This window comes from Bubalus bubalis, chromosome 12 (assembly GCF_019923935.1).
Source record: "Bubalus bubalis isolate 160015118507 breed Murrah chromosome 12, NDDB_SH_1, whole genome shotgun sequence".
NCBI classification, from domain to species: Eukaryota; Metazoa; Chordata; class Mammalia; order Artiodactyla; family Bovidae; genus Bubalus; species Bubalus bubalis.
The window spans coordinates 46,780,715-46,852,803 of NC_059168.1; the positions used below are offsets into that span (position 1 = coordinate 46,780,715).

The following is a 72,089-nucleotide window of genomic DNA, read 5'->3' on the forward strand; positions in this document are numbered from 1 at the left end:
CTGCCAGGATCAATTCTAACACTTGATTCTAATATTCTTAAACAGGTAACTTGGGAACTGCAATTATCTGACAGTTCTTGAAGCAGCTCAACTTCATGATATTCTTTGGAGGAAACTCTGAGGGTCAGTACTAGTGGGGAAGAAGTTGTTCTCTTATCTAGATCAGCTGGGAAGAATCAGAGTGAGATGGACATTCCCTCCCAGATAATAACCCTGAACATACGTGTCCAAAAGTAGGGTCCCCATTGCTTTCTTAGAGTCCTGGCCCATGTGCACTGGGTTCTTGCAAACAATCTGCACTCTCACAGTGAGATTCTTCATCCCACTGCTCCAAGCAGTGTAGACTGTAGCCATTGGTTTACATCTCAGCACAGAAGACCTTTATTTCACTTGGCTGAAAGTTGACCCCTCCCACCCTCCCCCTGGCTCTGTGCACACCTCTGCCCCCACCAGTGGATTTGCATGTTATTCCCCAGGGAGGACATTCCTTTGCAAGTCTGAGATAAAAGCTCAGCTCTGGTCTTGCTCTGACTTATCAGGACTCCTCAGTTCACACTTCTGAACATGAGGTTCTCTGCTCAGCTCCTGGGGCTCCTCCTGCTCTGGGTCCCAGGTAAGTACGGAGAGGGATGAGAAGGAGGATGGGGGTGAGCTCTGGGGCAGCACTGCTCTCCACATGTGTTCTCTGTTAGATGTGTATGACTTGTCCTGCAGATGAGCATGGGAACCTTAGATCAATGAGAGTGAGGAACGTTCCAGAAGGAAGAAGGTCCTGTGCTCTGGTCAGGACTGTGACAGGGGAAGTGGGGATGATGTAGGGGATGTTTAGAGGTCTCTTTACACTTCACAGATATCAAGTTCATTATTGTGATTGTACAATTTTGCTGTATGATCACAGACAATGTGAGTAATACAAAGTAGTTTTAATGTTTTAGCTAAAATAAATCAGAAAATGGAAACAATAAAAATGGTTGCTAATATTTGTAGCTTTCTAATTCTATGTCATTCCTTTAGGATCCAGTGGGGATGTTGTGCTGACCCAGACTCCACTCTCCCTGTCTATCATCCCTGGAGAGATGGCCTCCATCTCCTGCAAGTCTAGTCAAAGCCTGGTACACAGTGATGGAAAAACCTATTTGAGTTGGATTCAATATAAACCAGGCCAATCACCACAGGGTCTGATCTATCAGGTTTCCAACCATTACTCTGGGGTCTCAGACAGGTTCACTGGCAGTGGGTCAGGGACAGATTTCACACTTACAATCAGCAGAGTGCAGGCTGAGGATGCTGGAGTCTATTACTGTTACCAAGGTACAGAAGATCCTCCCACAGTGATACAGCCCTGAACACAAACCTCCCTGCCTGGGTGGCTCAGCTGTTCAAAGTGCAGCTTCTCTGGGGAACTGACAGCAGATGCTCTGAGTCTGAGTTAGAGGAAGATGGTGGAGATCTCAGGGGAAGAGTTTGCAGTGAGGGCTCTGGACCGTGAGTGTCTTGTCTGCCCGTCAGGTACCATGTGTTAAGGCTCCATCAGCGGCATAGCCTGGTCCTGGCAGAAGCAGCAGGGACTGTAAGGGGTTCTGTGTCCTGTAGCAGCCAGTTCTGTGAAAGGGGAACTGAGTCAAAGGTCAGCCTCCTCCACCCTGCCTTGTCTACATTTGTCAATTAAATGCATCCAGTCTAATAACCATAGGCAATTTTGGAAAATAATACAGAATAAAGTTAATAATACAGAATAATGTCCAGTTCGACATTAGTCTAACTGGAAAAGGATCTTTAAAGTTTGCAATTTTATGTCATCTAATGTCTATTTTTTCCACTGTTGTCGTATAGAAAGTGAATACTTTAATGTTACATGTCGTGATATGCTATGATCGAAGTAAAATAATTCCAGATTGCTAGGACAGTATAATACTTTCTGGTTAAAGAAATAAACATATTAAACATGATTTTCTATTTCAGCCTAATGGGTTCCATAGCGATTGCAATTAAAATTGCATACTTAATTAGTGTGTATGCATGCTAAGTTGCTTCAGTCATGTCTGACTTTGTACAACCCTGTTGACTATAGCCTGCCAGCCTCCCCTGGCTATGGGATTTTTCAGGCAAGAATACTAGAATGGGTTGCTATTTCATACTCCAAGGGACAACTTTTGACATTAACCAATAAATACATGGTCCAGTGTAGCCTGGTGTATTATGTGTTGTGTCCACATTACACAGAGCCTTAAAAACACTGGTTCATCCTCAGTGATAGGAGGACAAGGATCAGTTGCTTGTTCTTTACCTTGAATAGGATGTGGCAGTATGCCTCAGGCATCTGAACCACTACCGTACTCACTAATTAGCATCCCATTAATTTATCTAAAATTTCAATTCCATCCTTTTGTTGTTGCTGTTGTTGTTGTTCAGTTACTCAGTCTTGTAGGAATCTTTGTGATCCCACAGACTGCAGCACACCAGGATTCCCTGTCCTTCACTATTACCCAGAGTTTGTTCAAACTCATGTCCACTGAGTTGGTGATGCGATCCAACCATCTCATCCTCTGTTGTCACCTTCTCCTCCTGCCTTCAATTCTTCCCAGCATCAGGGTCTTTTCCAATGAATCAGTTCTTTGCATCAGGTGGCCAAAGAATTGGAGCTTCAGCTTCAGCATCAGTCCTTCCAATGAATATTCAGGGTTGATTTCTTTTAGGATTGACTGGTTTGATTTCCTTGCTGTCCAAGGGGATCTCAGTCTTCTTCAGCACCACCTTCTGAAAGCATCAATTCTTCAGCATTCAGCCTTCTTTATGGTCCAAATCTCACATTTGTACATGACTACAGGAAAAACCATTGGAGAAGGCAATGGCACCCCACCCCAGTACTCTTGCCTGGAAAATCCCACGGACGGAGGAGCCTGGTGGGCTGCAGTCCATGGGGTCGCTAAGAGTCAGACATGACTGAGCGACTTCATTTTCACTTTCACAGGAAAAACCATAGCTTTGACTATATGGACCTTTGGGTCAAATAATTTTTTCCAGTCATCCACTTCCCAGCAATTTCTTGCCCATCGAGTCTAATGAACATGATGATACTCTAGAGGTCTGAACTGTGGTTCTCCTGCAGGTGCTTTCTGTAACATCCATCTACTGCCCCTATCTACCCCAGGCACTGCAGCATCATTGGTCCACTGGGTTATAAGGCCCACTGCAGGTAGTACTTAGTGCAGATTCTTCTCTTCTGGGGATCACTTAGAGCTAGCAGTCTTACAAGTTGCTAAGAATTGAGTCAATATGTAACTTATGGAATCCAAAGAATACTAAGTTGCAACTCCACTTTTTAGTTATGAGGGTTATATTTTTATTTTGAAGATAATTTTGTGATCTTCCCCCTGATCATTCAAATGCTAGAATCTTATTTGCAACTACAGCCAGAACACCAGAGGGAGCTGTGGGTAAGGTGTGTGATTTTTCTCAGCATTCTCTAAAGTCAACCACTTAATTCATGGTTTTGACCTGATCTTGATTTTTACCTAGGAAAGTCCTTGAAGTGACTTTTTTTTAATCCTGGAAAATCATAGACATATTTTTCAAAAAATTTTGCACTGCTCTCCCTACGTCTTCCTTTTAGGACTTCAGTTATATATGCAATAGATTGCTACAAGTTCTCTTGCAGCTTGCTAATGTTTTGCTCATTTTATTGTATTTTTTTAAATATTTTTTCTCATTGTGCTCAGCTCTGGGTGTTTTCAGTCATGAAAGTCACTAACCTTTTCTGCAACCTAATCTAAACTTGTCAATTGATACTGTTTGAGTCTACTTTTTTTTTTTTTAATTAGGAAAGGCATGAGTGGCATCTACTATAGGGATAATTTCACCATCTACTGAAACAAAGCCTTTTGGAGTATGCATCCTGATGCCTCATGAATGATGAGACTGTGCGCTGGCTGGTGGAAAAACCTAATCCCGGCTCTGTGAGAACGCAGCAGGGATTTTCCTCTACCAAGTTCAGAGAAAATTTTCTACATCAGTAGATTCTGCACATGTCTGTATTCATCAGTACATCATTAAACACAGGCTTCCCTAGATGCTCAGATGGTAAAGCATCCGCCTGTAATGCAGGAGACATGGGTTCAATCACTGGGTCAGGAAGATCCCCTGGAGAAGGAAAGGGCAAGCCACTCCAGTATTCTTGCGTGGTGAATCCCATGGACAGAGAAACCCGGTGGGCTACAGTCCATGGGGTTGCAAAGAATCAGACAAGACTAAGCAACTAACAGGCACACACAAGTTCAGAAAATTTTCCTACAACATCAGTAGATTCTGCACATGTCTGTATCCAGCAGTGCATTGTTAAATATATGGAGGAGAAACTCTGAGTTATCCTGAGCTCTGTCTCTCTGCTAATAATTTATCACTCCAAGTGCATCATGGAATCAGGTCAAACAGTAAGACATTCTAGACTCAACAATATCCCTGGATACCCAATGCAGAGATCTTGTAAAAATTTCTTGCAGTTTCCTGAAATATGTCATCCATGATAGAACCTGTCTTAGATGGGAAAGTAGCAGGGAAAAAATGTATCAAAATTGAAAATAATAATTGAACACTGCTAAAATAACAGAAGAATAATTTAATTCTGTGACCTCCTGGGAGAAACGTACTGTCCGTGGGCAAATTTGAGCTGCTGTGATAAGACTTGGGCATCTGGCAGACACTGGGCTTCCCTGGTGGCTCAGATGGTAAAGAATCTGCCTTCAATGCAGGAGACCTGTGTTCAATCCCTGGGTCGGGAAGATCCCCTGGAGAAGGAAATGACAACCCACTCCAGTATTCTTGCCTGGAAAATCCCATGGACGGAGGAGACTGGAGGGCTCCAGACCAAGGGGTCGCAAAGAGTCGGGCATGACTATGTGACATTCACTTTCAGACACTGCACCTGTGCTGTGCTATAGACACTACCAGCCCTGCAGCTGTGCCCAGCTCTGCCCCATCCTCTGCTGATTTGCATGTTACTGGAGATAAATCCACTGCCCTGGAGACTTATTAATGTTCTGATCACATCTTGTGCATAAATCAGTCCCAGTCAGGACTCAGAGTGAACATGAGGTCCCCCACTCAGCTCCTCAGTCTCCTGCTGCTCTGGCTCCTCCCAGGTAAGGATGGAAAGCTATAGGAATTTATTCTGCCCATGTATTGTGGTTCTACAGGATAGTCCTCTTATATCATTAATAATAACATGGATATGGGTTTTTGTGTTTCCAATCTCAGATGCCAGGTGTGGCATCCAGATGACTCAGCCTCCATCCTCCTTGTCTGCCTTTCTAGGAGACAGAGTATCTATCATTTGCTGGGCCAGTTAAAGCATTAGCAAATGGTTAGACAGATATCAGCAGAAACCAGGGCAAGTTCCTAAGCTCCTGTTCTATGCAGCATCCAATTTGGGAACTGGGGTCCCATCCCGGTTCAGTGGCAGTAGATCTGGGACAGATTTCACTCTCACCACTCTCACCTGGAGGCTGAAGATGCTCCAACTTATTACTATCTACAAACTGATGGTACACCTCCTACAGTGTTACACACCCAAACATAAACCACCCTGGGGAGCAGATGTGGGAGGCTAGACTGTCCAGAAACTCTTGGTGCCTCCATCTGCTGAGAGCATTTCTGAGATGCACCCTGGCTTTGGATGTGACTAGAAGTTTTGGTGGAAGAGGCAGGACCAGCACCCTAACTCTCTTTCCTTCTCCTGAGTGCCCGCAGAACAGACATGATGACATCTCTTATGACTGAGTAATGGATGGACGATTACACATGAGTCTAATTTATGGTTCTAACCAGGATTTTCAGCAAGAGAAAAACAAATATACGTCTTTCAAGTAGGTTTTTTTTTTTAAACACAGGATGTGACTCTAAACTATAACCTGTAATGTGTGGGGAATGTGAGGCAGTAGTAGAATAAGTGATTCCCTGGTGCTTCCCCAAAGGCCAGAGCACATCTGCCACTGGAAGTGTAGGCTGTGTTCACCCACATGTAGGGCTCATGTGGCCTGTCTCTGATGCCCAGGCTTGGGGGTGCTGATGTTGCAAGACGCCTGCAGCCCCTCAGGTGATTCTTAAGTCTTGCCTGTGTCCATGTATCTGCCTGCGGGTGCTGATAAATATTGAATATTCCTCTTCTGATCTCCAAATCTCATTGGAGTGTCCATCGTTAAACAACTCTACAGGAAACCATACCAAAAAATCAGTTTTTAAAATGTGCTTCCAGAATTGAAGATGATAATGGAGATTTTGAAAGCAGGTTAATCCATATGGTCATATATATCATATCTCAGAAAATTGCCACCTTATAATGGCCCCAGAATACATCTGATTGTGCTTATGAATATGTACAGCAAGGCTGGGCTCATAACAAGTAAAAATCATTAAACAATACAGTAAAGAGAAAACTGAAGAAACTGCATGAAATATAAGACAATCATTTGATAAAGGCATTTGAAAAAGCCTTCTTTTCCAAAACACTCCAATCACCAAAATGTGGATATAGCATTCTTTTACCTATTTATTTAAAATACCTTGTTGCTAAAAAATTGTTTGGATTAAACAGCATCATCAGAATCACTGAGAAGTTGCTTATTACAAAATGAAAAATAGAGCAGACTCACCTTAAATTTAGTTTTCAGGTTTAAGAGTTCAGTTCAGTTGCTCAGTTGTGTCTGACTCTTTGTGACCCCATGGACTGCAGCACGCCAGGCTTTCCAGTCCATCACCAACTCCCAGAGATTGCTCAAACTTATGTCCATTGAGTCGGTGATGCCATCCAACTATCTCCTCATCTGTGGTCCCCTTCTCCTCCCACCTTCAATCCTTCCCAGCATCAGGGTCTTTTCAAATGAGTCAGTTCCACACATCAGGTGACCAATGTATTGGAGCTTCAGCTTCAACATCAGTCCTTCCAGTGAATATTCAGGACTTATTTCTTTTAGGACCAACTGTTTTGATCTCCTTGCTGTCCAAGGGACTCTCAAGAGTCTTATCCAACACCACAGTTCAAAAGCATCAATTCTTCCGTGCTCAACTTTCTCTGTGGTCCAACTCTCACATCCATATATGACTACTGAAAAAACCATAGCTTTGACTATATGGACCTTTGTTGGCAAAGTAATGTCTCTGCTTTTTAATATGCTTTCTAGGTTGGTCATAGCTTTTTGGTGTCTAAAAAGAAAGAGGGGTCTACTTTTTAACAAGGTAACAGGTGATCTATACAACTTCTTAAAAACTATGTTTTAGGGTATGTTCATTCAGCTGAAGAGTTTTTTGTTTGTTTGTTTTTGCCCAGTGAAGCCATTTAAGAGGGTTTCTTTTTAAAGCCATATATCTAAAAAACCAGCTTTGCTTTCCAATCAATGCAAAATTAAAAATGAAATGAATATAGGCACAGATCTTATAACTTCATGGAAACAGTGGGATATAGGTTGAAAACAGTGTGTTTCAAAACATGGAATTAGGTCACATTTATTAAAACTGAACTATCTCAAAATCTTATCTCTTCCTCAGCTTTCTTTACACTTGGGTTTATGTTATCAAGGCCCACAATTCAGATTACTTCCATATAATATTCTATCACATTATACTATTGTGTGGAGAAAATTGGTGATTGTGTGTCTGAACACTCTGTGTAGAAATATCACTTCTTGTAATGTATATTTTCACTTTGTTTGGGATGAAGCATATGATACTGAAAACTTTTTATCAAAGCTGATGAAAATTTGAGACAAATACCTCATTTGTGAAAAATTTGTGTTGTGTATATAATATGCAATCTGTGCACATATATTTATTTGATGTATTACTGCTACAGATATTTATACATGTTTAATGCATATAGAAGTTTATGTAACTAAATATATACCATTTTTATATATACTTCTACCCACAACACATGCATTTGAGCAAAGTGATTACATAAATGAAACAAATGAGGTATAGTACTAGCTGTTGTTGTTGCTGTTCAGTTGCTAAGTCGTGTCCAACTCTGCGACCCCATGGACTGCAGTGCACCAGGCTTCCCTGTCCTCCACTATCTCCCAGAGTTCGTTCAAACTCATGTATCAGCTTCAGCTATAGCATTGTCCTATTCAAGCACTATTTTTAAAACTCCCACATTGGTTGTGCTCACATTGAAATACTGTTCCAACCCAGTCCTAGTTCAAAGGGCGTGAATGGAGATAATATTGTCTAAAGTTAAAATGTAAATCATTGCAGGCTATGAAAATTCTCATTATAGTTATGTTCACAATGATGCTATATGTTCTGGGTCTGAGATATTCATTATTCAGTCTTTTTTTTTTCCTTTTAAGTTGAAATGTGGTTAATAATTTTCTCACCAATATATTACTTGTGATTTATAAAGATAATAGTGATTAAACTGACCAATTAACAAACAGAAGACTGAATCACTGAAAAATAAATTGCTGTTGTTCAGTCCCTCAGTTGTGTCTGAATCTTTGTGACCCCATGGACTGTAGGCATTCCTGTCCATCACTGTCTCCTGGAGTTTGCTCAAACTCATGTCCATTGAGTCAGCGATGCCATCCAACCATCTTATCCTCTGTCATCTCCTTCTCCTCCTGCCTTCAAGCTTTCCCAGCATTAGGGTCTTTTCTAATATGTTGGCTCTTCTCATCAGGTGGCCAAAGTATTGGAGCTTCAGCTTTAGCAGCAGTCCTTTCAATGAATAGTTAGGGCTGATTTCCTTTAGGATTGACTGGTTGGATATCCTTGCAGTCCAAGGGACTCTCAAGAGTCATCTACAACACCACAGTTCAAAGGCATCAATTATTTGGCACTCAGCTTTCTTTATGGTCCAACTCTCACATTCCTAGGCTTCCCTGGTGCTTCAGACCTTAAAGAGTCTGCCTCCAATGCGGGAGACCGGGCTCGATACCTGGGTCAGGAGATCCCCTGGAGAAGAAAGTGGCAACCCACAGTATTCTTGGCTGGCAAATCCCAAGGGCAGAAGAGCCTGGGAGGCTACAGTCCGTGGGGTCACAAAGAGTGGGACACAACTGAGCAACTAACACTTTCACTTTCTCACATCCATACATGACTACCGGAAAAACCATAGATTTGACTAGATGGACCTTTGTCAGCAAAGTAATATCTGTGCCTTTTAATACACTAAGTTTGTCACAACTTTTCTTCCAAGGAGCAAGCACGTTTTAATTTCATGGATGCAGTCACCATCTGCCATGGATAAAATCAGATATTTCCAAGTACAGTATAAGCAACAATTATCAGCCTAAAAGTGGGAAGCATATCAGAATTTCAGGAGATACAGTTATGAAGAACTGATTTATTTACCAGTAGATGTTAAAGTCCCATATTTATGCTACAAATATTGTACCAGCATATAATCTGTTTCCTTGACCAGCTCTTGGACTGTGTAACAAATATTGGTTGAGTGACTCTCCAGACCTCTTGTGTAGATTAGAGGACAAACTACACTTTAAAATGCACAGTGATTTTTATGATTTCCTTTAGGTCATTCTTTAGCCAACCTTCCTAATGCTGTATAAAAATTTTACCAGCTGAGCCACCAGGGAAGCCCAAGAATACTGGAATGGGTAGCCTATCCCTTCTCCAGGGGATCTTCCCAACCCAGGAATTGAACTGTGGTCTCCTGCATTGCAGGCAGGTTCTTTACCACTGAGTTACCAGGGAAGCCCTATAAATAATTTAATTGTTTCTTTATTTTACCTTTTTTGCTCTGGATCTTCTTGCTGCATGCAGGCTTTGTCTAGTTACTATGAGGATGGGCTCCTCTTCATTGCAGTTCACTGACTTTTCATTGTGGTGGCTTCTCTTACCATGGAGCACAGGCTATGGAGTGCTCAGGCTTCAGAAGTTGCAGCTCACAGGCTTTAGAGTGCAGACTCAGTAGCATGGTGCATGGGCTTTAGCTGCTCTGCGTGTGTGGAATCGTTACAGACCAAAGATCAAGCCTGTGTCCCCTGCATTGGCAGGTGATTCTCACCCACTGTGTTAGGCAAGTCCCCTAACATTGTATAGATTATTGATATTGGACAACTTGAAGGGGCCAACTGAAAAAGTCATCCTATGTCCAGCCGTGACCAAGATATGCCACAAGAATGAATTCTAAATCAACCTGTGTCCTAATGACCTCTAACCGAGAGAGGCATTGTATTGACCACTGGAGAGTAGATCACATTGATCTGAACCCCTGCCATATTCACTGATCACTAGCCCATGAATTTTTGTAGGATTTACATCTCATCCTTTGGCATAGGTATATCTTACCAGTCATTCTCATTCCAGCAACTTCTTGCCCATCAAGTCCAATGAACATGATACTCTAGAGGTCTGAACTGTGGTTCTCCTGCTGGAGCTTTCTGTAATATCCATCCACTGTCCCTATCTACCCCAGGCACGGTAGCATCATTGGTCCAGTAGGTCATAAGGTCTACTGCAGGTTTTACTTAGTGCAGAGTCTTCTTGTCTTCTGGGATCACTCAGAACTGACAAACATACAAGTTATTAAGAAATGAGTCACAATAACTGACTCCACAATGCATATGTAGCTTGAAGACTCCAAAGAAAACTAAGTTGTGTTGCCTCTATTTTTTAGTTATTAGGGTTGTATTTTCATTTGAAATGGAGAAGGCAATGGCAACCCACTCCAGTACTCTTGCCTAGAAAATCCCATGGATGAAGGAGCCTGGTAGGCTGCAGTCCATGGGGTCGCTAAGGGTCGGACACGACTGAGCGACTTCACTTTCACTTCACTTTCATTTGAAAATACAATTTCATTTCAAATGAATTTCATTTCATTTCTTGATATTCTCCTGGCCATTCAAATGCTAGAAACATATTCACAACTGCAGCCAGGACACCAGAAGGAGCTGTGTGTGATTTTTCTCAGGCTTTCCTAAATTCAGCCACTGAATTCATGGTTTTGACCTGATCTTGATTTTTAATGATTGAAGTCCTGGAAATGATTTTGTAAAACCTGGAAAATCATAGACATAATATTTTTTTCAAAAGTTTTGCTACTGCTATTGGAAAAGAAATGCAAAAAAGCAAAGGGCTGTCTGGGGAGGCCTTACAAATAGCTGTGAAAAGAAGAGAAGTGAAAAGCAAAGGAGAAAAGGAAAGATATAAGGATCTGAATGCAGAGTTCCAAAGAATAGCAAGAAGAGCTAAGAAAGCCTTCCTCAGCAATCACTGCAAAGAAATAGAGGAAAACAACAGAATGGGAAAGACTAGAGATCTCTTCAAGAAAATCAGAGATGCCAAGGGAACATTTCATGCAAAGATGGGCTCAATAAAGGACAGAAATGGTATGGACCTAACAGAAGCAGAAAATATTAAGAAGAGGTGGCAAGAATACACAGAAGAACTGTACAAAAAAGATCTTCACGACCCAGATAATCACGATGGGGTGATCACTGACCTAGAGCCAGACATCCTGGAATGTGAAGTCAAGTGGGCCTTAGGAAGCATCACTACGAACAAAGCTAGTGGAGGTGATGGAATTCCAGTTGAGCTATTCCAAATCCTGAAAGATGATGCTGTGAAAGTGCTGCACTCAATATGCCAGCAAATTTGGAAAACTCAGCAGTGGCCACAGGACTGGAAAAGGTCCGTTTTCATTCCAATCCCAAAGAAAGGCAATGCCAAAGAATGCTCAAACTACCACACAATTGCACTCATCTCACACACTAGTAAAGTAATGCTCAAAATTCTCCAAGCCAGGCTTCAGCAATACATGAACCGCGAACTTCCTGATGCTCAAGCTGGTTTTAGAAAAGGCAGAGGAACCAATGATCAAATTGCCAACATCCGCTGGATCATGGAAAAAGCAAGAGAGTTCCAGGAAAACATCTATTTCTGCTTTATTGACTATGCCAAAGCCTTTGACTGTGGGGATCACAATAAACTGTGGAAAATTCTGAAAGAGATGGGAATACCAGACCACTTGACCTGCCTCTTGAGAAATCTGTATGCAGGTCAGGAAGCAACAGTTATAACTGGACATGGAACAACAGACTGGTTCCAAATAGGAAAAGGAGTACATCAAGGCCGTATATTGTCACCCTGCTTATTTAACTTCTATGCAGAGTACATCATGAGAAACGCTGGAATGGATGAAGGACAAGCTGGAATCAAGATTGCCAGGAGAAATATCAATAACCTCAGATATGCAGATGACACCACCCTATGGCAGAAAGTGAAGAGGAACTCAAAAGCCTCTTGATGAAAGTGAAAGTGGAGAGTGAAAAAGTTGGCTTAAAGCTCAACATTCAGAAAACGAAGATCATGGCATCCGGTCCCATGGCATCATTCAGAAAACGAAGATCATGGCATCAATAACCTCAGATATGCAGATGACACCACCCTTAAGGCAGAAAGTGAAGAGGAACTCAAAAGCCTCTTGATGAAAGTGAAAGTGGAGACTGAAAAAGTTGGCTTAAAGCTCAACATTCAGAAAACGAAGATCATGGCAAATAGATGGGGAAACAGTGGAAACAGTGTCAGACTTTATTTTTTGGGGCTCCAAAATCACTGCAGATGGTGACTGCAGCCATGACATTAAAAGACACTTTCTCCTTGGAAGGAAAGTTATGACCAACCTGGATAGCATATTCAAAAGCAGAGACATTACTTTGCTGACAAAGGTTTGTCTAGTCAAGGCTACGGTTTTTCCTGTGGTCATGTATGGATGTGAGAGTTGGACTGTGAAGAAGGCTGAGCGCCAAAGAATTGATGCTTTTGAACTGTGGTGTTGGAGAAGATGCTTGAGAGTCCCTTGGACTGCAAGGAGATCCAACCAGTCCATTCTGAAGGAGATCAGCCCTTGGATTTCTTTGGAAGGAATGACGCTAAAGCTGAAACTCCAGTACTTTGGCCACCTCATGCGAAGAGTTGACTCATTGGAAAAGATTCTAATGCTGGGAGGGATTGGGGGCAGGAGGAGAAGGGGACGACAGAGGATGAGATGGCTGGATGGCATCACTGACTCGATGGACGTGAGTCTGAGTGAACTCCGGGAGTTGGTGATGGACAGGGAGGCCTTGGCCTGCTGAGATTCACGGGGTCGCAAAGAGTCGGACACAACTGAGCACTGAACTGAACTGAACCGAACTGAAAGTTTAAAACTGTACCCACTAACATATTAAATATGAACCACATGTAGCTTCACAACTTAAATTAGAATTACTTAAAATTAAAAACATAGCTTCTCTGTTGCACTACCTGCATTCTAGGTGCTCAGTAGCCACCTGTGGCTAATGTGGATTGCCATGCCCTCCTCCAGGGGATCTTCCTGACCCAGGGATCAAACCCTCATCAGTTTTGTCTCCTGTGTTGGCAGGTGTATTCTTTACCACTAGAGCCACCTGGGCATCCCCAATGGTTGCCATATTGAGCAACACAAATGCTGGCACTTTCATCATCACAGAAAACTCAATTATTCAGTAATGGTCCAAAAGATCACCCCTGGTCACTCAATGGTGTTATGGCTCAGAGCACAGACCTCACACACTCTTGGTCCTGAATCTTCCTTGGCTGGTACAGCTACTATGGTTCTCAGGACTGCTCTGTAGGGCTTTCTGGAATGAGAGGATGAGGCTGGGTCAACAGTTCTAGACTAGGAGCCTGCTCCTACCTGTCTGGCCCTTGCCATTGTACCTGCAGGGACCCTCCTGTCCCACCTGCTCTTTCCCAAAACCATGAGATGTCTTTGACATTTCATGTGGATCAAGAACCTAGCCCTAACTCTTTTATGACCAATATCTTTCCTGGATTCCTATTTAGATGACTGGATTATTGAGGATAGAAATTTTGTGTGGAAGACACAGTATCAGCTTCAGAAGTATTAATAACAGTAAAAATCTCACAGTCAAGATGCTTTGAGATTCCACATTGAAAATTTTATAACTGTATCACAAAACTGCCATTAGATGGCAGACACATGCAGCAGAAACACAAGACAGAAGCCTGTTCTTAGAAGTGCTGAGATACTGAGTGCTACTGTCCCATTTTCAACAGGAGCCCCTAAGGCTTGAACGGGCTCAGATGTGATGGGGACACCTGGAGAGGAGCTGCCTTGTGCTGAGTGCTGGAGAAAACCCGTGAGCTGGGAAGATTCCCATGCCCTCCTCCAGGGGATCTTCCCAACCCAGGGACTGAACCCACAACTCCTGCATTGTAGGTAGATTCTTTTACTGCTGAGCCACCGGGGAAGCCCCCCAAAATGGTACAAACAAACTTATTTTACAAAATAGAAACAGACTCACAAACAGAAAACTAATTAATGGTTCTCAAAGGGGAAAGAGGTGTGGGTAGAATATAATTTCATTGTGTATATATATATATATTCCTTCCATTACATATATTCCATTGTGTGTATATATATATATTCCATTATATATGTATATATTCCATTATATGCATTCCATTTCATATATAGTGGAGTATTATCCAGTAGTGTGAAAGGAAGAAAACCTGCCAAATGGGCGATATGAATGGACCTTGAGCACATTATGCTCAATGAGATAAGTCAAACGGAGAAAGACAAATACCATATGATATCACTTACATGTGGGATCTAAAACAGTTAAACTCGTAAGAGAGGAATGATAATGAATGAGGAGTTTTCATCAGGCCATATACACCTGTGCAAACCCAGCCTGCATCTTTTGTTCCTGTCTTCCACACAGCTCATCCCATTTTCCTGCAGAGCAGTGAGCTTGTTTGCTCAAGTCTCATTTCCCATGGGCACATGTAGTTCTAAAGCCAAAACAGGGTGACCACAAGACTGTGTCTTATCCCTAGAGACCTGCCTACCATTTCATCTCCCTCCTGTGTTCAGTTTACCTCTTATGGTAACTGACAGGATCCTCCTTAGGAAGGTTGCCAATGGACAGTTAAACCCAGAGAAAGAAAGAAGGAAACTAGACTAAACCAGACATGCTGTCTAGCTTGCTCCAAGGAGATGTGAGAAGACTGAAGGAGATACCTGACATCCCAGAAGGTCTTCACAAACCTCACTCCTCTCAGTCTTGTCCACGGAAACCCCAGAGCTACACACTTGTCCTGAAGAGCTGAAAACAGTACAGATGACCTGATCTGAGACTGTGAGATGCCCCAACTTACAACACACAGGAAAGAAACCAAGGGCCCCACTATGGTCTCTGAGGGAAGCAAGATATCATTCCTTCTCTTGAGACATGGGCTGGACCTGCTGCGGTCAGTAACATGCATCCATATTCCATCAATATGTAAATTCCTGTATTAATTATTTCCTCCAGCAACAACTTAAATTGTCAATCTTTGTTGATAGTGCATGCATGCTTTAGTCATGTCTGACTCTATGTGACCCGATGAACTGTAGCCCACCAGGTTCCTCTGTCCATAGGGATTCTCCAGGCAAGAATACTGGAGTGGGTTGCCATGGCCTCCTCCAAGGGATCTTTCCAACCCAGGGATCAAACCCAGGTCTTCTACATTGTAGCCAAATTCTTTACCATCTGAGCCACTATAGATAGCCTGTAGTATCTATTAGGGATTAATATCAAATCAGGACCCATATCTCAAAAAGCTGAGTCTTATTTTCAAAAGGGATTATGGCATTATCCCAATACTCTAGAGGTCTGAACCATGGTTCTCCTGCTGGAGCTTTCTATAACATTCAGGCACTTTAGCATCATTGGTCCACTGAGTCGTAAGATCTACTATAGATTGTACTTAGTGCAGACTCTTCTTCTGTTCTGGGGACTACTCAGAACTGGCAAGCTTACAAATTATTAAGAAATGAACCAGAACAATTGACTCCAAAATGTATATGTTGCCTTCATAATCCCAAGAGGACTAACCAATATTAACTCTACTTTTCAGTTGTGAGGCTGGTGTTTTCATTTCAAAGATAATTTCCTGATTTTCACCTGACCACCCACATGTTAGAAATGTATTTGCAACTACAGCCAGGACCACAGTGGGAGTTATGGAAAAGGTGTGTGATTTTTCTTGGGCTTCTCTATTTAGCCACTGAATTCATGGTTTTGAGCTGACTTTGGCTTTTTAATTTTGAAAGCCCTGGGAATAATTTCTTAAAATCTGGAAAACTCTAGTGATGCATTCAAATATTTTTTGTGCTTCCTCTCACTACCTCTTCCTCTTTAGGACTTCAGTTATATACACAATAAATGACTTAAAGTTGTCATAGCTCATTTCATGCTCTGCTCATTTTATTGTATTTCTTCAATATCTTTTTCCCACTGTGCTCAATTTGGATATTTTCTATTGCTAAAGTCATTAATATTTTTTTTCTATGGTACCTAATCTTGTCAGTTGAAACTGTTGGACTCTATTAAAGTCTTGCTTTTAACCTTTATTAGGAAAAACCAAAATGGCATTTAATATAGGGGCAATTTTGCCCCACTACTAAAACAAAGCCTTTCAGAGTGTGCCATCTGATGCCTAATGAATTTTGAGCTTTACTGCTCTGTCTAGTGTACAACTAATCTTCGCTCTTCAGGTTTCTCCTTTAATATAACTTCAGAGGAATTTTTCTATAACATCAGTAAATTACTCACATGTCTGTATCCATCAGTACATTGTTAAATATGGAGGGGAAACTCTATAGCTATCCTGGGTTCTCTCTGTGTATTGACAATTTATCACCTCAAACACATCAGGGAATCAGATCAAAGAAGAAGATGCTCTGGGTCCAATGATATCACCAGGTATCAAATGCAGAGATCTTCTAAAATTTCTGGCAGTTCCTTTGAATGTATCATGTCTGGTAGAACCTGTCTTAGATGAAAAAGTAGCAATAAAAGCATTGTATGAACACTGAAAATAGCAAAATAGCACTGTACTGAAAGAACACTAAACAGATTCAATGCCTTGACCTCCAGAGAGAAACACACTGTCCATAGGCAAATTTGAGCTGCTCTCATCAGACTTGGGCATCTGGCAGACATTGCACCTGTGCTGTGTTATGGAGATTGGCCAGCCCTGCAGCTATGCCCAACTCTCTGCTAATTTGCATGTTACTGGAGATCAACCCCACTGCCCTGGAGACTTATTAATGCTCTGATCACATCTTGTGCAGAAATCAGTCCCAGTCAGGACACAGAGTGAACATGAAGGCCCCCACTCAGCTCCTCAGTCTCCTGCTGCTCTGGTTCCTCCCAGGTAAGGATGGAGAGCTTTAGAATTTACTCTGCCTGTGTGATCAGTACTGCCTGATCCTACAGGATAGTCCTCTTGTATCATTAGTAATAACATGGAGATGTGTTTTTATGTTTCCAATCTCAGGTACCAGATGTGACATCCAGGTGACCCAGTCTCCCTCCTCCCTGTCTGCATCTCTAGGAGACAGAGTCTCCATCACTTGCCAGGCCAATCAGAGCGTTAGCCACTACTTAAACTGGTATCAACAGAAACCAGGGCAAGTTCCTAAGCTCCTGATCTATTATGCAACCAGCCTGTACACCAGAGTCCCATCCCGATTCAGTGGCAGTGGATCTGGGACAGATTTCACCCTCACCATCAGCAGCCTGGAGGCTGACGATGCTGCAACTTATTACTGTCAACAGGATTATAGTACACCTTCCACAGTGTTACACACCGAAACATAAACCACCTAGGTGAGGAGATGTGTGAAACTGGGCTGCCCCAGCTGCTCTGGGTGCCTCCATCTGCTGAGAGCATTTTGGAGATGCACCCATGCTTTGCATGCCACTGGAAGGTCTGGTAGAAGGGGCAGGGAGCCTCCTCAGCACACTGACTCCTTGCTCCTCCTCAGTGTCAGCAGCATAGACATGACTCTTCCCCACCTGATTTAATAAAAGACAGATGATTATACCTGCAGACTCTGGTTTATGACACCAGTCAGAGTTCACTCAGCAAAAGAAAAGCCAGTATACATCGCTCAGTCATGTCCAACTCTTTGCAACCCCATGGACTGTAGCCTACCAGGATCCTCCCTCCATGGGATTCTACAGGCAAGAGTACTCGAGTGGGTTGCCATTTTCCTTCTCCAGGGGCTCTTCCCAACCCAGGGACCAAACCTGGGTCTCCCGCATTCCAGGCAGATGCTTTAACCTCTGAGCCACCAGGGACTCCATATTCCAGGCAGTGATTTTTTAAAATACATAAAAATGTTTGTTCCAATGCTATTCTCAAACATATGTAAAATAGATAGGCAGTGGGAATTTGCTGCGTGATGCAGGGGTTTCTAATCTGGGGCTCTGTGACAACCTATAGGGGTAGGATGGGCTGGGAGGTGGGAGGGAGATTCAAAAGGGAGGGTACATACATATACTTATGGCTGATTCATGTTGATGTATGGCAGAAACCAACACAATATTGTAATTATCCTCCACTAAAAAATAAAAAGGAAAAGTACATGGAGTGTGAGTCTTAAATATAACCTTTCAAAGTCTGGGGAGTGTGATACTAGGTGAAGCAGTGGAAGAAATAAGTGATTCTCTGGTGCTCCAGGTGTGGGAATTGCGCCCCTTGGTGTGGGAATTGTAAGATTCAACATTGTCCATCAAGGGACCCAGAAGGATACTAACCTCACAGAGAACCAGGTAATAATAAACGGACTTATTACCCAGCATAAGCAGTGGACCTGAAGAGCCGATGAACCTACTCTAACCCCACTCAGCTGTAGCCTGCGAACACCTGGAGAGTGTTTACCTAGGTAGATACCCATACATAACCTCACTTTTGATCCAGCAATAGCCCTTCTTGGTATTTACCAAAATTAATTTAAAACTTAAATTCACCTACACATGTATTTAATAGCAGCTTTATTCATAGTTGCTCACATTTGGAAGTAATCAAGATGTTCTTCAGTAAATGAATAGGTAAATAAACTCTTGCACATTCAGACTATGGAATATCATTGCTGTTTAGTCACTAAGTCATGTCTGACTCTTTTGTGACCCCATGGATTGTAGCCCGCCAGGCTCCTTCTGTCCATAGGATTTCCCGGGTAAGAATACTGGAATGAGTTGCCATTTCCTTCTCCAAGGGATCTTCCCAACCCAGGGATAGAACCTATGTCTCCTGCATTGGCAGATAGGTTCTTTACCACTGAGCCACCAGGGAAGCTCATGGAATATTACTCAGCTCTGAAAAAGAAATAGCTATCAAGCCACAAAAGACATGGAGCAAACTTAAATGCATATTACTAAGTGAAAGACGTCTATCTAGAAAGGCTACATATTACATGATTCCCACTATATGACATTCTTAATGGCTGGATTATGAAGATAATTAAAAGGTCAGCGGTTTCCAGAGATTGGGTACAGTAGAGGAGAAGGATAAATAGGCAGAGCACAGAGAGTTTCCAGGTTTATGAAAGTATTCTGTATAATATTAAAACGATGAATGCGTTTCATTGAACATTTGTCCAAACCCATAGAATGTACACCAACAGTGATCCCTCAGGTAAACTATGGGCTTCCAATGATCTTAATGTGTCAATATAGGTCCATCAAATGTAACAGAGGTGTCACTCTGGTGAGTGGTGTTGTTAATAGGGGAAGCTGTACTTTGTGGGGGCATAAGCGGAATCCCCTTACCTTCCTGTTAATTATTCGACGTGTACATTTTAAACTTCATCTGTGTTGGTGGTATGGCAGTCATGTGTTCCTTTTCACTGCAGAATAATTCTCTTATATATGAACATATAAAAATTAATTTATTCATTCTTCAATTAAAGAGTTGTTTTTAGGTTGTATGAATCAAGTTGTTTTTGGAATATTCTTTTCTTAATATTTATTTACTTATTTATTTGGCTGTGGAATGCAGGGTCTTTTGTTTCAGCAAATGGGTTTTCCTCTAGTTGCAGAACAAGGACTTCGTTGCTCTGTGGCCTCTGGGATCTTAGCTCCCTGACCAGGGATCAAACCTGCATCCCCTGCATTGGAAAGTGAACTCTGAACCACTGGATCACCAGAGAAGTCCCTGGAATATTCTTGCAATGTCTTTTGTGGAATTATACACTCATTTTCCTTGGGTACATTCCTAAGTGTGGAAGTGCCAAGTCATAGGATTAGGATGGGTTTGGTAAACACTGCAAAATAGTTTTCAAAAATGATGAGTGTATTAAAAAATCCTCCAGCCATGTATACAAGTTCCAGTTGCTGCAGTCCTTTCCAATATTTGGTATTGTCAAACATTTTATAATATCTGTATTGATAAAAATGAAGTGGTATTGTATTGCAAATTTATATTTCCCTGATAACCAATCATGCTCAAAGACTCTTTATATGTCTGCATGCTTGCTTAGTCACTCAGCCATGTCTGACTCTATGACCCCATGGACTGTAGCCCACCAAGGGCCTCTGTTCAAGCGATTCTCCAGGCAAGAATACTAGAGTGGGTAGCCATTTCATTCTCCAGGGGATCTTCCTGACCCAGGGATCAAAACTGAGTCTCCTGCATTGCAGACAGATTCTTTACCATCTGAGCCACCTGGGAATCCCTTTATATGTCTACATAGACATTTTATGCTATTTATGTAGTATGAATCATATATAACACATAAAATATATATTTGAAGAAACTGCCTACACTGTGGGAGACCCAGGTTCAATCCTGGGTCAGGAAGATCCCCTAGAAATGGGAATGGCTACCCACTCCAATATTCTTGCCTGGAGAATCCCCTGGACAGAGGAGGCTGGTGGGCTGCAGTCCATGGGGTCACAAAGAGTGGACACAACTGAGCAGCTAACACTTTCACTAGTTAATCTCTATTGTTCTCTTGTGTTTGCTTCATGAGTTTACCTGTGTGTCCTGTTCAATAAATTTTGGCTACTTTTAGTGCCCAAAGATATTTTCCTAAACTTTCTTTTAGAAGCCTCAGTATTTTACCTCTCACATGAAAACTAACTCTAATTTATATTTTTGCCTAGTGTTAGATGAATCAGAATTTTATTTACATTTCCATATCTAATAGCTCCTCACAATTTATTGTGAAACAAAAATAAATAAGCAAAAAAACTAGGAAATTATACCCCACTTTAATGGCACCCCACTCCAGTACTCCTGCCTGGAAAATCCCATGGACGGAGGAGCCTGGAAGGGTGCAGTCCATGGGGTCGCTGAGGGTTGGACACGACTGAGTGACTTCACTTTCACTTTTCACTTTCATGCATTGGAGAAGGAAATGGCAACCCACTCCAGTGTTCTTGCCTGGAGAATCCCAGGGACGGCGGAGCCTGGTGGGCTGCCGTCTATGGGGTCGCACAGAGTCGGACACGACTGAAGTGACTTAGCAATTAGTGCATCTGTTAGAAATCAAGTGATTGTGCATGTGGCTCTTTTTTTCTATTTTTAAGATTTTTAAACTCTTTATTGAATCTGTTATACTATTCCTTGTGTTTTATGTTTTAATTTTTTGGCCAGGAGGCATATGGGATCTTAGCTCCCTAATAAGGGATCAAACCCACACCCCCAGCATTGGAGGGTGAAGTCTTAACCACTGGACCATCTGGGAAGTCCCAGCTCTTCTTCCTGATTCTGTTCTGTCTCATTTGTCTGTTTATCTATCTATGTACCTAGGGTACACACACTGTTGATCATTGTAGTTTTATAATAATCTAGAAGAATGATATTATAAGTCTACTGACTTTATTTTTATTCTTTAAGGTTTTCCTGGTTCTTTGAATTTCCAGACAAATTCTAGGATCATCTTTTCAACTTCAAAAAATCCTTTGTGGATTTTAGTTGGATTACATCGACTCTACATGTCAAATTTGCAGAAATAAAATCTTAACAATATTGAATTTTCCAGTCTATGGACAAGGAAAAATTCAGGGTACTGACCCAGGCTCTGGACTTCAGAAAGAGTCACCATAACCAGCCAGGACAGTTAATTCTCAATAGGTACTTAGCCTAGTATTAGCAGAACCCAATGTAGGTTCGTATGACCTTCATCAGGAGTGCATCCATCTCTAATTTCAGGCTTTATTCTGGTTCAGTAGATTGGTTTAAGACAAGTACCTTGCCCACAGTTAGAGGCCTGCAGGTTAGAGATACTACAGAGTCACCGGCCTTAGACCACCCTCACATAGTGCTACAGGTCAGGAATAATCCGCTTATGCTATCTGCTGACCCTTGAGTTCAGACCGCACCTGTTGCTTTCTACGCTCCCACAACTATTCTTGGAGTTACTGTGATGGAGTTCAGGAAAGCAGCGTAGAATTTCATGGAATATGATTAAAACTCATTTTATTCTGATTTCAATATTCAGTACCTGATAGTAAATGACAAATCAGGAAAGTTCCCCAAAAAATGAATCCAGAGCTCTATAGCATTTTTTTATTCACTTGCAAATAGTAAGAAGGCCATATACTTTGTTTCCTTCTTGGTGATGGTGTTGCCAAAAGCAACACCAAAGTGGGTCCGGCTGCTTGCCACTCAAAAGCCAATAAACAGTCAGGTTGGTGGAAAGGAACATTTGATTTATTTCAGATGTTGGCAGCTGGTGGGGGGAGGGTGGCAGACATCTGTCCAAAGGCCGACTGCCCACCACCACTGGCAACCAGTGGGGCGAGAGCTTTTGTAGACAGAAGGAAGTGGCTACATGCAAAAGCAGCATGGTCAGCTCTGACAGTCATCTTGACATTGGTCACTGATGGTCTGACCAGCTTGGTTGTTTTAGGTTCAGTTAATCTTCAGTTCCAGGGTCCATTCATTCCCATTTCTTTGAGGCCAGTTCTCTGAATTGTGGCAGCTCATGTCCTGGGTACAGTCTGATCATCATGTAGTTACCTTCTCCACCTGGTGTTCTAGTATCTATAAGACAGCTCACAGGATATGGCTGAGATATGGCTATTATCTATAGCTCTTGAGAAAGAACTAAAGGTCCTTGACTATTTTCTGCTGCTGCTAAGTCACTTCAGTCGTGTCCGACTCTGTGCGACCCCATAGATGGCAGCCCACCAGGCTCCCCCATCCCTGGGATTCTCCAGGCAAGAACACCAGAGTGGGTTGCCATTTCCTTCTCCAGTGCATGAAAGTGAAAAGTCAAAGTGAAGTCGCTCAGTTGAGTCCGACTCTTAGCAACCCCATGGACTGCAGCCCACCAGGCTCCTCCATCCATGGGATTTTCCAGGCAAGAGTACTGGAGTGGGGTGCCATTGCCTTCTCCGTGACTATGCTTAATGACTACATTGTTATTTGGTCTCCTTTGATTGTTTTCCTTTGTTTTTATATGTTCTCACTTCTCTGATTAAACTCTTTCTTTGACTAAAGTTTTCCACAGACAAAAGGCAGGCAGAGGACATGAGGGGAGCCCAAGGATCCTAGGGTACTACTCCATTTCAACAGTGCGACTATACGACCTGTTTATTCTTTTAGGTATGAGACGATTTGCCCTTTTTAAATTTAATAGTGTGGAAAGTGCTGTGACAGAACATTCTCCTTCAAAAAATGTGATCACTACTCAAGCACTTTTTTTCCCAAACAATGCAGAATTTTCCTGCTCCTCACAGATATAACTCACATAAGTAATGCAAATCTCTACTTCAAAGCCAAGATGATGGTATCCTCCAAAACTCAGTGGGGGTAGATAACTTTTTAATGTGAAATTACTTTTAATTTAAAAAAACCTATTTAACAAGTATTCACAATTCTTAAGGAAATTCCCTGGGAGTGCAGGGATTAGGACTCTGTGCTTTTACTGCTGAGGGTGCAGGTTCAATCCCTGGTTGGGGAACTAAGATCCTGCAAGCCACAAGGTGCAGCCAAAAAATAACAGTAATAATTCCTAAATACAAAGTAATCCAATAACTCTTCCAGGATTGAGTCTGATTTATTGTGTCTCCTCTGTCATAGAAATAAATGGCACCTAATTAAACCTATAAACCCACTAGTCCCCTATCCTTCTAACCAGTACCTGAGGTTCCAACATTTCTTCCCAATACTCAAGTCCACCTCCCAGGTCCATCTAGCATGTCACTCAAAGCAATACCATGCCAAGAAAGACATTTAGAATGGAATGAACTCTGGAGGAGTCAGAGATTCCTGGACCATCCTCTGTACATCTGTAAAGAAACTGTGAGTATGAGGAAGAGAACAACTTGTAAATCTTTCAGCTATTTTTTCTCCTATTTTATTCCATAATTACAACAGCAGCAACAACCTTCTGCTTCGACTGCTTGACCTTAATAAGTTTCCTCTGCTTTTTTCCTCAGACTAACAGGAATAATACTGAACCTCTTAGTCATAATAAGAAAACTGGAAAAATCCAGTGTAGCACAGGGATTCCTTAAGCCAGCAATGCTAAAATATTTGAGTCACCAGTACACACATATAGACCATATATGTCTAACATAAATGAAAAATAAATCCATGAAGCAGTAATTCTCATTAGTATACACAACATGCACAGGGATCCTCTTTCTATTTTAGCTCATTTTATTTTATTCTATTATTCTAGTTTATATCATTAAAAAATTGCTCACTGCCCACTAAATTAATTTTTTGATCCATGATTGAATAAAACACTCCACACTACAAAATACCATTCTCAAGCATATGCTTCTTTTTTTATATAGTTGAATTATGTTTTTTTTTCCTTAGACTTACTCTTTATTTATTTATTTTTTTTATTCTTATGTTCTTAGTATTGAAAATGAGGTCCAAAACACTTGAAAAAATACCCTAGAGTAGGCCCCAAACTGATAATAGTAGTTTTCCTTATTCTATGTCATGGGCTAATTTTTGGAGACAGAGTGAAACGATTTTAAAAACTGAATAAGGATTATATAAGAAAGAGAACAGCAATGTGACATTCTAGTCTTTCACAGGACAAAATATAATGGGCAGTGGGAGAAAACACACTGAAAGAGTCTGAAGGGTCATGACTGTAGATCTATGGGCTTCAGAACTGATTGATAAATTAAGATTAAGAGACTTGTGAACCTGTTGGATAAAAGATGACGCTGAACCCTGGCTGTGGGTGAAATATACTTATGAATAGAAATATACTGTAAAGTATCTACTACTGTTTTCACAATTTCACAAGTATGGAAACTGAGGTAAAAAGAGTTCAAAAATTTGATTGATATCATACAACCAAGTAAGTTATGGAGCTCCAATCCAACTGAGATGGTTTGCCTTCAAGGTTCAGTGTGTTAACCACTGTGGCTGTGGATAAAGTTCTAATTCCTGAATGTACAGAGATTGTCTTACAATTTGGAATAACATCAATAAAGCAGTTTTTTGGGAGAGGCAAAAGAAGAGAAAGCGAAGGATTTCTACTTGGCAATGGAGTTACTGTGGTGTGGTCAAGGTTGGGGTCCTCAGCTATTCAGTTAGTCTCTGCTTGTACCACACTTTTGTTGTTCTCTGCTAGTTTAACCTTTGTGTCAATTTTTGGTTTCTGTCTCACTGCATCCCTCAGCTCCTGGGGCTCCTCCTGCTCTGGGTCCCAGATGAGGATGGAGTGGGGATGAGAAAGAGGATAGGGGGTGAGTTCTGGGGGCACCACTGCCCTCCATGTCTGTTTTGTCCAAGAGTTAGAGGCATATGTTTTATCCTTTGGGAAGAGATATGTGATGTTTAGGTCTATGAGTCTGAGGAACATTCTAGAAAGAAAAAGGACCTATCCTCTGGTGAAGACTGTGACACAGAAAGAGGGGGATGTTGTAGGTGACTTGCAGAGACCCTTCAGTGCATCACAAATCTTATGCTCTTTTTCAAAATTGAATATATTGGGATAGAAAACAAAATCACAAAATGTTGCTTAACTTGAGATAAATAACAGAAGGAGAGAATATGGCTTGAGAAAACAGAAAAATCAGGCATGTAAAGATAATATTTCCATAAACAGAGTGGGTTCCCATGTGGCGCTAGTGGTAAAGAATCTACCTGTCAATGCAGGAGATATAAAAGACATGGGTTTGATCCCTGAATTGGGAAGATCCCCCAGAGAAGAGAATGGCAACCCACTCCACTATTCTTGCCTGGGAAATCCCACGGACATAGGAGCCTGGCAGGGTCATAAGGAGTTAGACATGACTGAGAAACTAACATACTTTTTTCCCCACCAACTCAGATAATAAAGACATTTACAAAACCTTCCCTGAGCTCCCTTTAAACTAGAATATTTATCAGTGAATTTTTCTTATAGCCAATAACAGGTGCAGTTACTTAGGAAAGATGACCCACTTCATTCATACGTCTCAGGGCTCAGGAATCCAGTCCAGTGACCTGCAGGTGGGGAGCTCCCTCTGAGGGATGGCTTATCTCAGTTATCACCCAAGGAGAAACTCTCACTTTTCATCAGAAAGAACCTCCATTTGGACCTGTTATGACACAATCCTATGTCTGTCTCTAATCGTGGCCAAAGCAACGTAGACTTGTACTATTTGGGCTGACAAAGTCTGTAGATCAAAGTCTACCAAACATGTGGTGCTGGAGAAGACGCTTGAGAGTCCCTTGCTGCTGCTGCTACTAAGTCGCTTCAGTCCTAAGGGAAATCAACCCTGAATATTCACTGGAAGGACTGAAGCTGAAGCTCCAATATTTTGGCCACCTGATGTGAAGAGCTGACTCATTGGAAAAGACCCTGATGCTAGGAAAGATGGAAGGCAAAAAGAGAAGAGGGCGGCAGAGGATGAGATGGTTAGATAGCATCACCAACTCAATGGACATGAGTTTGAGTAAACTCCGGGAGATAGTGGAGGACAGGGAAGCCTGGCATGCTTCAGTCTGTGGGGTTGCAAAGAGCCAGATACGACTGAGCAACTGAACAACAATGACTACAAAATATGTAACCATATCACACTCTCCACCCCACAAATTCTAACTCCACGATAACACATTCAAATGATTCTACCAGCAACACTATCTGATAACATGTAGGAAGCAGAGGTTCCTTTTTAGAATTAAGGATATTATGTTCTCTGTGTACAGGCTCTTTAAGAAAATTTCAAAGCCTTTTTCTGACAAAGAAATAATTTTTATAAGCATTTACTTGTTCTGTGTATTTCAAGGCAACAGATGGTAAAATAAAACACCAATCAGAATTTAAAACATTATGTTAATTTCACAGAAAATAGCAATACTATATGAAATTCAAGCTAAAGAATACTTTGTAAAAGTAGCCTTTTAAAGAGTTGATTTGGGACTTCTCTGGTGGTACAGTGGATAAAAATATGCCTGCCAAAACAAGGGACATGGTCATGGGTTTGATCCCTGGTCCTGGAAGATTCCATAGGCCCCAGGACAGCTAAGCCCATGAGCCACAACTCCTGAAGCCCCTGTGCCTAGATCCTGTGCTCCTCAACAAGAGAAGCCACCACAATGAGAAACTCACGCACTGCAACGAAGAGCATCCCCCACCCATCGCAACTAGAGAAAGCCCATATGCACCAATGAAGATCCAACACAACCAAAAATTAATTAAAAAAAAAAAAGAATTTATTTACAACAGAACAAAATACAGCCTTATTTCCACTCTTATTTTTTCACTATAGAAGTTTCCATATTAGGTAATGAGTGATTAGTTTCCCAGGCCTGCCATAACCAAGTATCACATAGAGACCTAAAACAATACAAATTTATTCCCCCATAGCTCCAGAGGCAGAAAGTTTAAAATTAATACCCCTGAGGGGTTCTGATCCAGCACCATTTTCTACAATGACCATATTTTTTTTTCACTTTTTTAAAAATTGGAGTATAATTGCTTTACAATGTTGTGTTTGTTTCTGCTGTACAATGAAGTAAGTCAGTTATAAGTTCACTTGCTCAGTCGTGTCCAACTCTTTGAGACCCCACAGACTGCAGCACACTGGGCTTCCCTGTCCATCACCAATTCATGGAGTTTGCTCAAATTCATATCCGTAGAGTCAGTGATGCCATCCAACCATCTCATCCTCTGTCATCCCTTTCTCCTCCCACCTTCAATCTTTCCCAGCATCAGGGTCTTTTCCAATGATCAGCTATATAAATACATATATACCCTCCCTCGTGGACCACCCTCCCCTCCATCCGATATCCCACCCCTCTAGGTCATCACAGAACATTGAGCTGGGCTCCCTGTGCTATACAGCAACTCCCCACTAGCTGTTTTACACATGGTGGTGTATATATGTCAATGCTACTCTCAGTTCATCCCATACTCCCCTTCCCTGGCCCTGTGTCCACATGTCCCTACTCTACATCTGTGTCTCTATTCCTGTCCTGCAAATAGGTTCACCAGTACTGTTTTTCTAGATTCCATATACATGCATTGACATATGACATTTGTCTTTTTCTTTCTGACTTACTTCACTGTATGACAGACTCTAGGCCCATCCACATACAGTGATCATCTTTGATGAAAGCCCAGGAAAATGTCAGTCATAGGTACAGAACACTGAGACATTAAAAGAGTAGATTTGTTCTCATTATAACATACAGAATTTCCTTTTAAACTGTAGATTCAAGACTATGGCCAGCCAAATACATGATGAGAAAAAGTTGATATGAAAAGAATTTATAACCATTCAGAAAAAAGATAATATAGTTATATGAAAATATTCCTTGTTCATTCTCTCCTACTATTCCAAGGAAATTTTTCTCTTAAGAAATCTTTGATTAATCTGGTATATTTATTCAAAATGTGATAGTCACCAGTCTATAACAACTGGTTCCCAAGTATTTCACATTCACTGCCTGAGGCACGAAATTCTGTGTTTTTTTGCCTTAAATAGGGACTATAAGCTTTTTAGTTAGAAGAACGAGATTTTTCTAGCCAGATAAATTTCTCTTGACCCAAGTCACTTGAATGCTTTGTAAACTTTAATTCACTAGGTACTGGAGAAAGACAGTTTCTAACACTTGGCTCTAAAATTCTTAAACAGTTAACCAGGTGATAGAACATGACAGATTACTCGAGGTAACTAAAGTCCATGATGTTTTGGGGAGAAAACTTGAAGATCAATACTAATGGGGATGAAAGCTGTTTCCTTCTATCAATTAGCTAGGAGAAAACCAAGCAAGATGCCCATTCACCTCCCAAAGACTGATTTGCACATACATCTCCACATTGTCAGGGTCTCTAATGCTTTCTTAGAGAGGCAAGACATCTACACTGGGTAAAGTAGGCATCCTTAAGCCAGTGCCCCTTAGGTTTTTAGATCACAGTCACACATATATATGGGCTTCCCTGGTGGCTCAGATGGTAAAGAATCTGCCTGCAATGCGGGAGACCTGGGTTCTATCCCTGGGTTGGTAAGATCCCCTGGAGTAGGGCATGACAACCCACTCCAGTATTCTTGCCTGGAGAATCCCCATGGACAGAGAAGCCTGACGGGCCACAGTCCATGGGGTTGCAAAGAGTCAGACACAACTGAGCAACCAAGCACAGCACAGCACACACATATATACAACATAGGTATAATACATATTTTAAAAACCCACAAAACAGACTTACCATAAGACCATATCACATATTCGTTTTCCATTCTATTCTATTTTATTCCATTATTCTAGCTATTATCATTAAACTATCTGGTCATGACCCTCTGAATATGGGGTCCCCAAACCCCAGGCAATGGAATGCTACCAGTCCGAGGCCTGTTAGGAATTGGGCCACACAGCAGGAGGCGAGGGGGGATGGGCAAGTGAGCAAAGCCTCATCTATGTTTACAACTGCTCCTCATTGCTCACCTTACTGCCTGAGGTCCATCTCCTGTCAGATCAGCGCGGCATTAGATTCTCATAAGAGTGCAAACCCTACTGCGCTCGAATCATCCCCAAACTATTCCCCCTCCCCCGTCCATGGAAAAATTTTCTTCCATGAATCCAGTCCCTGGTAGCAAAAAGGTTGTGGACTGCTACTCTAAATTAAATGATTTCTTGGCCCGTGAACAGATAAAATCCTCCATTTTAAAATACGGCCCAGGAATAGGTTTCTAAGCGTGAGATGTTACAAAGGCCCTGCATTAAATGCCTGAAGAAACTACTGGAACAAACTCAAAAGTCACAGCAGTACTTTCTCCTTATTGTAAATCATGAGGCCAGTGTTAGAGAAATGTAGAAAAGATTAAAAAGGATCTATCAAGTTAGAACCAATATTTCACACCCATCTCGAGAGCTTGATAGCTCATATAATACACAATAGGTTCAAATTAAAATTTAAGTCTTAGAGATCTATATAACTGTTTTCTTTCTAAATTTTTACAAAAAGACCTTCCTATTGTAATTAGATTTTAGACCCTCAGTACAGATAAGTACCACAAAATGTAGAGATGATTTTATCTTACAAATACCAGGGAGAAAACCCTTGGGACTAAATGTGGATCCATGATGTGAGCACCCAGGAGGCCCTGAGCCCCACAGCAGCTGGCTCTGCAGCTGCAAGGACAAAACTGCTTAACCCCTCATGATTTGCATGCTTTCTCCAGAGTCCATTTTTGCTCTTCAGAATCCTCATAAATAGCGATTTTGAGGCAAGTGATTTTGAGGCAAGTGAATCTAAGTGATTCTGGGCAAGAAAAAAGAAGCTCAGGCAGGACCTGGATGAAACATGGGTGTCCTGACTCAATTCTCATGCTTTCTGTTCTTCTGGCTCCCAGGTGAGAAGGGGAATGCAGGGGATACACCCCGGAAATGATGGGAATTCTTCCCTGCTAACTGGGAAATCCTGCCCAGGTTCTCTGGATCTCTGACCCCCAATCCCTTCTTGGAGACCCCAGTGCAGTTAAACTCTGCTGGGAGGCAAGTGGCATGGGATTTGTCAACCATGGTGACTTTGTGCTTTGCTTCTTTCTCAGCTGCCAGTGGGGAGGCTGTGCTCTACCAGACTCCAGCCTACATCACTGTACCCCTAGGAGAGAGCATCTCCATCACTTGCAGAGCCAATCAAAGCATTAGTGATTACTTAAGCTGGTATAAGCAGAAACCTGGCCAGGCTCCTATGATTCTCATCTATGATGCTGATAATCGTTATAATGGTGTCCCAGAGAGGTTCACTGCGACTCAATCTGAGACAGAATTTGTTTTCACAATCAGCCAGGTAGAGGCTGATGATGCTGCCACGTATTACTGCCAGCAGGATTATGCATTTCCTCCCACAGTGTTACAGCCCCAAACATAAACAGTCCTCCCAGGCCAGTTATGTGCTGAGGGTTGGTGGTTACAGCAGCTGCTCTGTGCCGTGTGCTCTGTTCAGAGCTGCAGGGTTTACTTTGAGGAAGGGTTTGCAGGGTGCAAGGATAATCCTTGCGAGGGACTTCAGTCCTTTGAAAGCTTCCTTTCTAGACAACACAAAACCCTCCAACCTCTATTTAATTTATTCTAAAAAGAGATTTCCATTTCAGGCCTGCAGAGGAGTTTGTCCACAACACGGTCTTTTCACGGTGTGTAAAAAGTTTATTGTTATTACCTTTTATTGAGGTATATTTGTGTAATATGTGTTTCCAGTGTACAACATAGATTCACAATTTTTTTAAATTATATTCATTTGTGTGAAAGTCTCTCAGTCATGTCTGATTCTTTGTGACCCCATGAACTGTAGCCCGCCAAGCTCCTCTGTCCATGAAATTCTCCAGGCAAGAATACAGGAGTGGGTTGCCATGCTCTTCTCCATGGGTCTTCCAGACACAGAGATTGAACCTGAGTCTCCTGCTTTGCAGGCAGATTCTTTACAGTCTAAACCACCAGGGAAGCTCCACATTCATTTATAGTTATTATAAAATATTGGCTATTTTTCCTGTGTTGCACAATATATCCTTGTAACTTATTTTTTTAAGTTTTTATTTTGGATTGGGGAATAACCAATTAACAGTGTTGTGATAGTTTCAGGTGAACAGCGAAGAAACTCAGCCACACATATACATGTATCCATTCTCCCCCAAACTCCCCTCCCATCCAGGCTGCCACATAACATTAAGCAGAGTTCCATCATGGCACAGTCTTTGAATCTCTTCTCTGAAAAGCACTCTGAGAAGTATTTTTAAAGACAGAAAACTAGACCAACAAAAAGAACCCATATTCAAGGAATATGACTATTTCTACTACTATTACTATTACAAATTCAAGGAAATATGCCTATTTATACTACTGATATTTTTACTAATACTACTACTACTAACAATAATATACACAAACAATAACTACATGGCCAATTGCCATGTAAGGAAGTCTTCAGTCAGTTCAGTCACTCAGTTGTGTCTGACTCTTTGCAACCCCAAGGACTGCAGCAAGCCAGGCCTCCCTGTCTATCACCAACTCCTGGAGTTTACTCAGACTCATGTCCTTTGAGTCGGTGATGCCATCCAACCATCTCATCCTCTGTCATCCCCTTCTCCTCCCGCCTTCAATCTTTCCCAGCATCAGGGTCTTTTCCAATGAGTCAGCTCTTCACATCAGGTGGCCAAAGTATTGGAGTTTCAGCTTCAGCATCAGTTTTTCCATTGAATATTCAGTACTGATTTCCTTTAGGATGGACTGGTTGGATCTCCTTGCAGTCCAAGGGACTCTAAAGAGTCTTCTCCAATACCACAGTTCAAAACCATCGATTCTTTGGCACTCAGCTTTCTTTATAGTCTAACATCTATACATGACTATTGGAAAAACCATAGCTTTGACTAGACCAACTTTGTGGGCAAAGTAATGTCTCTGCTTTTTAATATGCTATCTAGGTTGGTCATGGCTTTTCTTCCAAGGAGCCAGTGTCTTAATTTCATGGCTGCAGTCACCATCTGCAGTGATTTTGTACTGATCCAAGAAAATAAAGTCTGTCACTGTTTCCACTGTTTCCCCATCTATTTCCCCATCTAGATGCCATGATCTTCGTTTTTTGAATGTTGAGTTTTAAGCCAACTTTTTCACTCTCCTCTTTCACTTTCATCAAGAGGCTCTTTAGTTCTTCTTTGCTTTCTGCCATAAAGATGGTGTCATCTGCATGTCTGAGGTTATTGATATTTCTCTCGGCAATCTTGATTCCAGCTTGTGCTTCATCCAGCCTGGCATTTCTCATGATGCACTCTGCATATAAGTTAAATAAGCAGGGTGACAATATACAGCCTTAACATACTCCTTTCCCTATTTGGAACCAGTCTGTTGTTACATGTCTAGTTCTAACTATTGCCTCCGGACCTGCATACAGATTTCTCAAGAGGCAGTTCAGATGGTCTGGTATTCCCATCTCTTGGATTTTCCACAGTTTGTGGTGATCCACACAGTCAAAGCCTTTGGCATAGTCGATAAAGCAGAAATAAAAGATTTTCTAGAACTCTCTTGTTTTTTTGATGATCCAGTGAATTTTGGCAATTGACCTCTGGTTCCTTTGCCTTTTCTAAATCCAGCTTGAACTACTGGAAGTTCATGGTTCACGCACTGTTGAAGCCTGGCTTGGAGAATTTTGAGCATTACTTTGCTAGCATGTGAGATGAGTGCAGTTGTGCAGTAGTTTGAGCATTCTTTGGCATTGCCTTTCTTTGGGACTGGAATGAAAACTGACCTTTTCCAGTCTTGTGACCATAGCTGAGTTTTCCAAATTTGTTGGCATATTTAGTGCAGCACTTTCACAGCATCATCTTTCAGGATTTGAAATAGCTCAACTGGAATTCCATCACCACCACTAGCTTTGTTCATAGTGATGCTTCCTAAGGCCCACTTGGCTTTGCATTCCAGGATGTCTGGCTCTAGGTGAGTGATCATACCATCATGATTATTTGGGTCATGAAGATCTCTTTTGTATAGTTCTTCTTTGTATTCTTGCCACCTCTTCTTAATATCTTCTGCTTCTGTTAGGTCCATACCATTTCTGTCCTTTATTGAGCCCATCTTTGCATGAAGTGTTCCCTTGTTATCTCTAATTTTCTTGAAGAGATCTCTAGTCTTTTCCATTCTATTGTTTTTCTCTGTTTCTTTGCTTTGATCACTGAGAAAGTGTTTCTTATCTCTCCTTGCTATTCTTAGGAACTCTGCATTCAAATGGGTGTATCTTTCCTTTTCTCCATCAGGAAGCTTCCATAATCCTCTTATCTTTCTCCATCAGAGGGCAGACAGACTGGAAATCACAATCACAGAAAACTAACTAATCTGATCACATGGACCACAGCCTTGGAACTCAATGAAACTATGAGCCATGCTGTGTAGGGCCACCCAAGACAGACAGGTTATGGTGGTGAGTTCTGACAAAACATGGTCCACTGTAGAAGGGAATGGCAAACCACTTCAGTATTCTTGCCTTGAGAACCCCATGAACAGTATGAAAAGGCAAAAAGATAGGACACGGAAAGATGAACTCCCCAGGTCGGTAGGCACCCAATATGCTACTGGAGATCAGTGAAGAAATAACTCCAGAAAGACTGATGAGATGAACCAAAGCAAAAACAATACCCAGTTGTGGATATGACTGGTGATGGAAATAAAGTCCGATGCTGTAAAGAGCAATATTGCATAAGAACCTGGAATGTTATGTCCATGAATCAAGGCAAATTGGAAGTAGTCAAACAAGAGATGGCAAGAGTGAACATCAACATTTTAGGAATCAGCGAACTAAAATGGACTGGAATGGGTGAATTTCATTCAGATGACCATTATATCTACTACTGTGGGCAGGAATCCCTCAGAAGAAATGGCGTAGCCATCATAGTCAACAAGAGTCCAAAATGCAGTACTTGGATGCAATCTCAAAAACAACAGAATGATCTCTGTTCGTTTCCAAGGCAAACCATTCAGTATCACAGTAATGCAAGTCTATGCCCCGACCAGTAATGCTAAAGAAGCTGAAGTTGAACGGTTCTATACAGACCTACAAAACCTTCTAAAACTAACACCCACAAAAGATGTTTTTTCATTATAGGGGACTGGAATGCAAAAGTAGGAAGTCAAGAAATACCTGAAATAGCAGGCAAATTTGGCCTTAGAGTACAGAATGAAGCAGGATAATAGAGTTTTGCCAAGAGAATGCACTGGTCATAGCGAACACCCTCTTCCAACAACACAAGAGAAAACTCTACACATGGACATCACAGAATGGTCAGTACCGAAATCAGATCAGTTATATTCCTTGCAGCCAAAGATGGAGAACCTCTATGCTGCTGCTGCTGCTGCTGCTGCTGCTGCTGCTGCTGCTAAGTCACTTCAGTCGTGTCCGACTCTGTGCAACCCCATAGACGGCAGCCCACCAGGCTCCCCCATCCCTGGGATTCTCCAGGCAAGAACACTGGAGTGAGTTGCCATTTTCTGGAGAACCTTATACAGTCAGCAAAAACAAGACTGGGAGCTGACTGTGGCTCAGATCATGAACTCCTTATCGCCAAATTCAGACTTAAATTGAAGAAAGTAGGGAAAATCACTAGACCATTCAGTCAGTTCAGTTCAGTCACTCAGTCGTGTCCGACTCTTTGTGACCCCATGAATCGCAGCATGCCAGGCCTCCCTATCCATCACCAACTCCCAGAGTTCACTCAAACTCATGTCCATCAAGTCAGTGATGCCATCCAGCCATCTCATCCTCTGTCATCCCCTTCTCCTCCTGCCCCCAATCCCTCCCAGCATCAGAGTCTTTTCCAATGAGTCAACTGTTCGCATGAGGTGGCCAAAGTATTGGAGTTTCAGCTTTAGCATCAGTCCTTCCAATGAACACCCAGGACTGATCTCCTTTAGGATGGACTGGTTGGATCTCCTTGCAGTTGGAGGGACTCTCAAGAGTCTTCTCCAACACCACAGTTCAAAAGCATCCAGAGACCATTCAGGTATGACCTAAATTATACAATGGAAGTGACAAGTAGATTCAAGGAATTCGATCTGATAGACAGAGTGTTTGAAGAACTATGGATGGAGGTTTATAACACTGTACAGGAGGCAGGGATCAACACCATCTCCAAGAAAAAAAAAAGCAAAAAGTTTGTCTGAGGAGGCCTTACAAATAGCTGTGAAAAGAAGAGAAGCAAAAGACAAAGGAGAAAGGGAAAGATATACCTATTTGAATACAGAGTTCGAAAGAATAGCAAGGAGAGATAAGAAAGCCTTCCTCAGTGATCAATGAAGTCTTAGAGATTTACTAAGTGTTGAATATTGTAGCAAGGGCTTATTCACCTATAGCAATTATCTCATAATAACCCCCCTAATGATGAACAATCATTAGTGCTTAGAGCTACTTAGAAGTACTTAGAGCTTAAGTTACTCAAGGTACTAGTGGTTGTAAAGGAAGAAGATGGAAAAAAAAAAAGTCTGTTAATCTGGCTCCAGGAGACTTTCCTGACCCAGAGATCAAACCCACATCTCCTGAAGCTCTTACATGGCAGGCGTATTCTTTACCACTGTGCCACTGGGGAAGCCCACAGTTTCTGCTGGTACCAGGCAAACTAGGTTTTCTGGTTGAAGTATAGAAGATTCTGGCTGGACCTGTAGTTGATGATGATCTTCTTCTCCTGCAGACACAGCCAAGGAACTTCGAGACTGGGTCATCATGACGTCCCCAGAGACACCTGCAATCATGATGGAATGGCGATTATACATTGCATCATTCATATATTAAAGCATATATATAAAAAATGTAGGGTTTGCTCCTTATCATAACTAATTACACCATTTAAGTAAAATGATTTACTCATTTTGCATGGTAAAATCATCTTTTAATTTTATAAAGATACTTCTTCCCTCAGTCTCTCACCTGAGACCCAGAAGGCCAGAAAGATAAGGAGTTATGGCTGTGGCATTATCTTGCTGCTTCTCACTCTTCTGACACACTCAGGCCCCATCTTCAGGAAACTCCTTTAATAGAGCCCTGAGCATCCTGCCTAGAGCTCCAGGAGCCTACGCAAAGCATCAGAGCATAACATCAAAAGTACGTGTGCAGTAAGCTGTGAAGACAAATAATGTATGATGAAAAGGAGACAAAAATATCATATCACTACTCCAGGAAATGTGAGATCTATGAGAGGCTCGGCAACCAATTTAAAACTGTGATTCCTCAATACCATTCAGCAAAAATTCCTAAATGTAAAATTTTCTTGCTATCAGCTGTACTTTTTCAAGCCAACTGAAGAAAGCCTAAAAACTAATTTATGTGCTCAGTCTCTCAGTCATGTCCAACTCTTTGCCACCTCATGGACTGTAGCCCACCAGGCTCCTCTGTCCATGGAGTTTCCCAGACAAGATTCTAAGATGCCCTATCATATTATGGACTCCATATTCCACACGGGTCTTCCACCTTCATCTTCCTATGTGACTGCTTCCTCATCACGCTTGGGTTCTAATGTCTTAAATCCAAGACTCTCTTAGGATCTTGAAAAGATTTTGTGATAGGATGGTGCAATATGCAGTTTAAGGAACATAGTATTAATAAGTGCAAGGGTATAAATGGGCATTTGGTCTAGGGAAGACCTTGGCTTCTAAATAAGAAGACCTTGGGGAAAGACAGGAGAGAAAGCATGAGGAATAATATGTAGAATTCAGGGAACATCTAGCATAAATATGTGTAATCTGTTCAGTCGCTCAGTCATGTCCATTGCTTTGTGACCTCATGGACTGCAGCACACCAGGCTTCCCTGTCCATAGGTCAACTCCCAGACCTTGCTCAAACTCATGTCCATCGAGTCGGCGATGCCATCCAACCATCTCATCCTCTGTCATCCCCTTCTCCTCCTGTGTTCAATCTTTCCCAGCATCAGGGTCTTTTCAAATGAGTCAGTTCTTTACATCAGGTAGCCAAAGGAATGGCATTTCAGCTTTAGCATTAGTCCTTCTAATAAATATTCAGGACTGATTTCCTTTAGGATTGACTGGCTTGATCTCCTTGCAGTCCCAGGGATTCTCAAGAGTCTTCTCCAACACCACAGTTCAAAAGTATCAATTCTTCAGTGCTCAGCTTTCTTTATAGTCCAACTCTCACATCCATACATGACTACTGGAAAAACCATAGCTTTGACTAGGTGGACCTTTGTCAGCAAAGTAATATCTCTGCTTTTTAATATGCTGTCTAGACTGGTCATAGCTTTCTTCCAAGGAGCAAGTGTTTTTTAATTTCATGACTGCAGCCACGATCTGCAGTGATTTTGGAGCCCAAGAAAATAAAGTCTGTCACTGTTTCCATTGTTTCCCCATCTACATGCCATGATCTTCATTTTTTGAATGTTGAGGTTTTTTTTTTTTTTTTAATTTTTAAACTTTACAAAATCGTATTAGTTTTGCCAAATATCAAAATGAATCCGCCACAGGTATACATGTGTTTTAAGCCAACTTTTTCACTCTCCTCTTTCACTTTCATCAAGAGGCTTTTTAGTTCCTCTTCACTTTCTGCCATAAGGGTGGTGTCATCTGCATATCTGAAGTTATTGATATTTCTCCCAGCAACCTTGATTCCAGCTTGTGCTTCATCCAGCCCAGCATTTCACATGATGTACTCTGCATAGAAGTAATATACTGTCTTGACATACTCCTTCCCCAGTATGGAACCAGTCTGTTGATCCATGTCTGGTTCTAACTGTTGCTTATTGACCTGCATACAAATTTCTCAGGAGGAAGGTAAAGGTGGTCTTGTATTCCCATCTCTTTAAGAATTTTCCACAGTTTGTTGTGATCCACACAGTCAAAGTAAGAGCACACAGAATTAGGAAGATGGCTGATATTTCTCAGATGTGCAGATAGAAAATTTCTGATCTTGGCTGGTCTTGATGGAGATAATGGGACAGACCATACATAAATGCTTAGCTGGAGATGAAAGGTTAGTGATGACAGATACCCAATGTCTAGTGCTTTCTTTACAAATCATGACTGTGTGCATTTTTATTGCTCTTCTACTTCATAGCATTTCTTGCTGGTACTGCTAACAATTTATCTTACTAAGAGCATCAGAGGATCAAAGAGAAGGCCCCACTGGCCTCCATCATGTACATAGGCTCTCATTTGAAAAAAGTTATAAAATTTTTGAAGTTTTCGGTGTGTGCCATACCTGAAAGACTCTGCCTTAGTTGGAGAGATAGCAAGAAAAGCATGTTTTCAACTCCGAAGGGAGCAAAATCAAACATTCCAATCATAGCATGGTAGGCTGATTGTGTCCTATGGCCTGCATGAAGAAACATGTTCTCTGTGGGCTAATTTGTGTTGCTCTGGTCTGACGTGGGATGCTGGGAACTCATTGCTTCTGTGCGGTTACTGACCTCAACCAGCCCTGCAGCCTCGACCAGCCCTGCCCTTCCCCTGCTGATTTGCATGTCCCCAGAGCTCAGCCCACTACCCCAGACACTTCCTAATAGTCTGATCACAGCCTGAGCAGGAGTCTGTCCCGGTTAGAATGCACAGTGAACATGAGGGCTCCTGGGCAGCTCCTTGGTCTCCTGCTGCTCTGGCTCCCAGGAAAGGAGGGAGAACACTGGGGATTTGTGCAGCCCAGTGTGGTCAGTACTATCTGGTCCTTCAGGGAAGTCCTCTTATAACTTGGCTAATCCTGTGGATATATGTTTTTATGTTTCCAATCTCAGGTGCCAGATGTGACATCCAGATGACCCAGTCTCCATCCTCCCTGTCTGCATCTGTAGGAGACAGAGTCACCATCACTTGCCGGGCGAGTCAGGGCATTAGCAATAATTTAAATTGGTATCAGCAGAAACCAGGGAAAGCTCCTAAGCTCCTCATCTATGCAGTACCCAGGTCACCTTCCTGGTTCCCATCCCAGTTCAGTGGCAGTGGATTTGGAACAGATTTCACCCTCACCATCAGCAGTCTGAAGGCTGATGATATTGCAACTTACTACTGTCAGCAGGATCACGGTTTACCTCCCACAGTGTCACACACACGAACATAAACCACCCAAGGAAGCAGATGGGTGAAGCTGGGCCGCCCCAGCTACTCCTCCTAGTTCCTCCATCTGTTGAAAACAATGCACAAATACTCTCGGATGCACCCCCACTTTGAAAGTCACTGGAAGGTTTTGGCAGAAGGGGCAGGAGGCTCCTCAGTACACCCTAACCCTCTTTCTTCCTCTACAGCACCAGCAGCACAGACATGGCCGGGTCACTCCTGATTTAATATAAACAGAGATGATTTACCCTGAGGAGCCTGATTTGGGCTTTCCAGGTGGCTCAGCGGTAAAGAATCCTCCTGCCAATGAAGGAGATGTGGGTTTGATCCCTGGGTCGGGAAGATCCCCTGGAGGAGGAAATGGCTACCCACTCCAGTATTCTTGCCTGGAGAATCCCGTGGACTGAGGAGCCTGGCACAGAAGAGGGGGTCACAGAAGAGTGAGACACGACTGAGCTGCTGAGCAGGCACGCATGCACACACACAAGGGTTCATGCAGCAAAAAGAAGTCACTCTAGATAGTTCAAACAGAAGTTGTTTAAAGCAAGAAATTAGGGTCTAAAGTACAATATTCACATGCTTGGGGATATGCTAATAAGGGAAGTGGATGCCAGAAATGGAAAATTCCCACATGGTTTCCCCAAAGCCAGAGCACCTCTGCTATTGGAGATACAGACTGCCTAACCATGTGGTACTCAGACTTGGGTAGGAAACCTAGGGGGAAGGATGTTGATGCTCCTACCTGCCTGGAGCACCTCACTAGGTGATCCTATGGTTCTCACCTCTGTTCATATATTATCCTGCAGAAAGGCTCAGTGGTGAGGAAACGACTTGCCAATGCAGGAGCCACAAGAGACGTGGGTTTGATCCATGCGTTGGGAAGATCGCCTGGAGAAGGAAATGGCAACCCACTCCAGTATTCTTGCCCGCAAAATTCCATGGGTAGAGGAGCCTGGTGAGCTACAGTCCATGGGGTCGCAAAGAGTCGGACACAACTGAGCATGCATGCACATATATAACCCATGGATAATATTGAAGACTTCTCTTTGGGCTTCCAAATATTAGGGAAGTCCCCTCACTGGACAACCCTACATCTGGTCCCATAACTTCATGGCAAATTGATGGGGAAACAATGGAAACAGTGACAGACTTCATTTTCTTGGGCCCTAAAATCACTGCAGATGATGACTGAAGCCATGAAATTAAAAGATCCTCTGTTGGAGAGGGAGAGGGTGGGAAGATTTGGGAGAATGGCATTGAAACATGTATAATATCATGTATGAAATGAGTTGCCAGTCCAGGTTCGATGCACGATACTGGATGCTTGGGGCTGGTGCACTGGGATGACCCAGAGGGATGGTATGGGGAGGGAGGAGGGAGGAGGGTTCAGCATGGGGAACCCATGTATACCTGTGGTGGATTCATTTCGATATTCAGCAAAACTAATACAATTTTATAAAGTTTAAAAATAAAAAAGATGTTCCTTGGAAGAAAAGCTATGACAAATCTAGACAGCATATTATAAAACAGAGACATTAATTTGCTGACAAAGGTCCATCTAGCAAAGCTATGGTTTTTCCAGTAGTCATGTATGGATATGAGATTGGACCATATAGAAGGCTGAGCATTGAAGAATTGATACTTTTGAACTGTGATTTGGAGAAGACTCTTGAGAGTCCCAAGGAGATCAAACCAGTCAATCCTAAAGGAAATCAACCCTAATATTCATTGGAAAGACTCATGCTGAAGCTGAAGTTCCAATACTTTGGCCACCTGATGTGGAGAAATAACTCATTTGAAAAGACCTTGATGCTGGGAAAGATTGAGGGCAGGAGGAGAAGGGGATGACAGAGGATGAGATGGTTGGATGGCATCACTGATCCAATGAACATGAGTTTGAACAAGCTCCAGAAGATGGTGAAGGGCAGGGAAGCCTGGCATGCAGTGCATGGGGTCACAAAGAGTTGGACATGACTGAGCAACTGAACAGCAACATGGGATTAAGAGCCAAGAACAAGCCTAGTTTAACCCCACTTAGAAACCAAAGGAGCCAATTTAAGAAAAATCAAGTTTAAGAAGAGTGATTAAACTCATACATCCAATCACAATACTTCCCCTTAAGAATTCATGCTCCCAATGCAGGGGACCTGGGTTCCATCCCTGGTCAAAGAACTAGATCCCACATGCCACAACTAAAGATCCCTCATGCTGCAACTAAAGATCTGGCAGGCTGCAATGAAGAAGAATTTGTGTGCCTTGACTAAAACCCAGAGCAGTCAAATAAATAAGTAAATTTTAAATAAATAAATACAAATTTTTTAAATCTAAATTGCAAAAATGATTTTTTAAAGAAATAAACCCAAAGCAAATTCCCTGGCAGTCCAGTGGTTAGGACTCCACATTCTCATTGCCAAGGGCCCCAGGGTCAATCCTTGATCAAGGAACTGAAAGCCACAAGTTTTGTGGTACAATCAGAAAAAAGAAACAAATAAACCCACAAGTACAGAAAGAACAGGGCAGAGACAGCAGCAGCAAAATATTAGGTTGTGTGGTAAGCAGCTTAACTGACCCCTGGAGCTGAACAGAATGAGGAGGAGGGGGGCGGTGTGGGGGGGGGGGGGCGGGGGGCAGAATTGGAAAGTAGAGTGAGATTGAAATCCTTTTGAAATGGAATCAGGACATACATATCAAGGGAAGGAGGCAATGCAGGTCAGTGGACAGAAAAGATCCACAGCCCAAGTTCTTAGTCAAAATGAGCAAGACTGGGAAGAGGAGGAAGGGGGAAGTGGTCAGAGGGGTGGGAGGGGCCTCTCACTGAGTAGTCCTGAGTCAGCAGAAAGCAGGGTAGAGTGTTCATGAGGGATTTGAAGATTTTGACAACAAAGGCAAAAATGTGAGGCACTGTTAGGTAGGTAGAATAGGGAAAAGGAGTCCAAAATGGCGGTGGCAAAAGACAAGGAAGGGAAAAGCCCGCGAAAATAGAACAAAGGAAGGTCAAAGGAAGGTCCGAGGACCAGAGTGAAGACTTCAGGTAGAACAAACAGCACTCCTGGCTAAGCCCAATTTGCATAGGGCAGGCCCAGTTGGAGGAAAAAACATACAAAAGGAGGAGCCAAAGCACTTTCTCGCTCTCTTTCTCTCCCACGTGTGTGCGCTCTTTCTCTCTCCCTCGCTCACACTCTCTCTCCCCGAGCTCTCCTCCAGACTCTTCTCTTCAAGTCTTTGGGTTGCCCTCACGCTTCGAGGATGGATTCTCCTGCTATCTTCTAAATAAAATAGAGCTGTAACACTGATTTGCCTAAGAGCTATAACACGGTTTGTCCAAGACCCGAGAGCTGTGACGCGCTGAGGGCTTTAATGTCTGTCGCTCCAAATCTTTGTTGTGATAAGACGAAGAACCAAGGAACATACACTCGCGTGACAGAGCCAAGCCTGAATTCAGGGACTCCATGGCTGCATGCAGAGCTGGCTCAATCACAGTAGTTGTCTGCAATGGGTTTCTGTGCAGCAGGGTGAGGGGGACACAGGATTGCATGCCAAGTAGACAGACAAGGGGCCAGGGAACTCCAGGGTAGAGCTTGAAAGGTTCATCACTAGTGTAAAACCAACTGGAAACCACAACATTCAATATATAAATCTCATTGTCAGAGCTTCTCCAAGGGTTCATAAGCCCTGGTATGTTGCTACTGTTTTCTCTTTCACTCTAGAAAGTGTAAAAAAAAAAAAAAAAAAAAAAAAAACCACCTGCAGCCTTCATGTCCTCGTGGAAACAAGATATGTGTGTTTGTGTGCATGTTCAGGCACTCAGTGGTGTCTGACTCTTTGCAACTCTATGGGCTGTAGCCTGCCAGTCTCCTCGTCCATTGAATTTCCCAAGCAAGAATACGGGAGTGGGTTGTCATTTCCTCTTTCAGGGGATCTTCCTGCCCCAGGGACTGAACCTGAGTCTCTTGCATCTCCTGCACCAACAGTCGGATCCTTTACCACTAGCGCCACCTGGAAAGCCCCAGAAACAAGATGAGCATCTACATTTTCCAGAGCGGGACCAGACTTTCGGGTCAGGAGTACAGCTTATGTGTTTGCACATGGTTGGGCAAAGGACTTTGCTTCTCTCAGCATGTCTTTCTTCAGAAATGGATGGAAATAGGCACAGCCCCAAAGCAGCAAAGAAGCAGTGATCTCCAGGTCTCAAGTGACCTCCTCTGTCTTCCTCCTTCTGGCCAAATGAGGGCCATCCTTGCCCCTTGGGGATTCAAGTCAGATGTCTATTTGTGGCACTCTAGCCTGGAGAACAGCAATTGATCAGGTTCTGATCACCACTGAATGTGGCTCAAAAATTTCCTCCTCACATTTTGAAATATCAGCTTAAGTCAAGTACAAAGGACAGACAGTATGATCTTAAGGAGGAAGGAATCAAGCTGAAGCCAAAAGAACCACACCTACTTTGGACTTTACTGTGAATGCTGCTGCTGCTGCTGCTGCTAAGTCACTTCAGTCGTGTCCGACTCTGTGCGACCCCATAGACGGCAGCCCACCAGGCTCCCCCGTCCCTGGAATTCTCCAGGCAAGAACACTGGAGTGGGTTGCCATTTCCTTCTCCAGTGCATGAAAGTGAAAAGGGAAAGTGAAGTCGCTCAGTTGTGTCCGACTCTAGCGACCCCATGGACTACAGCCTACCAGGCTCCTCTGTCCATGGGATTTTCCAGGCAAGAGTACTGGAATGGGGTGCCATTGCCTTCTCCAACTGTGAATTATGAGCTGGAAAAAATTTTGAACCACAGACTTCTGGATGGATTATCAGACGCAAACATTCAGGAGCCAGGTAGGGAATCCCTCAGTCCTCAAACTTTGCAAAATTGTGTCACTGTGTCTCTGACGTGCTGGGTGATTTTCTGTATTGTACTGATGGGAGACAGACCTTTCAAATAGGCTGGTTACTTGTGTCAAATTAAAAAAAAAAAAAATGGTGTTTCTTGAAATGCTAGACTTGAGAACACTGATCAGAAAGCTTCTCAACAGTTTTCAGGATGACTTATACACATGTATTTCGTCTTTCTCTCTTTCATTTTTTCTTTCTTTCCCTAGGACAGAGGAGCCTGGTGGGCTACAGTCTATGGGGCTGCAAAGAGTCAAACACGACTGAGCAGCTGAGCACACACACACACCATGAGCAGTTGAGAATTTATTCTAAGAATCTGACTTTGTTGGCAGCCACATGGAAAGCAGCTTTAGTGATGAGTTTTTTGGAATGCTCCCCTAAATTTTCTGTTTCCATCATTCATGCATAAATCTAAGAACCCCTCAGACTAGTTTATTGACTCTATTTTTTCCTTAGTAAATCAATCTTATCAAGGCCCATCCTGGACACTCTGTAGAATGGTAGGTCCTCACAGATGCTTCTAAGAAATCCTTTGCCTTCAAATAATAAACCACATACACATTAAGGTTCTCAGCCACTTTTCAGTGATTCATGTGATGTTACAGCAAACATCACAACCACTCCTATTGATCCTACTGTGTGTAGTCAAAAAAACTAGCTTTTGCACAACAGTTTTTATAATAAGAATCTTTTATTAGTAGCAAATTCTGCTTTTAATAGTCATTTACTTACATGCTTCACTTTCAATCTCCTATTTACTCACTTAGGAATATACATTTTTCAGCCCCCACATCACACCCACATGTCCTACATTGGTAAAACAATATCTCCTATACAGAACAGGAAAACTCCTACCTTTTTTGCACTCTTAATTTAAATATTATTAAAACAGTATTTGAATGACAAAGAAAAATTAAACATGTATATATCATTTAAAAATTATATTTACAATTGCTCATGACTATAGAGAATTCTACTTGATGATATCAAACTATCAAAACTGGTACAGCCTTAGTGTTTCTATGGGAATATATTCCCATAATTTTTAAAAACCAAATAATCTACAATAGTACAGTAGAAAGAGAAGACATTGCTCCCCTTTTTTCCAAAACAACACACCACTGTAATCAATTTTAGGAGACAATTACTGAGCACAGTTGATTGTATTTCCTTCTGCAATTAGCCTCTATTCATATCCATACATATTCAATTAAAATGGGATCATAGTATCATACAATATATACCATTCAGCCTATATCTTCTATATCACCTTCTACGTGACTATGCAGAAACCTACTTTATCCTCTTAGTGGCTGTTTTGTGCTCCATTGCAAAGCTCTATCATAATTAGTTTATGATGAAGATGTCAGTTATTTTCTCTTCTTTTACCTTTTTTTCTGATTGGAGGATAATTGCTTTACAGCATTGTGTTAGTTACTATAAGCTACAAGTGAATCAGCTACAAGTATACATATATTCACTCCCTCTTGGGCCTCCCTTTCCCCCCACCAACCCACACCTCTAGGTCATCCTTAAGCACTGAACTGAGCTCCGGGTGCTATACAGCAGTCTCCCACTAGCTCTTAATATTTATTTTACACACAATATATGTCAGTGCTCCTCTCTCAATTCATCCCATCCTCTCCTTCCCCTGCTGCATCCACAAGTTCATTCTCTATGTCTACATCTCTACTCCTCCTTGCAAATAGGTTTATCAGTACCATTTTTCTAGATTTCATATATATGCACTAATATATGGTATTTTTCTCTTTCTGACTTACTTCACTCTGTATTACATACTCTAGGTTCATCCACATCACTCCAAATAACCCAATTTCGTTCCTTTTTATGAATGAGTAATATTCCACTGTATATGCCTAACACAACTTCTCTTTTTTTACTTTTTAAACAACATTTCATGTGCAGTCTTATATATAGTATTGAGCCTACTTCAGAATTACTATTACAATTTCTTTTGTAAAACTTACTATTACCATAGTCAGTATTAATCCTTGGTCTTTTATAATTTATCAGCTCTGATCTAGTCTTGATTTTTCAACTATTTATGGTTTGTTTTTGTCTCTTGTTTTGTTGTTTTCATTCATTCTGCAAATGTTTGTTGAGCATTTACCAAGTGAAGATACTAGACTGGACCTTCCAAATATAAGGCAATGAAACATCAAACAGCTTACAATCCAGTAGGGCAGAAAGAATCTAACTGCAGATAAGAGCAGCTAGGTGTTACAGGCTCAGTGACCTGCCTCTGTACTCTACAACATTGAGTTGTTTTCTGGGAGATAATCCAACAGAAAGTCTCTCTTAAATTGAGTCTTGAAAGACAATTAGTTGTTCACAAGTAAGGCAGGTGAACAAAAGTGTTTCCAAGAAGAGGGGGAGCTTTGTAGAAGCTGGAGGTCTCAGGAGAACAGTAAGGACTTTAGTATGCTGAAGTGGGAATGGAAAGTTAAAAGAGAAACAGGACTGGAATAAGTAGAGATGGACTCACAGAAAAATGAGGTCTTCAGGGCCCTTGATGGGGTTACTATGGAAACATCAAGGCATGCCACAATTCTCTAGCAGCTCCAAAGACAGCATACACCTGGTTCAGCTCATTGTGGCATGGTGGGTACCCCTCCAGCTCTACCTGTCCTATGACAACAGACAACTAACCAAGAAAAGTCTACTTTTATACTCTTTTGATCTTTGTTTTTGTTTCATGGGCCATCTACAGCTTCACTCCAAAATATATTTCAAAATAAGACATGGGCCTTGGTTTGATATTTAATACATTTAGTCTTTTTTTTAAAACAACATGGTGGCAAAAAAGAGTTTCAAATAGAAAAAAACATTATTTCAGTATTATTAACTGAGAAAAGCTAAGTTTCATAATGACATTGAATGAGGTTTGTCATGTGCAAGCCCCGCCCCTCCCCTCACCCCAGGAGAAGGTATAAAGAAGTACAGTTTTTAAAATGATATTATTTACAAAACAGAAATAGACATGGAAAACAAATTTATGGTTACCCAAGGGGAAAGATGGGGGAGAGATCAATTAGGAGCTTGGGATTAACAGATACCAGATATTAAAGAGATAAACAACAAGGCCCTACTGTATATAGCACAGGGAAATACATTCAGTCTCTCAGTCGTGTCCAGCTCTTTGCGACCCCATGGACTGCAGCACACCAGGCCTCCCTGTCCATCACCAACTCCCGGAGTTTTCTCAAACTCATGTCCATTGAGTTGGTGATGCCATCCAACCATCTCATCCTCTGTCGTCCCCTTCTCCTCCTGCCCTCAATCTTTCCCACCATCAGGGTCTTTTCCAATGAGTCAGCTCTTTGCATCAGATGGCCAAAGTATTGGAGTTTCAGCTTTAACATCAGTCCTTCCAATGAACATTCAGGACTGATCTCTTTTAGGATGGAATGGTTTGGTCTCCTAGCAGTCAAAGGGACTCTCAAGAGTCTTCTCCAACACCACAGTTCAAAAGCATCGGTTCTTCAGCACTCAGTTTTCTTTATAGTCCAACTCTCACATCCATACATGACTACTGGAATACCTTGTAATAATGTATAATGGAAAAGAATGTTAAAAAGAATATATATGTGTGTGTGTATAGCTGAATCACTTTGATGTCTCTAACACAACACTGTAAATCAACTATGCTTCAACTGTCTAAAAGTACAGGGTTTTATAAAATGAGTTTATCTTTCTTTCTAATTTATATTCAACCTGCTTTCCAGTAAATAAGTAAGTAGCAGTCCAGAGGTGGGAGATTGCTAACATATGGGACCATTTATTTAGGCCATCGACATAAATAAATCATCTAGGATTTTAGAATTCACCTAAGAATGACAAACATTCTCTATCAGAGAAGCCCCAGGGCCTCCACAGCTGCTTGAGATGGGAGTTAAGCTTCAGCGGCTTGACCCGAGGCTCTGTTCCCCTTTAGTGAGAAGGGTTTTTATACAGCGAGATAATGTACAGCTAAGCAGAGACATTACTTTGCCAACAAAGGTTCGTCTAGTCAAGGCTGTGGTTTTTCCTGTGGTCATGTATGGATGTGAGAGTTGGACTGTGAAGAAGGCTGAGCACCGAAGAATTGATGCTTTTGAAGTGTGGTGTTGGAGAAGACTCTTGAGAGTCCCTTGGACTGCAAGGAGATCCAACCAGTCCATTCTGAAGGAGATCAGCCCCAGGATTTCTTTGGAAGGAATGATGCTAAAGCTGAAACTCCAGTACTTTGGCCACCTCATACGAAGAGTTGACTCATTGGAAAAGACTCTGATGCTGGGAGGGATTGGGGGCAAGAGGAGAAGGGGACGACAGAGGATGAGATGGCTGGATGGCATCACTGACTCGATGGACGTGAGTCTCAGTGAACTCCGGGAGTTGGTGATGGACAGGGAGGCCTGGTATGCTGCGATTCATGGGGTCGCAAAGAGTTGGACACGACTGAGTGACTGATCTGATCTGATCATTGTGATGGACGTTAGGTCAAGGAACCAAGCTGGAAATCAAACGTGAGTAAAATCCAAACTTTCCTTTCTCAGTTGTCTGTGTCTTATGATCCCTGTGTCTCTGAAATGATCCATACATTCATTGACTCTATGAAACCAGACTCTGCCATCTTCCAAGGCAAAGCTACAATCCATCCATAATCAAATAGGAGAACTGATTGCACATTTTCTATGAAGAACTAGTCAGTCTCTGGGTGAGAATAACTTGTCTGAGTGATAGTTTCAGAAATGTATTGGGGAGCAAAGGGTCTGTTCTGAAACAGAGCTTTGCTCAGTGGTCAGGAAGGGAAAGGGTTTTTGTATAGGAACGAGGTTAAGAGGAACTGTTGTGTAAATACTTTCGGCCAAGGAACCAAGATAGAGATCAAAAGTAAGTATTGTTTTCAGCTAATCCTTTGCTGTTTCTGTCTAATTGGTTTACTTTTTGTTCCTTTTTGCCTGTTTTCATTAATTCGGTGTCAGGGCTAAAACAAATTTCATTCCCAGGTTAGGTACAGAGGAGGGGAAGGGAAATTCTTCCATAGGAGGCTAGCTGATGGTAAATTTAAGATTAATTTTAATGTAATTGGGGAAGGGGGCTTGATGCCCCTTCAGGGTAGGTATTTGTACAAGCGGAAATTAGGGGGAATCACTGTGGTTCACTTTCGGCCCAAGGACCAGAGTGGAGATCAAATGTGAGTAAACTTTTGTTCAATTGTTTGTATTGGAGACTTTTGTCCTGTTGTATCAGTTGTGCAAGTTTGTGATATTTTGGTTACGTGAGCCATGCCTGGTGTCCCAAAAAGTAAAAGACAGAAAACCAGAAGATAGCCAATTTTTAAGCTGAACAAACAGCCACATTGTTGAATTTGTAAGGAGAGTAGGGTTTGTGGAGAGAAAGGCAGAGAAATGACTGGATTTTTCTGTGGATTGGGCTTTTTCCTGTGATTGGCTTCAGAAGGAGGTTTTTGTTAAGGGGGATATGTCAGGGACGTCACTGTCAATTATGTTAGGCGGCGGGACCAAGCTGGAAATCAAACGTAAGTGCACTTTTCAACTCTTCTTTCTTATAGAGCTGTGAAATTTGGGGGTTTTAATGCTTGGGATATGAGTTGAGGTCAGTTTTGAAGAGAATGGGGTTCTTCTGAAAAATCAGATGAGTCGGGGGCTGGAAATCAGTTTGTCTCAAGGAAGAGCAAAAAGCTAGTTAGTTAATGTGGCACCTAAATGGCCAGATTTTCTCTGTATCTGACCATTGAAAGAGATTAGCAGCAAAAAGTGTTTTTTGTTGAGAGGAAAGTAAGTTAAATCTGTGGATCATCTTTGGCCAAGGGACACGTCTGGAGATTAGACGTAAATAATTTTTCTCTATTACCTTCTGAAATGTGGGTCTAAATGCCAGTATGGACTTTTAGAGGCTTAAGTATGAGTTTTGCAGAGATGGGTAAATGAGAATATTTCAGATTTATTATCAGTTTGAAAAGTCAAACTCAGCTCCAAAACTGGATTTGTAGACAAAAAAGATTAATTTAAACTAAACCAAATGACTCAAAGGGGGAAAAAATAAGTGTCGATGAAAAAGGACACTTTTTCAAAGATAAAGATGTTTAGCTTTTAAAAATCATAACAGAGACTTAAATTTTTTACATCTTAAGATTTGTAGAATGTCCCTGGGATAGATATTAAAATTTTTTCAAATACCTCCATAACAAGGAATCTTTGCAGCTCTAAAGAGCCAAAGTGAATTAATTTTCATTGAGATTTGCCAAATATTGTACTGATTTTTGCTAGATGTACAAAACAGAAAAGTAGAGAAATGTGTCTGATAAATTATTTTATACCAATAAAAATTATTGGAATGCACTAAAAAATCACTAAGACATTAGAAAAATATACTTGTCTATGTTAAAATTTCTGCTTGATTGAGAATCAGCAGCTGTGTTATTTTTAGAGTCTAAAATGAGTGAAAAACTGTCAATATTCAGAAATGCTATAGGGGTTCTATACCTTGACAGATGACTCTAAAAAAAAAAAAAAACAAATTTCTATATTAGACTGTACTGGAAATGTATAAATACATCTCCTCTAATAAATGAAGGAAAGAGGGTTGCTCCCAAAAACTCAGCTTTGAAGAAATTTGTTTAAGTGAAGGAAAATAAAATAATTGCACTTTTTAGATGCCCACAGACGTTAAAAAGATAGGAAATATTTTAATGAGTATGATTTTTCTTACTACTTGGCAGTGTCTTTGTACCGCTGTGGGGGCTGTGGCCGCTAACGTGGTCTGCAGACCTCGCAGATGTCTTTAGACTTCGGGGCGTCGTCTTTCGTGATTGAAGGACGTTGGCGGCCAGGCCCCTGGGCTCTAGTGGCCGCGCACCTGGCCGCTAAAGGCCGCGAAAGGCATGGCCAACCCCGTGATCGCCCATTCAGCTGTGTTATGGCCCGCTTTCCTGACACAGTGATACGAATCATGTCGCTAACTGTAGAGAACAGAAATATGATGGACGTGAGCTAACATGGGGAAAATAGGGAGAAGCCTGATTTTTAACAGCAATTACAAAAATAAAATTTATATTATTGTATCTGCTTAATAAAAATTTCCAGTATGGGACTATAAAGAACTTAGTTATTTTTTCAGTGATCTATAATTATTTCAATATCCTCTCATCAAATATGTTTAGTAATAAATGTTCAATCAAAATGAAATATATATAAAAGTTAACATATATATTTTTATATATATATAATTTTCTCTTTATACATATAACTCTTTTGGGGTAAAATTCACACCAGCAAAAATCTAACTGAAGACTAGCAATCTCGCCATTCAGGTTTTGATCAGTTAACTTACTGAGTTAAAAGTTCAAACTAAATATCATTATAGGTATATTGCTGAAAAAAAAATTAGATAAATTTGTGATGTTTTTAATTTTCAGAAATGTAATGGCTTCAGTAAGATTATATTTCAGGTGTACAAAATATCTAAACGTATATAAATGCCATTGATAAAAACTCAATGGCATTTTTTTATAAATGGCATTTTTAAATAAATTTTTTATAAAAAATAGAAAAGCATTTCCCAACCCCCTCATTCCATGATAGAAAATTTTTAATCTGGGTGTTTTACCCTTTAAAATCATTCTAAAATTTGTTATTGTCATTGTTGTTTACTCTGGCTAATTTCAAAAGTGATACTTGAAAAAGATTATTTTTGGTTTGCGGACAACCTGACAGGACTATTTTAGGGACATTTTAAAACTCTTTTCAAACTGTTTAAACTATGTAAGTATTTTAAACTGTTCTAAAATAATTTGGGGCCTTTTAAAAATCTTTCAATTAATTTTAAACTCTCTTAAAAAGTTAATATGAGGTCTTACAAGAATTTCCATGTCAAATATGATAATTGTTTAATATTTTAATGCAGGATAGAATGTTTAAAGCCATCAAGGATTGACCCAAATAGTATCTTCATAGAATATTTCATCTCCTTTTTTTCTAGAATTCATCTTATTTTACTGCATAGGCTATTTTATAAAATTCTCTGAAAAAAAAATAATACGAAGAGTAAAAGAAAAGAAAATATCAAAACATTAAAAATTCAGTATCTGATATTGAACTGCTTGGTTAACATGGAGGTTTATAGCTTTATTAAATCTGTTCACTGATCTGTGACTTCTCCCAGCAAAGAATTCTTTATTTGTGATTTAATTCACACTCTCTCATTCAAGAACTCAAAGGCCCACCAAGGGGATTTCTAGCAGGCCATCTGACAGCTGCTCAGAAGTGAAGCTCATCAGTTTCTCTGGGGCAGGTGGCTGAAATTACAGTTGACCCTATGAGTCTGCCTGAGACTTGCCCCATATGGTGACAGTCATAAGGCCAGGGCTGGGGGTCTCCCTTTGAGGCCTTTTGCAAGGAGTGGGAGAGTTGCTGGCTTGATCACAGACGGTGAAGGGGTTGACACCCACACACACATGCTCAGACCCAGACTCAGAGTTTAGGGCTCACCCATGAAGGGTGGGTCTGACCCCAACACATCCAAAGGAAGCCCAGGAAGTGTAAGACAGCCTGACATCACTGCACAGAACTAGGAGAGGCAAGGGGGAAGTGATCTTGTTAGATCTGGTCTCACTTCTAAACTCCAAGAGGTTTTGTTTCTTGGCCTCTTGCACTGGGTTCCCTTGTAGGAGGCAGGGAACACAGATGAAGGAAAGAAAGATAAGGTCAGAAAACTTAAAACTCTTTTCAAACTGCTCAAACTATTTAAGTATTTTAAACAGTTCTAAAATTATTTAGGGCTTTAAAAAAATCTTTTAATGAATTTTTAAATTCCATTAAAAAGTGGATAGGGCTTCCCTGATGGCTCAGCCAGTAAAGAATCTGCCTGCAATGTGGGAGACCTGGATTTGATCCCTAGGTTGGGACAATCCCCTGGAAGATATAAGGACTTACAAGAATTTTTGTATCAAATATGCTAATTATTTAATATTTTAATGCAGGAGAGAATGTTTAAAGCTATCAAGGATTGACCCAAAGAGGAGTATCTTCATGGGATATTTCACTTCATTTTTTTTCTAAAATTCATATTATTTTGCAGCCTTAGAATGGCTGCAAAGAGTACAAAAAATTCAGAGCTTTCTTAAGGAGTAGGGGGCTACAGAAAAACTCAAAATCATGGCAATTGTGAGTTTGCTTCTTGACTTCCCTGGGTGGCCCCTGGATACTACAAAAAGAGCATGTGGCTCTCTGCACATCTTTCTCTTGCATTTCCAAGGTCACCCCCAGACAGTGCACCCCAGTAGAGAACTTCACTGTTACTTAAACACCCTTCTCTGTTCTTCCTTCCTCAGGGTCTGATGCTCAGCCATCCATCTTCCTCTTCAAACCATCTGATGAGCAGCTGAAGACCGGAACTGTCTCTGTCGTGTGCTTGGTGAATGATTTCTACCCCAAAGATATCAATGTCAAGTGGAAAGTGGATGGGGTTACTCAGAGCAGCAGCAACTTCCAGAACAGTTTCACAGACCAGGACAGCAATAAAAGCACCTACAGCCTCAGCAGCATCCTGACACTGGCCAGCTCAGAGTACCAAAGCCATAACGCCTATACGTGTGAGGTCAGCCACAAGAGCCTGACTACCACCCTCATCAAGAGCTTCAGTAAGAACGAATGTTAGAGCAAGAGGTCTACAGGCTCCCCAGTCACCTGTGCTGATTCAGTCCCAGCCCCTCACCCCTCCTCAGGCCCTTTTTCCACAGATCAACCCCTATTGCAATCCTCTGACCCATCTCCCCACCTCATCCCCCTCCCCCTCTTTGGCTTTAATCATGCTAATGTTGGGGGGACAATGAATAAATAAAGTAAATCTTTGCACCTGTGATTTCTCTCTCCTTTCTGATTTAAGGGTTTTTGTTTTGTTTTTTAAATTTTTGGGGGGTGGGGGGGCTGCTGCACTGGGTCTACCCACTCCAATGTACTTGCCTGGAGAATCCCATGGACAGTGGAGGCTGGCAAGCAATAGTCCATAGGGACACAAAGAGTTGGACTCAACTGAAGGGACTTAGCACACACGCACACACTGGGTCTTCATTGCTGCACGGAGTTTCTCTAGTTGCAAAGAGCAGGGGCTACTCTCTAGTTGCAGTGAACGGGCTTCTCACCGAGGTGATTTCTCTTGGTGCAGAGCATGGGTTCCAAAGCATGCGAGCTTCAGTAGTTGCAGCACATGGGCTCAGTAGTTGCCCAGCCACAGCATGTGGAATCTTCCCAGACCAAGAATGAAACCCAAGTCCCCTGCTTTGGCAGGAGGATTCTCAACCACTGGAGCACCAGGGAAGTTCCTTGATTAAAGGTTTTTAAACACTGTTTTTCTAATGACCCAGTTTATCTTCTAAGGAATTAAATATTGAGTTGATAAAAACCATACCATCATTTATAAAAATCATCAGCCTCCATTCTAGCCTACCCTACCTTACTCTTTTATGAAACCCACAAGCCATCTATATTCATAGCCCTCTCCTGGGCCATGGTATGAGAGGTTTGCTTTTTTTTTTTTAATTGAAATATAGTTGATTTACAATGTTGTGTTAGTTTCAGATGTACAGCAAAGTGACTCAGTTGTCTATATACATATATGCACTCTTTTTTAGATTTTGTTCCCATACAGGTCATCACAGGGTATAGAGTACAGTTTCCTGGGCTATACAATAAGTTTTCCTTAGTTATATATGTCATTGGGATTGAGACTCTTGCCTCTTTGACTTCCCCTTCTCAGCAGGCTTCAGAGCCCTTTGCAGGGTGATGGTTCTTATGATAACATAGTCTTTGATCCAGTTGAATCTAATTTACCAACAGAAAATCTTTCAAAAGAATGGAATGGCTAGAAACAGATTCATTCATTGTGGCAAAACAATGATAATAATGTAGGTGAAGAAGCAATAGGGAAATATTTAAGTCCATTATGGCACTTTGACTTAAGGGAACACGATGCCTTCATTACATTCTAAATACAATACATGTTGAGGCCTCCTATCTGCCAAAGACTACATTAATGTTTCCACAACCTAATTTAATTCTTACTACACTACACAGTTAAAATGAAAGAACATGAAAGTTGCCCAGTCGTGTCCGATTCTTTGTGACCCCATTGCAGTCCATGAAATTCTCCAGGCCAGAATACTGGAGTGGATAGCCGTTCCCTTCTCCAGGACATCTTCCCAACCGAGGGATAGAATCCAGGCCTCCAGCATTGCAGATGGTTTCTTTATCAGCTGAGCCACCAGGGAAGCCCAAGAATACAGTAGTGGGTAGCCTATCCCTTCTCCAGTGGATCTTCCTGACCCAGGAATCCAATCGGGGTCTCCTGCATTGCAGGTGGATTCTTTACCAGCTGAACTACCAGAAAACAAAGTTAAAACACAAAATGTTTATTAAAGTGTAAGTCAAGTTCTATATAGCTGAGAGATATTCATACCCTAATACCTACCAATCTTGCCCTTGAATGAATATGTCCCTGCCCACCAAAAAAACTTATGTAAGAATTTTTCAGAGCATCTTCATTCATAAAAGCCCCAAACTAGAAACAACCCAAATGTCCACCAACAGTAGAATGAGTCATTAAATTGTAGCATGTTTGTATATTAAACTATAACTATACCAAACAATATAGATGATTCTCATAAGCATGACAATCAGCAAAAGAAACCGAACACAAAAGATATGCCCTATATTTTCATCTATGAAGAGTTCAAAACCAGGAAAAATACAATTAGAAATTGGAATAGGAATTACTTTGGGCTGAGAAGGCAATGGCACCCCACTCCAGTACTCTTGCCTGGAAAATCCCGTGGATGGAGGAGCCTGGTGCACTGCAGTCCATGGGGTCACCAGGAGTCGAACACAACTGAGTGACTTCACTTTCACTTTTCACTTTCATGCATTGGAGAAGGCAATGGCACCCCACTCCAGTGTTCTTGCCTGGAGAATCCCAGGGACGGCGATGCCTGTTAGGCTGCCCTCTATGGGGTCGCACAGAGTCGGACACGACTGAAGTAACTTAGCAGCAGCAGCCGCAGAGGTAGTGCCTAAGAGAATATAAGACAGGACTTCTTGTATTCTTGGTAATGTGAAGCACGCCATTTTGTGAAAATGTATTGAGCTGTGAAATTATAATCTGTGCACGATTCGGTATATGCATTCTACTTCAAGATATGCTCACATAAATATCTTATACCCAATTTACAGGTAAGAGAGGCCAAGAGGAATAAGTAATAGGTCAAAGCCACACAGATGGTGGGCCAAGGATCAAATCCCCACCTGCCCAATTCTGCTCTCTTGACATCTATATAATCGTTCTGCCTTCCGGTGCTTAGGGTGCTGCACAGAACAGAAACTCAGATGCTACCTTCTCAGGGACTTCTCCATTTGGAAATCAGAGGCATACATACATAAGTAGCAATGGAATGGAACAGACGTTCAGCTATGGGCAAAAGAATGTAGTTAACCTGATCCAGATATTAGGATCCCATGAATGAAAGGTTATGTGTTTGGGAAGCAGGGAGGTCAGGAGGAGACCACATATAAAACCAACCTTGACTCTCTTCCCCCACTTCTGTGCAGGCATCCTAGCCTCTCCCATCTCATCTACTTACCCATCCAACAAACATTTACTGAGCACCTTTTTCAGCTGATACCCTGAAAGAGGTACATAAGTAACTAAGACGGTGTCCTTTCCCTCAAGAACTTTATAATCCAGTTTTTCTTCCATTTTTTTCCTTTCCTTTGTCAGTACTGGAACAAGTGGGAAAGGACTCTCATGGGAAAAGAGGGTAGGGAGACAACACTGACATTGTACATCTTGAGAATATTTATTATTATCAAGTCTCTGAAATTTTGGAGGTCTGAACAAAGTTCAGAAAGACTCAGTAAGGTCCCTTCAAATGACATAAACTTTCTCATCCATCTCTGGAGGCAAAACTCAACAGTCAATAGCATCTCTGATCCCATGCAAGGGTCTTTTCATAAAGCAAAACTTTGAAGACAGATCTACTATGACTCGAGGAAGTAGAAACAGGTATTATGGGTAATAATTGTATCCTACAAAAAGATATGTTCAAATTCCAGCTCCCATTCCTATAAAAGTGACCTCATTTGGGAATAGGGTTCTTGCAGATGTAATCAAATTAAAGTGAGATTATACCGAAATGCTGGTAAAGATGCAGTGAAACTGGATCTTTCATCCATTGCTAGTGGAAATGTAAGATGATACAGGTAACACTAGAAAATAGTTTGCTGGTTTCCTGAAAAACTAAACAAAATACACCAGTAATTGCATTCCACAGCATTTATCCCCAAGAAATGAGAAAGTACGCATACACAAAAACCTGTTCATAGTTATACATAACAGTTTTGTATGTAATAACTGCAAACCACCAACATGGCCCCCTATACATGACTCGAAAGGTGACTCTGCAGATCCCTCAACATCCCTCTCAATAATAGGCTGAACAAATTGTGATATATCCATTTCATGGATACCATGTGGCAATAAAAAGAAACAAAATACTGATATATATGCAACAACTAGGATGATATTGAAGTGTACTATACTGAGTGAAAAAAAAAAAAGCCAGTCTCAACAGGTCACACAGTACAAGATTCTTTTTACATAACGTTATTGTTGTTGTTCAGTCTACTCAGTATAGTACAGGCATGTACTCCCATGGACGGAGGAGCCTGGAGGGCTATAGTCTATGGAGTCTCAGAGTCAGGCAGAGCTGAGTAACTAACAGTTCCACTTTCAGACATATGATTAAATGACATAGCATGGTACATACACATTGTAGCAATGTCACATTGCTGAGGTTGATATTGTGCTGTAATTATGTAAGAAGTAACCATTTGGGGAAATGGGTGAAGAGCACACCAGACATCTATGTTCTGTCACTGCAGCTTCCTGTTAATCTCTAGTTTTTTCAAAATAATTTTTTTAAGTGAGGTCATTTTGAATTAGAGTGGTCCTTAAATCCAATGCCCAGTGTCCTTCTATAAAGAGATTAGAGATGCAGCAACACACAGGGAGGTCATGTGGTGATGAAAGCAAAGATTGGAATAAAGCAACTGCAAAGTAATTCACATCAAGGATCACTGAGCATGCGTGTGTGCTCAGTCGCTTCAGCTATGCCAGACTCTTCTCAATCCTACGGACTGAAGCCCACCAGGCTCCTCAGCACATAAGATTCTCCAGGCATGAATACTAGAGTGGGTTGCTGTGCCCTCCTCCAGGGGATCTTCCCAACCCAGGGATCCAACCCATGTCTCCTGCATTGCAGGCAGGTTCTTTACCCCCGAGCCACCAAGAAAGCCCCACAAGGATCATTGGAGAGCCAGAAAAGCTAGCAAAGAGGCTTGTGGTGGCTTCTGCCTCAGAGCTTCAAGCAGGAACCACTTTAATTTCAAGCTTCTGGCCTCCAGAACTGAATAAATTTTTGTCATTTCAAGTCACCAAGTTCATGGTATCAGGTTGGCCCAAAAAGTTCATTCTGGTTTGCCCGTACCATCTTATGAAACTATTTAGCCAACCCAATACTTTGTTGGGCTTCCTTGGTGGCTCAATGGTAAAGAATCCACCAGCCAATGTAGGAGACGTGGGTTTGGTCCCTGAGTCGGGAGGATTCCCTGGAGGAGGAAATGGCAACCCACTCCTGTATTCTTGCCTAGGAAATCCCATGGACAGAGGAGTCTGGCAGGTGAGAGTCCATGGGGTGGGCATGACTTAGCAACTGAAGAACAGCAACAAATGCTTTGTCACAGCAGCCCAAGCAAACTAACATCATGGTGATAACAGGGATGAGAGTTCAGTTCTCAACAAACTTCCATCTGTACAGACGAATGAGTCAGCATCAGAAAATCATTAATGCTCTTACTGGTTAATAGGACAAGGAAGCTGAATCAGCCCCATGAAACGACAGCATCAGAAAGGAAAATGGTTTAGGGAAATTGAAAAAACCAGTAGTCTATAGATCTATGGCACCTTCAATGGGAAGAAGAGGCCTGGCAGCCACCTGGGCTCACCAAAGTCCAGCAACTCAAGAAAATACAAAGAGACTTACTAGGTTGGGGGACACAATGAAAGAGCTAGTTCTTGGAATTGTCAGTGCTTGGACCAGGTACAGTGTAAAAAAATAAACAGACAAGCATCTATCTTCACTTCCTCTTTCCCTTTCCTCATTGCTTATCCTCCATCGATCAGCTTTTGCTGCTGCTTCCTCCTCCTCTATCTCCCTTTTGGTCCCCCAATTCTTTCTCTCCACCATCCATGTCTTGATTGTTTTTTTGTTACTATTTCTTGACTCACCCTCTTTTCTCTCTGTTTTATCCAAATGATATATTTAATTATCAACCTGTTTAAGAACCTATGGGGATGTGTTAGCACCAAATCTAAGACCCATGGTTAATTCTGGAAAAGTCTTTTCTTATTAAAAAAAAAAGAAAGTTAATAGAAAGTTACAGCATAGTTTTGAAGCTACTTTAATGTACTTTAATAGACATTACAGCCGGAAAAAAAGACTCCAGGATCCACAATCCGTAGCTTTGTCTTAATATAATGCAAATGTCTTTTATCATACAAACCCAGAGGGGAAATGATGCATCCAAGAGTACTTGGGGTAGTGTGGTGGGTGGAACAGGTGGCTTAGGAGTGGTGGGTGGAAGTAGGGGTTTAGCCATTGGACTATCCCAATCTTATGACACTAAATATTTATTATTATTCTAAACCCACTCCCAACTACCAGGAAGTTTGGGTTCTTTTAACTGTGTCTTAGAGTATATGCAATCCATATGCTGCTTTCGAGATGTCCAATGATTTTTATTCCCAAACAGGTGATGCCCAGCTCCATGCCATAGATGTGGACCTCTTTTTTCTCACGAATGATTGATATTTCATGCTTGGTAAGTCTCGAACACTGCTGAAATGCTGTCTCTGCCCAGGAAAAGACTACCAACCCAGCTGAAGGTGGGGGTATGCCAGTGTAGGGCTCTCCAAGTTTTCCTTGAGAGATTTCCTTTTCTCACTTCCTTTTATTCCTTTTCTCATTTAGTAGTGATTGAATGCCTAAAATATTGCTGGCACTGTTTTAGATGCTAGAGATACAACATAGGTAAAATTCCCTGCCCTTGTGAGAATTATAGTCTAGCTGCAGAGATAAATGATAAATAAGATTAATACATAAACAATATCTTAAATAATGATATGTAATAGATAGAAATTTATAGCAGAGAAAGAGGGCAGTGATTGTTCAAGTGAGGTTATAAAGCTCAGATCAGTCATGAGGAATGTTGTCACTAATAAGGTAATATTTAGATTTAAAGACCTAAATGAAGTGAGGAAGTGAATCATGATAAGGGATAAGCATTTTAGGCAGCGGGAAGAGCAATGGATGAAAAGTCCTAAAGTAGGTGTGTACCCAGAGTGTTGACGGCACAGAGTCACAGCAGGGAGGGGCAGGTCCTACAGGCACCCGTTGGGTACAGGAAAATTTTTTATACTCCAAGTAAGACAAATGGTGGGTTTTGAGCAAAATAATTTCACATGACTTGTATATAACCAGACCCTCCTGAGTGCTCTGATGAGAATACACTGTCAGGGGTGGGATAGGACCCATTGCTAGGAGTTTACTAGAATAACCTGAGGCAAGAGGTCACACTGCTTTGAAAGCAGGACTAACAGGACATGCTGACAATGTGGGTGCAGAAAAAGACAGAGGAGACAAGGTTGCATCCAGGATTTTCTGCCTGAGGAATTGGGATAGAGTTGCTTTAATGAAATGAGGAGGCTTACAGAAGTTGCAAGTCTGGGAGAAAAGCTCAATTTGATCCATCTAGAATTAACTTTTGCATAGAGTATGAGGTGTGAGAGTCAACATAAATATTATTCTTTCATACAGATACCCAGTTGCCCCAGCACCATTTATTTTTAAAGATTTTAATTTTCTCTGTTGGATTACTTTGGCACATTTGTTGAAAAACAGTTAACCATAAAAGTGAAAGAAAAAGCGTTAGTCATTCAGTAGTGTCCGACTCTTTGTGACCCCATGGACTATAGCCCACCAGGCTCCTTGTCCATGGGGATTCTCCAGACACTCAATATTCTTTATGGTCCAACTCTCACATCCGTACATAACTACTGGAAAAACCATAGCTTTGACTATACAGACTTTTGTCAGCAAAGTGACGTCTCTGCTTTTTAATAAGCTGGCTAGGTTTGTCATAGCTTTTTTTTCCAAGGAGGTCTTTTAATTTCATGGCTGCATTTACCATCCGCATTGATTTTGGAGCCCAAGAAAATAAAATCTGTCACTGTTTCCACTTTTTCCCCATCTATTTGCCATGAAGTGATACCAAACATTACTTTTCCATCTTCATATGAATTGCCTTCCTCTCCTTTGAAGTGTCAAATCACTACCTCCAACATCCTCTTTTGTCTTTAGCTGAAGATGATATTTAAGATGACGGTTTCAGCCATTTGGGCAAGTTACTCAGTTTTTCTAGATCTCTCCCACTTATCCATGTGATTAAACTGTTTTCTCCTGTTAATGTGTCTCAGGTCAATTTAATTGTCAGACCAGCCAGAAGAATCTAAAGCAGTAGAGAAAAATGTATTCCTTCCTGACAAAGGCTTATGAGAATCGTCTAGCAGAGAAAGAAGATCGGTGCTGTAAGAGAGAGAAGGAAAAATTGCTGAGGCATATCGAGTATGTGAGGTGGGAAAGGTGGGCCACAAGTGGAGATGTTACCCTTACCTAAGAACACAGACAGCTCACCCAGTAACAGAAGAGAAAGGGGTGTCCATGGGCACTGATGACATTAACCTTGCCTTGTGGATGCACAAAATGTTACTAAGGAGGTTATGTAATGTGCTTAAGATTACAGAGTTCATATGAGGTAGAACTATGACTTAAACCATGATTACTAAGCCCAAAACAGCAGTTTTTCTCATAGTTTTGCACATGGCAGGTTCTGTGTAAGTTTTCATTGTTACTGGTTTGTAACAGTACTAGTTAAGCCTCAATTAACTTCTCTAATACTAACAAAGGGCTTCCCTGGTGGCTCAGATGGTAAAGCATCTGTTTGCAATGCGGGAACCAGAGTTCGATCTCTGAGTTGGGAAGATCCCTGGGAGAAGGAAATGGCAACCCACTCCATTACTCTTGCCTGGAAAATTCCATGGACAGAGGAGCCTGGTAGGCTACGTTCCATGGGGTCGCAAAGAGTCGATAGGACTGAGTGACTTCACTTTCACTTTCCAATACCAACAAAACAGTTGAACTTTACAGTGAATATGGATCTTTTCTATTAGTCCTTCTCAAAAAAAAAAAAATATATATATATATATATATATTTAAACTTTTTATTTTATCCTGGGCTATAGCTGATTAACAATTTTGTGATAGTTTCAAGTGGACAGCAAAGGGACTCAGCCATACATAAACATGTCTCCATTCTCCCCTAAATTTCCCTCCCATCCAGGCTGCCATGTAACATTGAGCAGAGTTCCATGTGCTACCCAGTAGGGCTTTGTTGATTACCCATTTTAAATACAGCGGAATGTACATGGCCATCCCAAATTCCCTGTCTCTTCCTTCCTGGCAACCATAAGGTTGCTCTCTAAGTTGGTGAGTCTGTTTCTGTTTTGTAAGTAAGTTTATCTGGAAAAAATACAAATTTTTATTTCATTAGAGGCTCAAAGAACAACCTCCAACCTATGACACAGTAACAAAATATTGATGGTCAAGATAGGAAACAAAAATTATGCAGAGAAGACCTTCTGCAATACTGTTGCTGGCTCAACACATACCAAGTTGTAACAGATTTGTACACTGATACAGTAATGGATAGTAATGTCTCAACACTGGCAGAGATCATGTCACTGAATCCACCAACAACCCATTTGTAGTTTGTATTATAAGCAAACTAAGACTTAGAGTACATACTACATCCAAGGTCATTTCCTAAGTCAGGAAATACTAAAATCAGTTTTCAAACTCAGGCAGCCTGATCAAGAGCCCAAATTCTAAAATGCAGTCCCTTGATAACTACTATTCATGGTTGTACTTTTCAGGGGCAAAGAATCACCAAACTTTGAATGAGAGGAGCTAGAAATTGAATCTCTCATTAACAGATTTAGAGACTAAAAAGTATGGCATGACATGGTCACTGGGAGACAGAATCAAGATTTGAAGTCAGTGTTCTTTCTACCTGTTTTGTTTTTACCAGATGCAGCAATGGACTAATAAAAGACTTCTCAAGGGAGGAATTCATGACCCTCAGCAAAAATGGAGAATCATCCAAGCCCAAGACAACTAAGAGTGTTGGTCTAGCTTGGAAAGATAGAACTCATTAACCAAAGGTTCCTCTTTGGATCCCCAGTGTTTTCCACCATCACAGTACTCAGGCCCCAACCACACCCAAACCACCCCAACCCCAGACTGGTTATTACTGAGTTTCATGGTGACTGGCCTAAGACCAGAAAAGTAATGAAATCTTAACAAGGGAGAACCCCAAGGACCAAGATAGCAACTGTCATAGCAACGGTCACAGTGCTTTGGTCAAGGAGAAGATCTTTTGGGGAACTGAAAACAGAACCTTGAGCACATCTGCTGGTTTCACTCCCATCCTCCTTCAACAGCCTGGGTGGTTCATACACTCCACACCCTTGCACTAGTTTCCATGGCCCCCTGCATCTGGGACCCCCACAGCACCCGACCAAGTCTGTGTCCAGCACCAGGATGGAAGTAACATGGACCCTACTCTTGTTTAATACCATACTGCCTAACCCCACTGTCCCATCTCAAGTCCTAGAGGCTTGAAAACCTCAGCCCAGAAAGGTCAGCATCCTCTAAGTGGCTTGATGAGGTAACAGAACACATATACACTGCATGTGAGAAGGAAGCTGTGAGCAGTCAGGTTCCTCATGAGGCCCTTGAAGAAGTGTCTGAGAGAAACAAGAAACAATTCAGTGGAATCTAAAAAGAAATGATACAAGCAAAATTACTTGCAAAACAGGAAGAGACTCAACAGACTTAGAGAATGAATTTATGGTTGCCAGGGGTGAAGGGATATTTAGGAGTTTGGGATGGTCATGTACACACTGCTATATTTAAAATGGATAACCAACAAGGTCCTACAGTATAGCACAAGGAACTCTGCTCAATGTTATGTGGTGGCCTGGATGGGAAGGAGTTTAGGAGAGAATGGAGACACATGTATATGTATGGCTGAGCCCCTTTGCTGTCCACCTGAAACTATCACAGTATTGTTAATTGGCTATATCCCAATACAAAATAGGAGAAGGCAATGGCAACCCACTCCAGTACTCTTGCCTGGAAAATCCCATGGGCTGAGGAGCCTGGTAGGCTGTAGTCCATGGGGTCATGAAGAGTCAGACATGACTTAGCGACTTCACTTTGACTTTCAATACAAAATAAAAAGGTTAAATTTAAAAAAAAATTTTAAAGAAACCATTCATGTTGAATAGTTTGAGCATCTCAGGGATAGGAGGCTGGGAACATAGGGATGATTCACAGAAACATTTCAGATCACATTTCAGTAAATTTCCCAGCTCCCAGGACAGAAGCAGTCTCCTCTACTTTTCCCCCTTCCATCTATGCATGTAGCCATGTACACACCCGTTCAGCCATGTGTTGGTCCTCACTCAAGTCACAGGGTTAATTGTTTGCACTTCTACACCAAGCAACCCTAACTAATATAGGTAATATCCATTTGCATGGATGCCCACCTTCCTTAATTCCACAGATTTTCTTATTAGCATCTTCAGTACCTGGCTCTGTGCTATGTTCTGCAGAAACATGGTGAACAAGATAGAGCTCTCAACCTCAAGGAGCTCCCAGCCTAGTGTGGAAACAAGCTAGCAGAAATCCCACCAGAGCAGTGGCATGTGTACAGGGCCCTGTGGAACCACACAGGATGGGCCCATAACACACGTTGGAGGTCAGGAAACCTCCATACAAGGAAAGATACATACCTTCATCCTCCTGCCCAAACAGTAGCCAACCTGGGATTTACCTGACCCCAGGTAAACACCCCAGGGTGTTCTCTGGCTTCCCTGGTGGCTCGGTGGTAAAGAATCTGCCTGTCAATGTGGGAGAGGTGGGTTTGATTCTGGGTGGAGAAAAATCCCCTGGAGAAGGAAATGGCAACCCACTCCAGTATTCTTGCCTGGGAAATCCCATGGACAGAGGAGCCTGCCAGGCCACAGTCCATGGGGATAGCAAGAGTCAGACACAACGTAGTGACTAAACACAACAACAAAAGGATGTTCTCATGAATCACTCCAGTGCTCCAACCCTTTGAGTGGGAAGCCATGGGCTAAGACACTGTAACATGGGGATCTATCACTTGGAAACTTATTTACCCTGTCTAGGTCTTAGGTTCTTTGTCTATAATAAAGCAATAGAAATAAATCCTCTCAGTATTACTATGAACATTAAATGAAATATTGTGTGTAATTCACTTAGGATAGGGCATGTCACAGAGAATGCGGACAATCCACAATCTTTTCTGATTTTTAATGTTTCATAGGTTCTTGGTTTCCATAGCTGAGCTCAGTGAATATTCTCCCTGCAGTGATTCCACAAGAAAGCTTTTTAGTTTCGTGTGAAATCTTCATTTCTTCCAGTTTGCAATAATACACCATAGTCCTGCTGTTCCTCTTCACCTAGTTGATATGTAAAGGCAATAAAATTCTTTCAACCTTCTGAAAAATGGAAATACTGAGACACAAAGTAGAGCCATTTATTGATACAATATCTCACCCACAGGCCCAAGGATCAACTTCAGTTCAGTGTATTTCCTCCCCCAGGGCATCTTTCCTGACACTGTTATGGAACATAAAAATGTTGCAGGATTGGCAAACAGTCCTTGAAATTACTGGACAGTAGCTATTTGAGGAATTATGCTCTGAGCCTTAATTTCATTCCTTTTCTGATCATAATCCTATAGGTTGGGATTTTATCTGCACTCAATGACCTGAAGAATGGTAGCCTTACTGTATAGCACAAGGAACTCTGATCAATGTTGTGTGGCAGCCTGGACAGGAGGGAGTTTGGGGGAGAATGGATACATGTATATGCATGGCTGAGTCCCTTCTCTGTTCACCTGAAACTATCACCACATTGTTAATCAGCTATCAGATCAGATCAGTCGCTCAGTCGTGTCCGACTCTTGGCGACCCCATGAATCGCAGCACGCCAGGCCTCCCTGTCCATCACCAACTTCCGGGGTTCACTCAGACTCACGTCCATAGAGTCAGTGATGCCATCCAGCCATCTCATCCTCTGTCGTCCCCTTCTCCTCTTGCCCCCAATCCCTCCCAGCATCAGAGTCTTTTCCAATGAGTCAACTCTTCGCATGAGGTGGCCAAAGTACTGGAGTTTCAGCTTTAACATCATTCCTTCCAAAGAAATCCCAGGGCTGATCTCCTTCAGGATGGACTGGTTGGATCCCCTTGCAGTCCAAGGGACTCTCAAGAGTCTTATCCAACACCACAGTTCAAAAGCATCAATTCTTCGGTGCTCAGCCTTCTTCACAGTCCAACTCTCACATCCATACATGACCACATACCCCAATACAAAATAAAAATATTTTAAGTGTTGTAGGATTAAGGTGGAAGGTGCATTTCCCAAAAGACTAAAATTTCATACTGGAAAAATAAAAAAAAAAGAAACAAGCTCTCCAAACATCAGCACATGATTTCAAGTGGTCCAACCATTCAGGTCTCTTCTCACCAGAAGGATGGTGAACTAAGAGTGTGTTTATATCATTGTGGAAAGGAGGCTCTGGAGTCTAAGACATCACAGACTCTTCTTAGACGACCTGCCAGCTGAGACCTGGCTTCTCACCCACTTGGTTCACATGGGCACAGGTGACGGCTCATTTACTGACGTCCTCTAATAACCCGATCTGGGTTTTTTGCCCTTCCCTATTGGAAAGAGACACATAACAAGGGAAAAATGAGCATCACAGATAGAGAGGAATGAGAAAATAAATAGATAAATAACTTGGGGAGTCAGAATATATTCAACTCATTCTCTTACAACTTCTGCCCCTACACCTATTCCCGGATTCTTTCATTCTATAGACATTTACGAGCACTTGGGTCTGTGTCCTGGGGGCTGGTGGGTAGGTGAGGAAAGATGCACAGTGAAGAGGAAGACACAGATGTCCCTAACTTCACGAGGCTGCAGATGACCTACAAACACTCACCTTGGGCCCTTTAAGATCCTCAGCCACCACAGAAGCTTGAACGTGTTCCCTGGACCTGAGTAAAATAAGGACCTTTCCCTACTCCCATTCATGTCTCTGTACTTGCCACAGACTCAAAGGTCCACATATGAACTTCCTACATATGTTTTCTTTCACTGCCCACCAAAGACAATGATCCAGAAATGAGAAAATTCTGGATTGAGGATCACCAATTTAAATGGATAATCTATCCTAGATGTCTACATTCTAGGGGAGCTGCTTAAATTCTCTTCCTCTGTTTTAACAAATCAAAAATATTTTGTGTGTGGGCACACAGTGTTTTACTTAACAAATTAATGTTTGTAATTTAATTCCATAGTGTATTTAATTAAAGAACATTTGGAAAAAGATTAGAGGGAAAGGGGACTTCCCTAGTAGTCCAGTGGCTAAGACAGGGGGCTTCCAGGCAGGGGGCCCAGTTGGATCCCTGGTCACCAAACTAGATCCCACATGCTGAAGCTAAGAGTTTGCGAACTGCAACTGAAGATCCTCCATCCTGCAAAAAAGATCAAAGATCCCATGTAAAGCAACTAAACGCTGGTGCAGTCAAATAAATAAATATTTTTTTAAAAATTAGAGGGAAAAGGAAAAATAAAGAGAGCTGTGAAAGAAAGTGTTAATTGCTCAGCTGTGTCCGACACTTTGAGACCCCATGGACTATAGCCTGCCAGGCTCCTCTGTCCAGGGAATTCTCCAGGCAAGAATACTGGAGTGGGTTGCCATTCCTTTCTCCAGGGGAATCTTCCTGACCCAGGGATCAAACCCAGGTTTCCTGCATCACAGGTAGATTCTTTATCATCCGAGCCATTCTTTACCATCTCTTTGGGCCACCAGGGAAGCCCAAAGAGAGCTGGAAGAAAGGCAAAAGATAATAGAAATTAGAATAAAAAAGAGAAAGACAAAAAGAAACAGAGAAACTGGGTAGCTCTCAAGAGAGTTCTCATTAGGTCTTTCCCCTGAGAGCCCAGGCCACAGGCTTCTGAGAACTTCTTTGTTGAGGTGGTGATCAGCTTGTCTGCCATGCACTGTATCATCTAGGGTTCCGCTGCTAGATGATAACCTAGCAATTAAATACTCTAGTAATGGTGATCTAGCAAAGAGTCTCCACTGACTTTATTGACCAGAGCAGCCACCCTAAGATAGAAAGATTTCCTTGGATTTCAGCAGTTGTGAAGACAGCCCCAAGCCCAAGGGCTGGTTGGGTCTGAGGCCTCCTGCTCTTCTCCTTGAGAGCTTGTCTTCTCCTCCCCTCCCCCTGCCCACTCTTTGAGGACTGAAAAAGCTTGAAGACACATAACAAGGAAAAATAAACATCACAGAACATTTTAAGAAAATAAATAGAAAAGTAACTTGGGGACTCAGAACAACTCATTCTGTTACAACTTCTGACCCAATACCTATTCTTGGATTCTTCTCCCAAATTGACTAAAAATCCAAAGTTCTTGAAACAGGAGACAGTAATCAGACAGATGAAAATGACATAGTGCAACACACACTCAGACCCACAGACTGGTATCTGACAAGAGCATCTCCACCCTCAACCTCAACATGGCTTTCAATTGTGCATTCTGCTCAGAAATACAGTAACACCTGATTTTTATGTAAGAAAAATGAATGCATGTCTTCCAGTTACTGTATTCTGTAGTCAGAGTTAACAAGTGAAATCAAACAAGTTGTGTTTTCATAGGACTATCTGATATGACAATTTCAAATACACTTTTAACCTGTATTGTCAGATTCATGACACACTTCGAAATAATGAAGCACAAGTGATTTGTGCAATGACACAATATCAAACTTGTTCACTTCATAATTTATTAGCTATTTATCTGCAGGTATGTCTGAAAATCAATGAAAACTTGATTCTATTTTCAGCTGACCTCAGAGATCCCATCTCCTCTAAAAGATCATCTCTGAAAAATGAGAAACTCTGCTGATTTCACCCTATCTACTCTCTTGATTCCCTGCATCACTGTGTTCAGTACATACCATCCATCATTTATGTATTTGATTTGTGTGAGACCCAAAGATTTCTGTCTTTATTTCCCATCAAAATACAAGCTCCTAAAAGGCAGGGCAGTCTGTCCATTATAAAGAAACTGATAGTGTTTTGCTTGAAAACTATGCACCAGAACAATATTTGAAGATCACAATAGTAGCTTAAGAACCAATTGAAAGTCATTCTTTATTCTCATACTTTGGTTGATGATCCATCTATCATGTATTAAGACCTCGAACTAGAATTTTTGCACCTTCATCTTTATGCGGTTGTATACTTGTTTCAGTGCCTCATATGAGGTACAGTGCCTTGATTGAAAAGCATTTGTTAAATAAATAAATGAGTAAATGAATATGAATTATTTATGGTTGATACATGTTTGTGTAACTATTATAGGGGTTGTTTTTCTGTGTGTGTGATTGTCCTTATTTGTTATTTGGATAGACAAACTCAGAGTGTGACGTTATTACCCCAGTTTACAGATGAAGAAACAGAACCAGAAAGACTGAGAAACTTGCCCAAGTGGAAAAGCCGTCTCTCAGATACCTGCCCTCTGATTTCAAACCTCCTTTTGTTCAACACAACCACCTGCTTGAAACACCATTGGATCTGACCATCCAGGTCTTCCTGAACAGTCCCATTGCACTTGGAATCCACCTTCCAAAAGTGACCTTTAGGGACTGGTCTTCTTGCTTTGTTGTCCACGTATAGTGTACCTGCTCTATGCTGCCTTCAGTCGCAATGAATGTAAGTTCTGATTTCATGTAAGGATGGGAGATTGCACCTTCTGGATCCCGCCACCTAGAAATTAAGCATCGTTTCTCACAATCCCAAATATTCTAGTTCAAATCCACCAACACCACCCCCGCCCACCACCTTGCCACTCTCTCTACCGCTGCACACACCTCTTTAAGTGGAAAGGAAGTACACTTTTGGGTAGAATGGTTTGACCAGAGGTAAGAAGTCATTGAGTTGACAGGAAAGAACTTATTTGCACTAAATGACTAAGAATCACTGCTCTTTCACAACTGGAAAGGATTGCTTATGTTTCTCACCAGACAGATTTATCAAACAACCTCAGTTATAAGAAGAAGTTTTCAAAATAAATTGTGTGTATAAAGTTATTTCCAACACTTACTCCAAAAAGAAATATTAAAGTTATAAAAATTCCAGTATTTATTTAAAATTTTAATAACATTCTATTCTTGAGTTAAGAATATTTTATAGACATGAGAAAAACTCTAACATAAAGGATAGACTCACCAGGAAGAATCTCATTTGACAATGGCCCTGAGACGTCAACTCACTGTGAAGAGATTTAAGGACATGGAAGTCACAAGTTCTACCCTCAGGAAGTCTGTGTAAAAAATAAAATATAACCCTCATCCCCTAAAATGGGTATAAACAAGGAAAATTAGAACAGTGCCAAATTGAACACTATCACCCCAAGAAGAACCAGGTAAAAGTATCAGAGTGATTGGGATTTGGTTTGAGTTAATCATGAAGTTTGGATAAGAGAGTTAAAGGTGAATTCACAGAACATTAGGACTGAAGAAAAGTGGCCTGAAAAATCAGTCAGATAAAAAAAGGAGAGACTAAGCCCTCGAAAGGTTGACTGACTGACTTTGTAGTTGACTAAGTAATTAACTCAGATCAGATCAGATCAGTCGCTCAGTCGTGTCCGACTCTTTGCGACCCCATGAATCGCAGCACGCCAGGCCTCCCTGTCACCAACTCCCGGAGTTCAACTGCAAAATGTTGAAAGCACCAAAGGATTGATGCTTTCGAATTGTGGTGCTGGAGAAGGCCCTTGAGAGACCCTTGGATTGCAAGGAGATCAAACCAGTAAATCCTAAAGGAAATCAACCCTGAATATTCATTGGAAGGACGATGCTGAAGCTGAAGCTCCAATACTTTGACCACCTGATTCAAAGAGCCAACTCACTGGAAAATACTGATGTTGGGAAAGATTGAGGGCAAGAGGAGAAGGAGGCAGCAGAGGGTGAGATGGTTAGACAGCATCACCAACTCAATGGACATGAATCTGAGCAAACTCTGAGAGATAATGGAGGACAAAGGAGCCTGGAGTGCTTCAGTCAATGAGGTCACA

General features: G+C 41.6%; 1 gene segment (V, D, J or C); it reads left to right on the forward strand.

Moving 5' to 3' along the window:
- The first annotated feature begins 544 nt into the window (after nucleotides 1-544).
- LOC102404081 lies at nucleotides 545-54,541 on the forward strand. The segment is given in 4 exon segments: nucleotides 545-613; nucleotides 1,015-1,324; nucleotides 49,515-49,549; nucleotides 54,012-54,541. Coding segments are annotated over 4 exon segments (720 nt in total).
- Nucleotides 54,542-72,089: the final 17,548 nt, after the last annotated feature.